Source organism: Mus pahari, chromosome 9 (genome assembly GCF_900095145.1).
Source record: "Mus pahari chromosome 9, PAHARI_EIJ_v1.1, whole genome shotgun sequence".
Classification (NCBI taxonomy): Eukaryota; Metazoa; Chordata; class Mammalia; order Rodentia; family Muridae; genus Mus; species Mus pahari.
In genome coordinates, this window is record NC_034598.1 from 45,669,238 (window position 1) to 45,736,069 (window position 66,832).

General features: G+C 56.0%; 5 protein-coding genes and 1 non-coding gene across 12 annotated transcripts in view; 4 read left to right on the plus strand and 2 right to left on the minus strand.

Annotated features, from left to right (window-relative positions):
- Positions 1–2,664: 2,664 nt before the first annotated feature.
- Zbtb7a (zinc finger and BTB domain containing 7A) lies at positions 2,665–16,648 on the plus strand. 4 transcript variants are annotated; one of them, XM_029542412.1, is made up of 3 exons: positions 2,665–2,751; positions 11,082–12,337; positions 15,003–16,648. In XM_029542412.1, exons 2-3 carry the CDS (start codon positions 11,094–11,096, stop codon positions 15,466–15,468), a joined length of 1,710 nt encoding a protein of 569 aa, XP_029398272.1. In that variant the 5' UTR covers positions 2,665–2,751; positions 11,082–11,093; the 3' UTR covers positions 15,469–16,648. The 4 variants fall into 4 exon arrangements, with proteins under 4 accessions (XP_029398272.1, XP_021060950.1, XP_021060951.1 ...); XM_021205291.2 differs by lacking the exon at positions 2,665–2,751 and adding an exon at positions 3,441–3,869; XM_021205292.2 differs by lacking the exon at positions 2,665–2,751 and adding an exon at positions 3,648–3,829.
- A 3,729-nt stretch (positions 16,649–20,377) lies between these two features.
- On the minus strand, positions 20,378–35,195 carry Pias4 (protein inhibitor of activated STAT 4). Its single transcript, XM_021204752.1, has 11 exons — positions 34,957–35,195; positions 31,005–31,410; positions 25,292–25,376; positions 25,011–25,052; positions 24,797–24,887; positions 24,583–24,711; positions 24,368–24,473; positions 22,902–22,975; positions 22,660–22,820; positions 21,551–21,681; positions 20,378–21,473 (listed from the first exon to the last, which is right to left on the minus strand). The coding sequence occupies exons 1-11, from the start codon at positions 34,981–34,983 to the stop codon at positions 21,202–21,204; spliced, it is 1,524 nt and encodes a 507-aa protein (XP_021060411.1). The 5' UTR covers positions 34,984–35,195; the 3' UTR covers positions 20,378–21,201.
- A 7,739-nt stretch (positions 35,196–42,934) lies between these two features.
- On the plus strand, positions 42,935–48,694 carry Eef2 (eukaryotic translation elongation factor 2). The gene is made up of 14 exons (XM_021205702.1): positions 42,935–43,027; positions 43,918–44,132; positions 44,260–44,441; positions 44,881–45,092; positions 45,279–45,457; positions 45,544–45,649; positions 45,740–45,992; positions 46,077–46,272; positions 46,348–46,606; positions 46,761–46,868; positions 46,998–47,351; positions 47,433–47,615; positions 47,697–47,829; positions 48,085–48,694. Exons 1-14 carry the CDS (start codon positions 43,025–43,027, stop codon positions 48,276–48,278), a joined length of 2,577 nt encoding a protein of 858 aa, XP_021061361.1. The 5' UTR covers positions 42,935–43,024; the 3' UTR covers positions 48,279–48,694.
- Positions 45,150–45,213, plus strand: LOC115064712. Its single transcript, XR_003844544.1, has one exon. It is a non-coding gene; the product is annotated as a small nucleolar RNA SNORD37 (small nucleolar RNA).
- Positions 48,695–49,386: 692 nt separating the features above from the next.
- Positions 49,387–58,582, plus strand: Dapk3 (death associated protein kinase 3). 3 transcript variants are annotated; one of them, XM_021204954.2, is made up of 9 exons: positions 49,387–49,470; positions 50,297–50,396; positions 55,268–55,628; positions 55,708–55,837; positions 55,924–55,972; positions 56,218–56,244; positions 56,894–57,046; positions 57,451–57,496; positions 57,579–58,581. In XM_021204954.2, exons 1-9 carry the CDS (start codon positions 49,458–49,460, stop codon positions 58,095–58,097), a joined length of 1,398 nt encoding a protein of 465 aa, XP_021060613.1. In that variant the 5' UTR covers positions 49,387–49,457; the 3' UTR covers positions 58,098–58,581. The 3 variants fall into 3 exon arrangements, with proteins under 3 accessions (XP_021060613.1, XP_021060614.1, XP_029398489.1); XM_021204955.2 differs by lacking the exon at positions 49,387–49,470 and adding an exon at positions 49,618–49,662 and having other exon boundaries at positions 57,579–58,582; XM_029542629.1 differs by lacking the exon at positions 49,387–49,470 and adding an exon at positions 49,673–49,766 and having other exon boundaries at positions 57,579–58,582.
- A 5,758-nt stretch (positions 58,583–64,340) lies between these two features.
- Positions 64,341–66,832, minus strand: part of Nmrk2 (nicotinamide riboside kinase 2) — a 2,851-nt gene continuing 359 nt past the window's right edge. Inside the window, exons 2-7 of one of the 2 annotated variants that reach the window (XM_021205711.2) lie at positions 66,019–66,109; positions 65,658–65,706; positions 65,417–65,573; positions 65,150–65,221; positions 64,753–64,859; positions 64,341–64,595 (exon numbers count right to left, since the gene is read on the minus strand). In XM_021205711.2, the coding sequence (XP_021061370.1) occupies positions 64,510–64,595; positions 64,753–64,859; positions 65,150–65,221; positions 65,417–65,573; positions 65,658–65,706; positions 66,019–66,109 (562 nt within the window). In that variant the 3' untranslated portion in view covers positions 64,341–64,509. Of the gene's footprint in view, positions 64,596–64,752; positions 64,860–65,149; positions 65,222–65,416; positions 65,707–66,018; positions 66,110–66,832 lie in introns of both variants that reach the window. The other variant, XM_029542435.1, reaches the window with a different exon arrangement.

The following is a 66,832-nucleotide window of genomic DNA, read 5'->3' on the forward strand; positions in this document are numbered from 1 at the left end:
TGACAGGACAGGTAGCCAAGGCTAGCCCCAAGCTCTTCTTTTAAAAAAAATTACTTTTTTTATATATGTAAGAACACATATATTTCAGACACACCAGAAGAGGGCATTGGATCCCACTACACATGGTTGTAAGCCACTGTGTGGTTACTGGGAATTGAACTCAGGACCTCTGGAAGAGCAATCAGTGCTCTTAACCACTGAGCCGTCTCTCTAGCTCTTGATCCTCCTGTCCCTGCTTCTCAAGGATGGGGACCCTGGGCAAGAGTCACCATATCCAGCTCTTCTAGAACTGAAGCCCAGGCTGGCCTTGAAGTTCCGGAAGCAGTCAGTCCTCCTACCTCCTTCAGCCTCTGGCGGGTGGAGTGAGAATTGAGCCTCTCTCCTCAGATAGTTTTGTTTGGTTTAATTTTTGAGCTAGAGACTCATGTAGCCCACAGGGGATCAAATTTGCTAAGTAGCAGAGGATGATCTTGGACTAATTCCGGGAAAACCAGGGATTCTCCATGCCTCCAGCTCCCAGGATCATAGGTGTGTGGCGCCTCACCCAGATTGTTTAAATTAGATTAGATTTAGATTAGATTTCTTTTTTATTAAAAAAAAAAAACCAAAAAACTTTGTTTCGTTTTTTTGAGACAGGATTTCCTGTGTGAAACTGTCCTGGCTGCCTGGATTAAACTTAGAAGGGGCTGACCTCAAACAGAGAGAGATCCCAGGGCCTCTGTACTACCATGCCCAGAGATTTTAAAAAAATAATATATTTATTTTTATTTTTCAAACATGGTGCTTGCCTGCAGATCCCAGGGAACTGAAGAAGTTATAGGCAGTTGTGAGCTGCATTATGTGTACTGGGAACTGAACCCAGGTCCTCTGGAAGAGCAGCCAGTACTCTTAGCTGTGTCTAGCCTCTAGGTTAGATTTTATTTATTTATTTATTTATTTATTTATTTATTTATTTATAAACTTAATTATATAAAGACAGAGCCCTGATGTGGAGCTCTGGATGTCCTAGGACTTTCTGTGTTGACCAGGTTGATCTAAGGACTAAGAACTCTTTTAAGAGTTCATTCCTACTGTTTCTACTTCCTTATAATTAACGGCATGCGCCACCTCACCGGCTGGATTTAGATTTCTTTCAATTGATTTCTGGGAGGTCTTGCAGGTTGCCCAGCCTTAGCCTCCAGTCTCTCGCTGCCCCCGGCCCCCTCCTCTGGTGGTAGGGAGAGTGCGCTCTAAGCCCTGCCCCCTGTCGGGCACATCAGAAAACTGGAGGTGATGTGTTCTCTCAGGCGATGCTGGTCCTCCAGGCCTCTCAGGAGGGTCTAGCCTGGGGTGGGGTGACAGCTGGAGTTGGAAGACGGAATTCAAGGCGAATCCTGAAGTCCCCAGACCACTTATTCCCGGACCAGCAACCGTCTCTGGGGAAACCAAGGTAGGTGGGAGGAGCCTTGGGCGTAGAATTCTGGCCTGGCACAGGTGACCCCGCCTCCTGTGGCCCAGCCAGGGCAGGGCGGGCGCGGCGACCCGTGTGCTTAAGTGCTCCTAGGCTCCGGTCTGGGGCCGAAGTTCCGGGTCTCCCACCCCACCCCCCGCCGGGCTCACGTGGCCTCCCGGAGTCCTTCCCCACCTTCTTGGCTAGTGTCACTGCCTGGCCTAGGGCTTCCACTTCCCCTGTGGGGACCTCCAGGGTTTCCCCTTTGAAGGCAAGTTATTATACAAAAAAAAAACAAATGTATTTCGGTGTTGAAAGGTACATTTATTTATTTTTATTTGAGACAGGGTGTCACTATGTAGCTCTAACTGCCCTAGAAATCGCTGTGTAGTCCGGCTAGCCTCGAACTCACAGAGATCCACCTGCCTCCTGAGTGCTGGGATTAAAAGCGTGGGCTGCCACGCCCGATTGAACCGTACTTTTAATTTGGTTTATAAAAATTTGTTGGTAAATGCGGGGAGGGGGTCGATGTTTTGATGTAAAAAAAGAAAAAAAAAAAAAAAGAAAAAAAAAGTCAACATTCCGGGCTCCCTTCGACCTGGGGCAGTTTGTAAATAATATCAACAACAGTAATAACAATGAATGAAAAAATACCTAAAGTAAGGACCGGGCATTCGGAGTATGACATCTCATATAGACAGACACACTTAAAGCCAAAGTAAGGATGGCCAGTCTCCATAGGAAGGGGAGCGGAAGGGGAAACTGAGGCCAGGCGCTGGTTCTAACTCCCCGCTCCGCCCCCTCCCGCGAGCCGGTTCCACAGTCGTCTGGTGGCTGCGGCGTGCTGGAACCCGAACCCAGCAGGCCTGGTAAACCGGGATGTCGCCTGTCCCCTCCTCTGCCTTCCCCTCCCTCTCCAGACCTCTCCCACGACCAGAGAGGAAGTGGGAGAGAAAAGGACAAGGGGGTGAAAAAAAAAAAAGGAAAACAGAAAACGCGGGGTTGGATCCGCACTTTCCCACTTCCCACCTCTGTCCTGCGGAGCCGTGCGGCGCCCCTGCGAGGGTCCGGGTCCACGCCCCACACCAGTCGGGCCAGCCAGCCGGCTGCGGGGAAAATTACAAGGCCTGGAAAACAACCGTCCTTCCCCGCCCCTCGCCAACCCCTTCCCCGCGCTACGCCCCTGGCACAGCCGGGTGGAGGCGACTGTTTTATGTAATCGCGGGGCGGCAGGTTTGCTGGCTGGCTGCACCGGTGAGGGCGGGACCCCCGAGCTCAGCTGACACTTCGCGGCCCTGCAAGTCTTCCCCTGGGGGGTCCTGGTACGGCTTTGGGTAAATTAAGGCGCAGATGGGGGTGGTGGTGGACCAAGACCCGACACTCTAAAACAACCTAGCTGTACTTGCAAACTCTGGGTTCCTCGCAGTTTGGGTAAACTGAGAAACTGAGGTTTATGGTGGGGGTTAGGGGACCTGGAGCCGAGATGCAGACTCCGATCTGTTTTCTTCCTTTCCTGGGTTCTTGGCACTACTTGGGTAAACTGAGGCCAAGGATGACGGGAGCGCCGATGCAACCTCGCCGACCTTGCAACAGACCTTTTCTTCTCCTTTCGATTCCTTGCATTATTTGGGGAAACTGAGGCTCAGGGAAAGGAGATGCGGTACCGTGGCAGCGCCCTGGTGGCCTCGGAGAGAGGTGTGAGGCAAGGGACCGTCACTTCCTCGCCTTCGTCTCAGCTCCTTGGGCCAGAGGGCCCCTTACGCCCCGGCACCCGGTCCTCCGGGTGCGCACCGCACTCCCGCCCCCACTGCCAACCCGGTCCCGCCCCGCCCCGGGCTTCGGGGGCACAGCCCGCGCCCCCTGAACCCCGCCCTGCGCGCACAGGCCGGGGCTGTTTATCTGCGGCCCCCACCCCCTGCACCCGAGGGGCCCCTCTTGCCCGCCCCCAGCACCCTGGGGTGCTCCGGGCCGTAGATAAGCCAGCAGGCTGGCACGGCGCCGCGCACGGGGCGGAGAGGTCACGGGCTTGCCAGGGGAGGGGCCGATGGGTCGGGGCTGCGCCCCCCGCCCGCCCGGCACCCCCAAATCCCTAATCGCAGCCCGATCTGCTCTCGCGGCGCAGCCCCGCGGGACGTGGCAAGAGCCGACCTGCAGAGCCTGTTCTGGCCGCGGTGGCCGGGGGGGCGGGCTGGGCGTGGGGGTGCCGGCGCTGCGGCACCTTTAAGACGAGGGAGGACCCCTCTTGCCCTCGGACAAACCAGGAAGGGAGTCGCGAGCATCATACGGGGCTTTGCGTACTGTACGGCTACTGTAGGGGCAGTGACGCCGCCGCCCGCCCGAGCGAGGTCCGCGCCGCGGGCTGCCCCGATCGCGCGTCCTCCGGGCCCGGGTCCCCGCGAGGTAAGCTGCCCGGGCTGAAGGGGACTCCTCTCCGGGAGAGGTGGGTTTTGTTTTCCTTTTTTTCTTTCTTTCCTCTTTAATTTCCTTGCAGGGTGGGGACGCGGCCAGGGGCGCAGTGCGCACCCCGAGCGCCCGTACGGAGCGGAACGGACTGGATGGGGGATCTGGGGCGCCTCCGCAGCTCCGGGGTTCTGGAGACCAAGATTGCCCGGTCACAGCCGGAGACGAGCGGGAGGCGGGGGGGGGCTCCGCCCGGGTCCCTCCGGGGCGAAGGGCACAAGCCCGCTCCCGATCCCTCCTCCCTGCTCGGGCGGCACGGCCTCAGGGTTCCCGGCGCGCGGCCCGCGGGGGAGGGGAGCCGGGCCTCACCGAAGGCGAAGGTGGGGGCAGAGGGGTGCGTCGCGTGCTAAGTTTGCAATAGGGCCCGGGGCGCGCCGCTCCCCTTTCCGAGTGGTAGTGGGCAAGCGGGGGGCGGGGAAGGCCTATCCGGGATTGCGCGCAGACGTTGGAGTTGGCCAGGATGGAGCGCCTTGGCGGAGGGGGGGAGGGGGCTGACAAAACAGGGAGGGGGGCTTTGCAAAAAAAAAAAAAAAAAAAAAAAAAAACCCCGGAGGGGGGGGGGGGGGGGGGGGGGGGGGGGGGGGGGGGGGGGGGGGGGGGTTGTAAAAAAAAAAAAAAAAAAAAAAAAAAAAGCCCGAGAGAGGCGGAGGGAAGGGGTGAGGGGTGGAGTGTCTGGGAGGCGGGCGCGTCCTCGCGGTCCTCCTGGGCGCTGTAGTTCTTTCGCTTATCTTCGGTGCTTGTCGTTTTGGAAGGTGGCCTAGGAACATAAACTACAAATCCCAGAGTGCCTCGCGATAGCGGCGGGTCAGGGAGGGTCGTTGCGGAGGAGGGGCGGTGAGCGGCAGACCTGAGGGCCAATGGGTACTAGAAACCGTTCGGCGCGGCGCCGCATGGGGGAGGAACCTGCGTCTGGGCGGAGCCTGCGTGCAGGGGCGGGGTTTATGCAGGAGAGGCGGGGCTTCCGCGGCTCCCTTGCCGGGGGCCGGTGGCGGTCCCGGCTTCCGGCTGCCGCCCCTCCCCTCCTGTTGTGTAACCGTTCCTAGGCCCCCCCCCGTTCGATATTTTAATTTTTCCCCCTTTCCCTTTAGTTCCGGACGCTCGGGGAGGAGGAGAAAGGTTCCTCCGCAAGACTGGAGGTTCCCTCCCCGGGGGAGGGTGTGGTGTCGGGGGGCCTCGGGGCTTCAGGCGAGGCCGGGGATGCGCGGCCTGGCGCGGGCCGGGCCGGGCGCGGGGGAGGTGACGGGCGGACCCAGATCCGGGGTAATTTGCATCGCCCTCCCCCCAGTCCGGGTGGGGATTGGCCGGGCGGCGGCGGAGGGTGGCGCGGGGCCGGGCTCAGCGTCGCCCGCCGGGCCTCGGAGCCGCCAGCCCGCCGCAGCCATCGTCACGGTCGCCGGCGCCCGCGCGCCGCCCGCGAAGGAGGTAGGAGCCGCGCGGCCTCCGGGCTGCCGTCCTTTCCCTTCCTCCTTCCCTTCCTAAGGGTGGCCATCGCCACCACGTGCGCCCCCGCTGCCGACCCCACCTGGGCCGGGCACCCAAGGGTGCTCACTTTGGTGGCGGAAGTGAGAGACAGATGGCTTCCCTAGTTTCCTCCTCTCCTCTGCCTCCCCTCCCAAGCAGGCCTACTTAGTTCAGCACCCGTGAATGACTAAGCCCAGTACCCATGGGTGACAGGCTTGGCGGAAGCCCCGGGTCTCCCCCTTCCTTGCCACAGCTGCTTCCCCCAGCGCGGGTGTCTCCGGCCTCCTGTGTCAGCAGGCCAACCCCCCCTCCACCATCTTCCCCCCAGCCTGGGCCCAGGGCGTCATCCTGAGTGGCCGCTCCCACGCTGAGCGGGGGGAGCCACCCTAGACACCAAGCTGATTGCTCGTAATTGGCAGGGCTGTGGTGGGTGGGAGAGGTCCCCAGGCCCTTACTCGCCCCTTCCGTTCAGCCTAGACCCTGGATTGCAGAAGGGTTCGCTCAGTTGGGGGACATCTGTTCATCCCAGGGTCACCTCCACCTCACACCTTTCCCGGAGGAACTCCCAGTGGCTCCCCCAGCTGGGCCCTGGCACCTCTCCGGGGCTGGGCTCGGGGCTCTGTTTACCGGCAGGCATCGCTGTGGAGACGGCCTGGGGGAGGGAGGGAGGGGACAGAGCCTGGGGTGGAAGACGGCAGGAAACAGGATCCAACGGGGACACTGAAATTTTAATTTGCCGGTCACTTTGGGGGTGGGGGGTATTTATTATTTAGTTGAGATTGGCTGTGGTAGAGGGCAGTCAGCACCTGGCCTATGAGGAGGGAGCCACACTCCTCAGATCCGGAGTGTTTAGGGGCACCGGGGCTACAGAGGTCCTGAGTAGCCTGGTATGGGGATGGCTGCTGGGCCGAGCACCTTGCCCTTGGTGGCTTTTGGGTGCATTCTATACTTTTCCTTGAGGCTGTGTGACCTATAGCTTGGTCCTTGTCACGTAGAGGGAAACTGAGGCTTGGAGTGAAGAGGTCCCGGGTGAGCCAGGGGCTGCAAGGGGCACAAGGGGGGTGGAAGGAGGCATGGGAAGCCGACAGACTCAAGGTCACATGCCCAGTGGTCCTGCCTCTGAGTGTAGGGGTCGGTCTTTACAGATCACCTAATGTCATGGGTGTCTGCCCACCTGTGTCTCTTCTAAGAGACCTGGATGCCACAGTAACACCTGTCACCATCCTAGGGACTGCCCAGCATGCATTGAGCCCAGAGAGGGGTATCAACACTCCAAGGTCACACAGCTGGAAGCTGGCACTCTGTCCTGGTCCCGGGCACCTACCACCCCCTGTGCTGGGCACCTGGTGGGGGGCGTGAGTGACCCAGAACCACCAACCGTGCCACACCTGTACCCCAGATGGGGCAGAGGTGTGGTTTCTTCTGATTATTCTGGGAGAGATAGAAGTCACCTTCCCAGGGCCTGACATGAGGAGGGGTCCGCATGTGACTTGGATGGGCCACATGATGAGCTGTTTTAGATTCCTCCCCCCTCCCCCATTGAGGTTTGTCTGTGTCCTCTCTGGTTCCCTGGGGCCAGCTCAGGGCACCCCAGGGCCTGCTAGGAGGTGGGCATGGGTCTCTGCCACCTGAGCCACCTCTTGTGCTCCAGGCTCCTCACTCATGGCCATCACTGGCCCTGCAAGAGAGCAAACTGAGGTGGGGCCTGCCCTCTACCCAGGAATGCTACATTCCCTCTTTTCTGCCTTAACTTCCCCCACTGTTCTCTTCCGGACGGAATTCACTCAGCCAACCTGAAACAGGTTTGGAGTGACTGGTGGTTGGAGCCACCCTGAACTCTGTCCTGCCAGCTTCCTAGGGGGTGCCCCATGGCCTTTTCAGGGGCCGGGGCCCTGCACCCTGCCTGAGTTCCCTGGGGGCTATGTCGGGGGAGGGGAGCGGCATCTTGGGAAGAACGAGTTAGGCAAGACCAGCCAGGTTCAAATTCCAGCTGGCTCTGTGACCCTGGGCCAGTGGCTTCCCCTCTCTGATCCAGAACCCCCCCCCCCCCCCGTGTTGAGAGAGGGGATCTGGATTCCAGACCACCTCCCAGGCGTGTGTGTGTGTGTGTGTGTGTGTGTGTGTGTGTGTGTGTCCGTGTCCATAGATGGGTGAGGGTGGGCCAGTTTCCTTCCCCCACAGCCTCACATCCATGTAGGATCTGGAATGTGGCCGGAGGATCGGCTCCTCCATCTGTCCCCTCAGCAGGCTGGGGCTGGGCTACTCAGTGGCCGTCCCCACCCACACCTTTCTGGTTTGACGGGAAACAAGCCTTCCTGGGGGCCCACCTTGAGCCAGGATGTATCTGAGAGGGGAGGTGGCGCATTCTTCAGGCCCCTGGGGCATTGAGGGGCCTGGGGGAGGTGCAGGTGGCTTCAGGTGGCAGGCGGGCCCTGCCAGGACCCTCAGACTTTCCTTTTGTGGGCATCCTAGATAACAGGTGGAGCCAGGCTCCTTTGTGGCTGGAGGGGACCTGGGTCCCTTCAGTCTGCCTTGGTTGCCTCTAGTGGCAGGAACCTCACCCCCTCTACCTTGGGGAGGGGTCCTGCCTTCCACTTGGAAGTGTTCTAGGCCTCCCTTCTGGACTTCCTGGATATGTGGCACTCAGAGCGTGGGAACAGGGTGGGCCTGGGCCCCACCCTGTAGCTGGGCTCCCCACAGGCCTGCCTGTCCCCACCCCCACACGCACACACTTCCCACTGGGCCTGCTGCCTTCCTGCCTCTGGCCCTTTAAGGCCTAGGGCAGGAAGCCCCTCCCCATTATGGCAATAACTGCACAGTAAATGGCAGAGCCTGTCTGATCCCTGCGTGGCCCTCTACTGCTACCTTGCCAAGGAGGACAGGCGGGCAGGGGGCTGCCTATGTGCCCTCACTGACTCTGACTCCCTGGCCAGACCTGGGGACCAGGCCAGGCGGGCATTGGCATCAAGTCAGGGCACTGTAACCCATGGGAACCAACCTTGCAACACAGGCTGGGAGGGGGAGGGGGCTGCGGGGCAGGGGCCTGGCGGGCTGCACCTGTGAGCTAGGCTTGCTGTGTGACCTTGGGGCGACTGCCCGCCCTCCCTGAGTCTTGTTAGAGGGCTATGAGAAGCCCAGTAACCTCACGGGGTTGGTGGGCACTCTGGCAGGGGTTCCAGTTAAGTGCTTGCTATGCAGAGTCCCCAAGGAAACTGAGGCTCTGATGTGAGGGCCACAGCCTCTTACAGGAACTCCCCCAGGAACCTGGGAAGCAGGGTGGGAGGGGTGGGGTGCTGGGGAGGGTGGAGTCTGACCCTCATTCACTGGCCTCTCCCTCAGAAACACACAGGAAGGTAATGGGTGGCCATTTTCCTCCCAGTCCCTTTCCAGAAGCCCCTCTTTCTTCCTGAGGGTGGGGCCTGCAGGACAGCCCTAATTACCTGTGTGACCTTGGGAAGACCCCAGGATTGCCCCCCCCCCCCACTGTCTGTGTCCCCACGACTGAGGTTCCGGGGCTGCAGTGAGGACCCGGCTAGGTCTGCTGTCTGACCTTGTCTGTGCCTCTCATCCCATGGGGGTGTGGAGGGAAGATGCGAAGGAGGGCGCCGGATTAGTTCCTGAACACTATGGAAAGGGCAGGGCAGATCTTGAAAGTAGCTACAGCAAGTAATCCTAGGCTATACCAGAGGTGGGACCGGCACCTGTCCCCTGATACTGGGTGTGTCTGCCTGCCAGGTGGGTGGAGTAGGGCGTAGACCCGGGTCTTTGGTTCCTCTGACCTTTTGCTGTGACCCTTCTATATGGCCAGGCCTCAGGAGCCTGTGCCCCGCCTCTACAACCCAGAAGGGGCCTGCCAGGGCCTGCCCCTTGCCGCTCCGCCGACTCAGCACTGAACAGCCTCAGAAATCCCACGGAGGCAGGCACAGGCAGGAGCTGTCCTGCAGGGACCCCAGCAGGTGTTAGGGAGGTCTCCCTGTGGAGCGTCTTATCCCTGGAGCTGGGCTGAAGCACAGCTCCTGTGTGGCTGATGGGATTGGCTTATCAGCCCCTGCATGGCTCTCTGCACCCTTGTTTCACAGGAGCTGTGGCGGGCCCTGGCCTTCCCTCTCACTTGGAGCTCAGTCTCAGGGCTAGTCCTGGGGTGAGGTCCCTGAGAGGCCCAGGTGGTGCCAAGGTCTGGGGCGTGGCGCGGCAGGTGGTGCCTGTTCCTGGAGAGATGGCGGGCAGGCGGGTGGGTCAGGTGTCTGCAGGGGCCCAGGGACGCAGGAGCTCTGAGGGAGATGGGAGCTGTAACTCTTCAGTGGGGGTGTGTGTGATGTGAGTCAGGGGCTTTGTGGCCTTGGGTCTCCCAGGCCTGGCCCTTGACAAGGAATATATGCCCCAGCCATGACCTGGAGCCTGGGTGCCTTTGTACTTAAAATAGGGCTTCGGCAGCCCCAGGCCCTGGTGCTCAGTAGCTGGTGGGAAGCCAGGGTGGCCGTGCCCAAGGCAACAACCAGGCTGAGTCACTTGGTTTTTTTCAGGCCCAGGGGCCCCTGGAGGGCCACTTTTGAGCCATTCCCAAAGGGACCTGGGTCACCCTGGCTAGGGGATGTCTTTGGGGTCACATGCCCCCTCCCTCTCTGTGTCAGGCTGTGGTGGGAGGGGACAGGCTTGTCTTGTCTGCCCACATGGTCCCCAAGGCCCTGGGCCAGACGGCAGATGGTAGCAGGGGGTGGAAGCCACCAACAGGGGCTCCTCAAGGGTTCCCAGGGCTGTGCCTGGCCTAGGGTTCTTCTGGCCCCTGCTCCCTGCAGTCCACCCATCTCTAAGTTCCCTTTCCGGTGTGGCCGCCGCAGGGGGTGGTCTGCTTTAGCAGCTGGTAGGTGGGTGGGGGTAGGGGCACAAAGGACTCTGTGTCACCAGCCACTCTTGGGAGAAACCTACTGTGGACTATGCCTCCTGATGGCCTTCTGGGATGGGAGGAGACAGGAGGGACCCAGAGGTCTCTGGAGACTGAGGAAGGTGTAGTTTGGGCCCTGTCCCTCTGGGAACAACTTCCAGTGGCCCCTGGCCCCATGGTGCAGGCAGGCCGTTCTGGATCCGGAGGAATGTGGGCCTTGTGTGTGAAGGGCAGCCTGGCTCCCCGGAGAGGGCGGAGGGGTGGGGACAGCGCCAGAGGGTTGCACAAGGCCGTGGGCAGATGAGTCACAGCTGGGGGGGGGCAAAAAGTAGGGGTGGGGTGGGTGGGACAGCCCAGTGTCCCCTCTGCCAAGCTCCTCTAGGGATGGCTGCCCATTTGCCAGATGGGGATGCTGAGGCCTGGAGCACGCTGAGCATCATCTGGGCAACACAGCCAGGAGGCCCTGGCGCTGCCCTGCTCCTGTGGGGGCGTGGCATGCGTGGTAGCTTGGTTTCCTCTGCTACTCACCAGCAGGCTCTGTCTGGCCTGGAGGCATGGCAGGAAGGGGGTACCCCTAGTGTACAGGTCCCAGGCAGGCCTGGAGCTGGGCTACACCCTGTCCTGCCCAAGTAACCCACCCGGGAAGCAGGGCCAGTGGTGGTAGTGCCAGTTCAGTCCTGGCTCGTGGCTCCCTTTTTGGTTTCCTTGTGCCATACCTGGACAGTCGACCTCTTCCTCTGTCACATCCGGCCTTGGTGTGTCTTGTTGTGACTGTGTTCCCCTGGGGAAACTGAGGCCAGGCTCCACCCAGAGATTATCCCCTACAATGACTGCTGCCTCTTTCTGCAGGTGTCGCGGAAGATGGCTGGCGGCGTGGACGGCCCCATCGGGATTCCGTTCCCAGACCACAGCAGCGACATCCTGAGCGGCCTGAACGAGCAGCGGACTCAGGGGCTGCTCTGCGACGTGGTGATTCTGGTGGAAGGACGCGAGTTCCCCACGCACCGCTCGGTGCTGGCCGCCTGCAGCCAGTACTTCAAGAAGCTGTTCACGTCGGGAGCCGTCGTGGACCAGCAGAACGTGTACGAGATCGACTTCGTGAGTGCCGAGGCGCTGACGGCGCTCATGGACTTTGCCTACACCGCCACGCTCACGGTCAGCACGGCCAATGTGGGCGACATCCTGAGTGCAGCACGGCTGCTGGAGATCCCTGCCGTGAGCCACGTGTGCGCCGACCTGCTGGAACGCCAGATTTTGGCGGCTGACGATGTGGGCGATGCGGGCCAGCCCGACGGGGCGGGCCCCACGGACCAGCGCAACCTGCTGCGCGCCAAGGAGTACCTGGAGTTCTTCCGCAGCAACCCCATGAATAGCCTGCCGCCCACCGCCTTCCCGTGGTCTGGCTTCGGTGCCCCCGACGACGACCTGGACGCCACCAAGGAGGCCGTGGCTGCCGCTGTGGCCGCCGTGGCTGCAGGCGACTGCAATGGCTTGGACTTCTACGGCCCAGGGCCCCCGGCTGACCGGCCCCCAGCGGGCGATGGAGACGAGGGTGACAGTACCCCAGGGCTGTGGCCTGAGAGAGATGAAGATGCCCCGCCCGGAGGGCTCTTCCCACCTCCTACTGCCCCACCGGCCACCACACAGAACGGCCACTATGGCCGTGCGGGGGCCGGCACCGGTGAGGAAGAAGCGGCAGCTCTCTCTGAGGCTGCTCCGGAGCCGGGTGACTCCCCGGGCTTCCTGTCAGGCCCTGCAGAGGGCGAGGATGGGGACGCCGCTGATGTGGATGGGCTAGCGGCCAGCACGCTGCTACAGCAGATGATGTCATCGGTGGGCCGGGCCGGGGACAGTGATGAGGAGTCGCGCGCCGACGACAAGGGTGTCATGGACTACTACCTGAAGTACTTCAGTGGAGCCCACGAGGGTGATGTATACCCAGCATGGTCCCAGAAGGGCGAGAAGAAGATCCGGGCCAAGGCCTTCCAGAAGTGTCCCATCTGCGAGAAGGTGATTCAGGGGGCGGGCAAGCTGCCCCGTCACATCCGCACGCACACAGGCGAGAAGCCCTACGAGTGTAACATCTGCAAAGTTCGATTCACCAGGTGAGCCCCAGCCTGGCCGGCCCTGGGTAGGACGGGGGTGGGGTGGGGGTGGGAGCGCTGGGCCTCTGTTCTCTCTTTTTGGGTCTGTGCCTCCTCCTGGACTTGCCCTTCTCTTTCCCCACAAGCAAGAGGCTGCTGGGTGGTTGCTGGCATCAATCATTCCACCACCACGGTGTTTGGTTCACCACGGAGAGCAGGTGGGCCTGTGTAGAACTCACAGAGATCCTCCTGTCTCTACTGCCTGAGTGCAGGGATCAAAGGCCTGGCCCCTAAAAATGCTCCTGGCCAGCATTTGTTAGGCACCTGCCGGGGACAGGGATGCCACGGGGGTACGTGGGCCGCCAACCAGCACAGGCCTCCATGAGACCATTCAGTTGAGCAGGGGGAAGGGCTCTGTAAGCAGAGCTGCTGAGCAGAGAGCCCCTGAGGCTGGTGAGCTTGGAGGGTCTTTGGGCTCAGCCAGTAGTGGGTGTGGTGGGGAGGTCCTGGCAAGGAGCCATGGGGAGCTCAAGGCCTGGCCTTTCAGGACTGGGTTTGAGGAGTCCAGAGTTGGTTCCTTTGCTGTGTGAGTACAGGGCAATCCAGACCTGTGTGTGTGTGTGTGTCTTTGTGTGTGAGTGTGTGTGTGTGTGTGTGTGTGTGTGTGTGTGTGTGTGTGTAGGGGTGACTGGCAGGCAGGGGCACAACCAGGCCCAGTGACTCAGCGCTACCCCCTGCCCTGGGGTTCCCCAGCCACTCCTACCAGGCCTGAAGAAAGAAGCCATTGTCTTAACTTCCTGGCCCCACCCGACCCCCACCCCAGCACCCTGGCCCCCTCCCCAGAGGGCAGCAGGAGAGGGTGCGGCAGGGCTCCAGTGCCCGGGAGTGCCAGGTAGGGACAAAGAGCAAGTACCTTGAAGGCGGTTTCTTTAGTGGGCGAGACCAGGGGTGGGAAGGTCCCTCCTCCAGGGACACCCTGGAGTGCCATGGGCCCCTCTCGGAGGGACCAGCATGGTGGAGGTCCTGTCACCTAACTGCCACTCCACACAACTTTTTTTACCCTGTGTATACCTGGCTCCACCCAAGCCTGGGGCTGGGTCTTCTTCCCCTCAGAGAAACAGACTCAGGACCTGCTGAGGCCCTTCTCCTGTGGCCTACCTGCTTACCCCTTCTCTAGGGCCTTCCTCACCCCCTCCCCCCAAACCGCCCCCTCTAGGCCTGGAGCCCAGGGGCCCCCGTGACTCACTGTGAGCATTGAGTAAGCCAGGCTTGTAGCAGCCGGGGCTATAATTACTCAGGCCGGGGCTTGGGGTGATGAAACTGGGGCTGCCTCCCACCTCTGCCCTGCCTCTGTGTGGCCCCGGCCTGCTGTGCAACCCCAGGCCAGTCAGTTCCCTCCTCTGAGCCTTCTGGGGAAATCTCTGTACAAAGCTAGGAGCTGTAACCACTGGGTGCTGCATGGGGCTTGTGCTGGGGGACAGCTGCTGACCCCCAATACTGGGTGCAGCGAGTGGGAGGGGGAAGTGAGCAGGCCTCAGGGATTCAGGGGATTCACTGTATTCCAAGTTCTGGAACATCTGAGACAAGGGCCATAGGGAGTCCTGGAAGGTGGTAGGGTGGTGCTCCCTCTGCACAGAGCCGAGCTGGAACGGGAGTCTGGTCTCTGGGGATTGGGAAAGGCAGAGGGGCATCCTAATTGGTGACAAGGAATAGAAGTTAGTCAGTCCTTGGATCAGGGTTGCTGGAGGATTGTGGGTTCCAGGCCAGTGGGGGCTACGTGGGGAGCCCAAGCCTCCACAGGACAGACACAGACAGACTAGGGAATGTTCCCCGGGTCAGGTGCAGGCTGAGGCGTGCGGGAGAAACGCCCGCAGCCCCAGGCTGATCTGGAGGTGCAGGAGCTGTTGGCATGACCATCCACGGCAGGGCCTGACTGTCACAGCCTTGTTATTTTCATCGTCTCTGCGGAGGGGGCAGGCAGACAGGGGCCGTGCACTCATCCCAGCACTCAGGAGGCTGAGGCAGGAGGATGGCAAGGGTGTGGCTCTGAGGGCTACTTCCCTTTACAGCCCTGCAAAGGCCCTGTGTTCACAGACTCAGTGAGACCCTAGTATGTCGAGGCCTGTGGTGCAGGTTCCCGGGAGGGTCGAGGAGGCCCAGGACTGGGTGACCTTCGGGGAAGGGTCACGACAGTTCTTTCATGATGTCGTCCTCGGGATGGAAGGGTTTTTTTGTTTGTTTGGGACTTGGTCTCTGTGTAGACCAGACTGGGCTCCAGCTCATAGAGATCCATCTGTCTCTGCCTCCACAGCACTAGGACTATGGGTGAGCGCCATCAAGGCGTAGAACTCTTTAAGAGCTGAAACTAGAATTCTCTGGTGCCTGGTGTCACCTGTCATAGTTCTGGGTCTGGCATCTGGCAGGCACCCAGTAAATCAGTTCTGTTGGTTTGAAGGGGCACAACAGCGTCTGCCTGGCTGTTGAAATGAAAAGGCTACTCAGAGAGGGTTAGTATTTTCCTGTGTTGCACAGCAATGCCAAGTGCCAGCTTTGGCCCACACCCTGTGTCCCATTTTGCTGGGTCCCCTCCACCCTCTGGTTCCAAGGTTTGGGAACAGGGGAGACAGGTACCTGGGTGGGGCCTGGGGTCTCCCCAGGTCCCTGCTGACCATGCCCCCGCCCTCAGACAGGACAAGCTGAAGGTGCACATGCGGAAGCACACGGGTGAGAAGCCGTACCTGTGCCAGCAGTGCGGCGCAGCCTTCGCGCACAACTACGACCTGAAGAACCACATGCGGGTGCACACGGGGCTGCGGCCATACCAGTGCGATAGCTGCTGCAAGACCTTCGTGCGCTCCGACCATCTGCACAGACACCTCAAGAAGGACGGCTGCAATGGGGTCCCCTCACGCCGCGGCCGCAAGCCCCGTGTGCGGGGTGTGCCACCCGATGTCCCCACCGGGGCCGGCGCGCCCCCAGGGCTCCCGGACGCCCCGCGCAATGGCCAGGAGAAGCACTTTAAGGACGAGGAGGAGGACGAGGAGGAGGCCAGCCCCGACGGCTCGGGCCGCCTGAATGTAGCGGGCAGCGGAGGAGACGATGGTGCAGGTGGCCCGGCGGTGGCCACCGCTGAGGGTAACTTCGCAACCTGACTCGTATTAAAACAAACCAAAAACAAAAAAACAAAACAAAAAACTAAGAACAGAGAGAAACCACCACCCACCCCCAGCACCACGAGTAAGCAGCTCTCTGTCCAGACGCTGCTCTCCATCCACCTGCGCGGACGTGTGTGCGTGTATATACCATGGCCGCGGGCGCCTGCCTTTCTCAGACCCTTAGGATGTGGCCCCATCTGCTCCTGTGTCCCTCGTCCCATCCACCAAGGGGTCCCACGTAGGGGCCCAGCCTGCTCTTGGCTAAGGCGAGGGTGATGGGGACCCCAGGACAGGCGCCCGGCCCCTTGCTGGTTGGTTTTGGGGGGGTCTTAGACAGACCTTAAATGCTCTGTCCACTGTGAGTGGACGTTAAAATGGTCCCCAGCTCCCCACCCTCCTTCCTCAGGGCACTTACTAAAAGAGGGGGGTGTCCCCTCGGCCTCCCTCCCGGCCTGTGGCCTCCGCATCTCTGCACATCCACCCTGACCACCACTGACATACAAATCTATTTATTCCCAAGCCTGGGTGGCCAGAGCGGGGATTGGGGGGGGGCACTGGGGTCCCCGCCACCCTCCTTCACGGCACTTACACCTGACGGGGCCCTTGGGGCCACTGTTCAGGGCGACCCCCCCCCCAACCTTCCCATCTCTGCTTGGCCATGCCCCCACCCCGTGTTCAGAGATTGAAAATTCGTCGTCACCCCACGCCCCACTTTTTAAGGCACTTTTTAGATCGATTTCCCCTTTTCCTCCTTAAAGACAGTTTATATAGAGATATATATATAGAGAGAGATATAAAATATTCTTTTCCTCAGAGGAGCCGGCAGCAGTTTTGGGTGGACATAGCCAAGATCAGAGGTAACCCCAGGGACTCAGGCAGAGATAGACAAGGGAGTGAGAGAGGCCACAGCTTAATGTCACAAAACAGCAATAAAACCCCAAGATTTTAGTAAACACGAAGGCAGAACATTAAAAAAAAAAAAAAAAAAATCAGCAAAAGCGGTGACAGCCACGTGGGGATCTTGGCACTTTGTAACTGAACGGGTACTTTTCATTCTTAACTTAAGAAATGTTTACAAGTTGCACCCAGCTTCTATGAAAAATTGAAGAGAGCGAGAGAGTGGGAAGTAACTAAGGCAATTTATTTTTGTATAAAATAAAAGAACCCCAACCCATCGCTCCGGTAGAATCCACTTGCGCTCCCGAGACTCAGGGCGGGGCGTCCAGGGCGCCATGGGAAGGGACCCGGGGGTCCCCCAGTCTGCCAGGGACCTCTATCCCCCAGGTTATTTTATTTTCTCATTGTCTCTGTAGGAGATCACAGGCCTGGGAGCCGCAGGCCACCTGTGCTGTCCTTCCCAGCTCAGGGATGTCCCCGAGAGAGGGCTGGTCCTCGACTAGCCAGACCCCGTGCCCCACGTCTGTCCCCCTCCCCATGTGGTGGTCCCCCTCTTAGGCACCCTCTCTTTTTACTCAAAGGCACTGACTGTAACCCAGGGGCTAGCACCCGGGCTCCCCACACCCCAAACTCTGGCTTCCCCCAAAGGCCCGGTATTGACCGAGCCACAGGCCACGGACAGGGGCCGGGGTTGGGGGACATGGCTGCTGGGTGTCAAACCCCGTGGCCAAGGTGGAACCAAACTTGGGACCTTGTCCATGCACACTCTGCCCAGCCCTTCCCCGTGGGTGCCGGCAGGGGTAGCAGGTGTTCTGTGTCCCCGGCTGACAAATGTCTTTCTTTGGTTTTAAAGGGAAGCTCACTAAGAAGGTCGCTTTCCGGTTTCTAGCAGAGGGGTTTTCCTTTCTAACTCCTCCTACCGCGCGAGTCCTCCCCCCCCCCCCAGATGTCTCAGGATCCCCCCTTGGGGCCAGCAGAATGGGCCCAGGGGCGGGGTGGTGCTGGCCTCCCCTCGCACCCCACTTCTTCAGTGAGCTGTCCCGGGAACTGTGCTGTGGAGGCCAAGTTGGGCCCCCAGGCCCCCATTCCCAGACAGGTCAGCCCCTCCACCTTCTCGCAATAAAACCAACTTTAATCACATGTCATCCTGGCCAGTGGCCACTAGACTTGGGGTGGATGGAGCCCTTGGGGACTATGGTAGGGTGCCCCATAACCCGCCAGCGAAACCGCAACCCCCTTGGGAATTGCACTAAACCCTTGACCCCCGCTCCGCGCTCAGCTTCTGCCCACCCACACCCACCTTGCCTTAACCGCCAGCCCGTCCTAGAGGGCCGCAGCCACTGCATGGGCCCAGCGCCGGGACATCCCCCAGCCCCCTAAAGGCCCGCCCGTACCCCGCCCCCAATATACTGCAATCACATACTGTATATAGAATGCGGATCAATTTTTACAAATTTTTATTCTTTAAATTAAGGCCGTGATAAAAGTTGCCAAAGAGAATTGTGGAATTCACTAGAGGTTTGAGCGGAGGGTGCTGTAGAAAGGGTTTATTTGGTTGTTTGGGGTTTATTTTGTGTGTGTGTGTGTGTGTGTGTGTGTGTGTGTGTGTAGTTTTGTTTTTTTTCCTTTTCCCCCTTATTTTTTTTTTTTTTAATTGCCTGGTACCAATAACAAAAAGAAAAAAAACACAACAGAAATGTGTTACTTCCATTATGATGAATTTGTGTGTGTGTGAGTGTGTGAGACAGACAGAAGGGCCCAGGCTGTGGGGTTCTGGGGACCCCAATGCTGGGGAGGGGGTCAGCCTGCAGCTGGCCCAAGCCTGTGACCTGAGCAAGGCCACCCCCTGCTGAGTAGTTGCTGCTCCTTGCCTTCCTATCCCGACAGGCCTTTCGAGATTAAGAAAAAAGAAAAAAAAGGCAAAAAAAATAAAAAATAAAAAAATAAAAATGAAAAAAACCTATATATCTATAGAACCCAATGAATGTACATGGCAGACCTGGCCCAGCCATGGCTCTGCCATGCTGGGATTGAGTGGTAGAACCAAAGTGGGTGCCCTGGGGTGCTCATTCAACCCTGTGTGAGCACAGTTGACCTGAGGGTGCTCGGTGGGCGCCCTTGGGTAGCCAGGGAAGGCTGTTGCTTGTGGCAGGCACAGTGCCAGCCTCGAAGCGCAGGTGGAGCCCCAGCTGGTCGTTCAGGGAATAGAGGTGTAAGTAGGGGTGTGTAGGAGGGACACAGGCTGAAAGGAAAAATAGAAAAAAACAAAAAAACACAAAAAACCAACAAAAAAAGAAAAAGCAAAATCCTATTTTTTGAGAAAGAAAGATATTTATATTTGCAGTTTTATTTTAAAAAGTTATTTAAGCTGAGGAAACAGCCTTCCCGGAGTTCGGGGTGGCTGGCACCGGACGGGTCAGGGGTCTTGGGGGGCTCCTCACCCCAGGGATGATTATCTCAGTTCAGAACTAGCTCGCACTAAATATATATTGATTTACCTTTGTGGGGGGCAGGGGGGCCAAGAGACAGAGGGTCAGGGGGCCCCGCCCCAGGCCCAGAATGAGGTGCCTTGGAATTTGGGGGCCCAGGCCTGGTGCATGGGGGTCCATAGCACAGAACAGACATTCCACTGACTGGATGTAAGAATCTTTATAAAAAGTGTGGGAGGCAGAACGAAAAAAAAACAATTGATTAAAGGAAAAATGCACTTTTTGGGGGTGGGGGGACAAGCTTTAAAAGTAATTAAAAAACAAGATTATGAAAAATCCGAAAAAATAGAATTCATTTTTCTTGTACATAAGAGAGAAAAACCCAACCACTAAATGCAGCCTGTTACGATATCTCTTTGCCTGGTCTCTGTGTTCTGTCTTGCTTTTTTGGGGGGGTGGGCCTGGGAGACCCCCTACTCTCTGCCTGGTCTCACACCTCCTGTAGGCAGAGGGACCCTGAAGGTCCCAGGGTGGGCGGTGGGTTTTCCCAGGCCTTTCCTGGGAAAGGACAGACATCTGTGGGCCAGCTGGGCTGGTAACCTCAAAGTCCTGGGCCAGTCCTGGCTCAGACACCCCAGCTTCAGGGTTTTGTAGACCCTGGATGGGCTAAGGGCCCCCATGCTGCTATCCCCAGCTGAGCTCCAATGACCTTATCAGGCCTAGGGGGCCCGGAAACCTCAGCTGGCTGTGGACAACTTCCTTTCCCCAGGAGGAAGCTGGCCTGGGGCCCTGTCACTGGATGGGGTGGGCTTGGGGTCCACTCTCCTCTAGGCTCTCTTAAGACATCTTCCCACTTGTTCAGCTGTGGCATGGATGAGTCACTCTCGGATCTTCTGTCCACTCTTGAGACCTAGTTGTTGGGAATCCATTAGGCCTAACTGCTGTAGCCTGAAATGTCTATTCACAGGTCCTAGTGGGAGCCACAGCTCCTAGTGGGAGGGGCTTCCTTGATGGTTTACCTGCTGACAGGTCCCAGATCAATGACTGATCGATCATACAGAGCCGGGTCTGCATACCCTCTCCCATGCTGTTTCAAACACCGTGCAGTCCTCTCGCCTTGTACTTGAGCTCCATCCACATGAGTGGCCACTGTACCAGCGCACGGGTTTCTCACTGCGCACAACATTCTCCAGTTCTCTCCACTGTGCGTATGTCTGAGCCTCGATCCTGATTAAGGTCGAGTAATACTCCAGCCTATTTTCTATACAAAATCTTGTTAATCTGAGTTCAAATTTCTGTGTGGGAGAGTACTCACACTGGGGCCCACTCAAGTTGCTGGTGGGTAGGCACTCAGATCAGGGGCTAATCCTTTTGTTTGGCCATCCTTGCCCCTATAGCCTGGTAACTTTGAGGGTTATCAGTGTCTGCTTGCCGAACAAGAAGTCCCCTGGGTTAACTCCCGCCCCGCCGCCCTACCCACCCCCCACCCCCCGCCCCCAGTGCACAGCTCCTAGGGAGGACGAGCAGACTAGCCTGGGCTACAGAGAAACCACAGATGGTCAGATGCCAGACTGGCTACTCTTCTTTTTTTTTTTTTATTTGCATTTTTAAAAAACAATTAAATTAGAATACAAATATTAGAAAAGAGTGCCGTGTGGCTGGCCAGGGCCCCGGCCTCCCGGCGAGTTCATGCGGTGACACCGCCAGGCAGCCCAGCTCCAGACCGGACCCGGTATTGCTTCCTGACAGAGTCGGGTGGGGAGGGCAGCAGGATGCCCCAGGGTCTGCCTGGCAGTGGGGCGTTGGAAGAGCAAGGCTCCCGAAGGTAAGGAGGCAGCCGGGGAGCCTCACACGCCGCGGGCCACACAAGAGCAGGGCGACAGCGCCCAAGCCCGCGGCCGGCTGCCCCATGGGGAAGTTAACCTGAATGAATTGGAGTTACCGAGGTAGCTGGCTAGAAAACGACACCCCCCCATGCCACCCGGGTCTGTGGCCCAAGCCCAGCCCCGCGACACCACGTTATTGCACATTGTGGCCGCCGTCCCCGGCCCGCCGCCCCACCATGGCTTCTCAACTAAACTGCTCGAGACTGGGCCAGCGCTCCGGGGTCAGGGCTCGGCTTCAACGCAGGGAAGCAGGGACAGCTGCCGGCCGCTGTCCAGTGTCCCAGGTCCCGGCGCCCTGCGGGCTGCTCCGGGAGGTGGCGTGCAGGCTGCCGGCCTGTGTAAGTGTTTATTTTCTCTTGTTTTTGTACTTTTTTTTTTTTTTTTGTCATTTTACTTTTTTTAATCCCCCCAAGAGGAGAGTCCAGAGGTACAGGAGCCGGGAGCCGGGAGCCGGGGAGGGGTGGGCGAGGGAATGATGGACGGGTGCGGCTCCCGCCCTCCAGCGCCCCACAGCCGCGTCAGCAAGCGGGCACCAGGCCCTTCTGGAACGGGCAGCGGCGCTTCGGCCGGGGGCCCTCGTCCTCGTCCTCATCGTCGTCCTCGTCCTCATCTTCATCTTCCGAGGACGATGAGCTGTCCAGTGTGAGGTCCACCACGTCAGCTCCTGTCTTGCCGTTCTCCAGGCTGCCTGCTGCCCCTGCACTGCTGCCGGTGCCGCCTGGGCCGCCCAGGCCACTGCCTATACCGGGGGTGCTGGAGGCTGGTGTGAGCCCGTTGGCGTCTGAGGTGCCTGTGGGGACAGGGCAACAGTGCTCAGTCACCCGGTCTGGCTGGCGCGGCGTGGTGGGTGCTGTGTGCAGGACTCACCTAGCACCAGGATGGGGCCCTGTGGGCTGCAGCTTGGCTCCTTCTCTGCACGGATTGGGCGCCATGAACCTTCCGCCAAGAACTCAATCTCATCTGCGTCCTCACACTCACTCAGGATCTTTGACAGCAGCCTGTGGGCACCAGAGTGGACAGGTCTGGGACCATGAGCAAAGTGCACTATTCCTGGCATCCCTGTGTGCCTGGAGAATTCACTCCTATACATTCTCTAAGGCCCTGTGGGCTGAACAGAGCTCTGACTTCCCACAGCATAGGGCCACCAACTTTCCTCCAGGAGGCCCCTGACTACCACTGGGGTGGTGGCATAGGGCTCCACCAAGGGCAAAGGCACCTGCTGAGCTTGCCAGCCCTGCCTACTGACTGCCTGGAGCTTAGGGGGAGGGAGAGCTTACAGCGGAAGAACCGCAGCTGGGCTGAGAACAGAGGACAATTGAGTCCAGCCCACATGCCCAGTCCCAGGGGTGTCCTCACTCCACCCAAGGCTGGTGCTGGCCAGGGAAGTGGCCATCTTCGGGCTAGGGAGCTGGGCTGGTAGCAGCTTCCAGGGCAGATCAAAGGCTGGGACCTTCTGGGAGTGGGCTAGGCTTGAATGGCAGGGCCTGGGGGGGGGGGGGACACCCTCAAGTCCCTCCTCTGAGTCCAAGGAGGTGCCTTGGGCCCCAGGCAAGTGGTTCTGAGAGCCTCAGCTCCTTGTGCTGGCTCTGGGGATACAGAACTGTGGCTGGCACCTGGCAGGAGGAGCCTCAGGTACGACAGACAGCAGGCTCAGTGTTTGAGTGGAGCTGAGACATCCCGAGGGAAAGAGCAGCACCTCCCTCTGTGCTATGGGACAGGTTCCTGCCTGTCCTCTCCCTCCCCACACAGAAGTCACAACTGCAGGTGGCCACTTGCAAAGACTGAGGGCTCAAGGTCACATGCACAGGGGGACTCCAAGCAGCCTGAGGCGATGACATAATGACCCTCTGCATAGCAAAGGCCCCAGAAATCTTGCAGCAGAGCCACAGACGGCAGCACAGGTAGCCATGTGTCTCAGTGCAGAGCTTGGCTGTGTACCCACACACAGGAGTGTTGGCCCAGGCCAGGTCACTCACCCATCTATGATGAGCTGGTCATAGGCTGCAGGCTTGTCACACACAGGGCACATCCAGGTGGGCTTCTTCTCGTTCATTTGCAGGTAGAACACAGCATCAAAGCACTGCAGGTGTGCGCAGGTCTCTGCACGGCAGGGCACCGAGAGCCGCATCTTCACCAGCTTGAGAGCAGACAGAGCGGGTGTGAGGACACTGTTGTCCCACAATGACCACCCACATGGCTGGGGACAGATGGAACTCACTGGGCAGATAAGGGACACTCGTACTCCAGTAGTGGCGATCTCGCTGTCAGGGTCTAGGCGAAGCTTCTCCTTGACTGTGAGGTGACAGAGGGGATGGGGCTGTCAGAGCGCAGGCTCTTGTCTCCACAGGTGAAGGTCTCATGCGGGTCAGGCTTGCCTCTAGCTCCTAACTGCCAGCTTGGAAAATCACTTCCAACCAGCCTGAACCCACAAGTCCTGGTGCACACAGCTCAGAGGGCCCTGGGGCTCCCACACCTGCAGAGGGCCCTGGGGCTCCCACACCTGCGCAGAGGCCCTTGGGGCTCCCACACCTGCGCAGAGGCCCTTGGGGCTCCCACATCTGCGTTAGAGTTGCGAGGTTGCATGGCATTTCTGCAAAGATCCAGGGGCACAGCTTCTCAGAAGCCATACAGGTGCCACAGAATCTGTAGCTTCAGGGCAGCAAAAACTTTCTCCCAAGCCTTGTGACTCGTGGGACACTGACCACAGACAGACAGACAGACACACACACAGACACACACACAGACACACACACAGACACACACACACAGACACACACAGACACACACAGACACACACACACACACAATGCACCTGGGTTTTGCTGTCTCAACCCTGGTTAACAAACAATAGAGCTGGTGGCCTTGGCCTGCAAAGCATGCCTTCAACTGCCCAGGTATGACAACTCCAGCAGGCCTGGGCCACCTCCACCCACCTGAGGGATCATGATAGCACCTCCTCAGAACAGGCTAGAGACTGACCAGGCCAAGCCCAGCTGGGGGGAATAACAGGCCGGAAGGCCTCCAGGGCAACTGAGGCCTGTCCTGCAAAGAAATGGCCACTGGGGTGGTCCAGAGTCAGTGAGGGCCCCCATTAGAAAAGGCTGGGTGTGGGCTGCTGAGATGGCTCAGTGGGTAAGAGCACCCGACTGCTCTTCCGAAGGTCCCGAGTTCAAATCCCAGCAACCACACGGTGGCTCACAACCATCCGTAACAAGATCTGATGCCCTCTTCTGGAGTGTCTGAAGACAGCTATAGTGTACTTACATATGATAAATAAATTAATCTTAAAAAAAAAAAAAAAGGCTGGGTGGACACTGTGGGCTTAGGCCTGCTTCAGGGGACATCTGTTCAGACCCACACCACCTTGATTTAAAAACACCCATCACAAGTTGGGTGCTGGTGGCGCCCGCCTTTAATCCCAGCACTCCGGAGGCAGAGGCCAGCCTGGTCTACAGAGAGAGTTCCAGGGCAGCCAGGGTTGCTATACAGAGAATTCGTATCTCAAAAGAAAAATGCCGTCCTAGGCACAGGACACCTGGCCTGGCATCTCACACGCCATCTTGCTCCCCATACCCCACCCGCCCTCCACCCTCTCAGAGACCAGGGCCAGACTTGACCCCACATCTGTGGCTGCACACCCTAGCAGGAGGTCCCGGGAGGCCCTGCAGCCTGCCACTCACTCACCCAGAGCCTTGCACAGCTCAGGGTGCTTCACCCCAATCGTCTTCAACCTCTGCAGCAGGTCTGAGGAGGTCAGCTGTCGCACCAGGTACAAAGCCACGGAGTAGCTCTGTGGACAGAGAGGCTGTGTCAGGCTGTCAGCCTGGGGTGATGCGGTGCTGGGCACAGGGTGCACGGGGTGAACGTGAGGCAGCTGGGGGCTGAGGGCAGGCACTCACCTTGCCATAGTTGCCCCAGGTGACGGTAATTCGGTTGGTGGCCGAGGACAGATACATGAGGTGGGTAAGGTTGATGGGGCGGCAGGGCCTCTTAGGTTCCACACCAGGCTTGTTGGAGGGATAGTAGCCCTGTGGACAGTGCTATGCTCAGCCCCGCCAGGCCCATTCCTACCTTGTGTCTATGCCACCCTGCTCCCCAGGCTGCCTCGCTCACCGGCACTGAACAGTAGCTGTGGTTGACCTTCACAGCGATGTTGGGTGGGTATTGGTCCTCCTGTGGACAGCTGGTATCAGAGTAACAGATCCTGGGGAGACAACAGGTCATGAGCTGTGAAGGCACAGGAGGGCTGTGGGGACCCACGACTCAGGAGTACTGGGGAAGCCTGGGCAATGAGAGCAGGGGCAGGCGAGGGCAGGACTGCTCATACCTCAGCACCACCTGCACAGCTTTCACTCCAGGCTGCAGCTCCCTGTGGGCAAGGCGGGAGCAGGAGTCAGTCGCAGCACAGACCACTAGGGGCCCTTCGCATGGTCACCAGCTAGGTGGTCACAGAACCCAGCCACCATAGCCTGACCTCTGCCTTGACAAATGGGGCAGGGACAGCTCAGGCTCACAGAAGGTTCACCCACACCCACTGTACCCAAGGGACCCTGGGTTCCATCTGATGACATGTGTGCCTGGGGAGCTCCTGAGCCTGCTGAGCCCCACCTGGAGTTGCGGATCATCTCCACCTGCCGAGGTGTTAGCGCGAAGATACACGGGCTCTCTTGCAGCTTCTCTGCGCTCTGTGGGACTGAACACACGTGGGTCAGGCAGCCTGGCTGAACAGAGGCCACCCCCTCTTCACCTGAGACTTTAGCCCATTCTGGGTCCCTCTGGAGCCAGGTATCCCAAAGGCAGAGGGGTAGCCACGTGTATCCGCAGGCCATCGTCTTGTCTGCACCCAGGTCCAGTCTCTGCCAGCCAGCCAGGCTCCACACCAGAATGCTGGCCTACTATGCACGAACCCAGGGAGGGCTCTTACATCGTATGCATGTGCTTGCGATGCGGCCCCAGCAGGCCTCTGAGGGAGAGGAGGAGGAGGAGGAGGTGCAGGCACCTGCCACCCCAGTGTGCAGGAGGCTCAAGCAGAAGGATCTTGGGTTCAAAAACTAGCCTGGACTCTTGGGTGAGTCTGTGGCCCAAGGACACAGCAGTGGGGAACAGGCCGATAGCTCCACCCAGCTCTGCAAAACCAACCACCATCCCTGTCAGGGAACACTGTCTTTCCAGCCACAAGATCCTGTTCACAAGAACAGCTGACGCTGGGTGTGAAGGCCTGGAACCTTCTGACCTGCAGGCTGTGGTGCCTGTGCCACACAACGAGTATAGGCAGACTTTGAACTAGGGGAGTGGACTGGCTGGGGTGAGGAGTTATCACCCCTGCAGCCGGCACAGCCTCATGTACTCAAAGAGCCCATGGGTCCCTGGGTGAGAGTAGGCTGCATGCAGCGATGCTACAGGGCCAGAGGGCACAGGAGCTCAGGGCCACCTGGGCACACTCAGATCTGCCTACCTGGAGCAGGCACCCTGAGGGAGGTGGGGCGAGCCCAGCAGGGCCATGGCAGCCACGAGCTGACAGTGGCTGGGTAGGAAGGAGGTAGAGGCCCATCCACCCTCCCTGGGGGTGGGGAGGGGGTAGGGAAGGTTTTTGTTCTGTGAGCTGCCCAATGAGCACACTACTGTCTAGGGTCCCATACCCCAGCAACCAGCTGAGGCTTCTCCCACCCTATGCTGCTGGAGGGGGCCACAGGGTGTTCCCCAAGCCAGTGTCTCTGTCATGGCTATTGGTCCCTTGGAGCAGTCCTTCCCCACCCTTGCATGTGAGGGCGGAGCCTTCACGGCAGCACCAGCCATGACCTGAACTCTTCCTCAGTGGCCTCATCACACCGACCCAGCCTTCCCAGCCTTAGGGCCTTTACACCCACTGTGGCTCTCACTTTATAGCCCAGGCTGGCCCTGAACCTGCAACCCTCCTCCTGGACATAAGAGGATAGCTCTGCAGGTCCTGTCACCATTCCCTCCTCCAGTATGTTGTTGATACGCATGTCTGTCCTGTACAACAGTGTCTGAGGCTGGCCAGGCATGGTGGCCCACGCTATAATCCCATCACACAGGAGGAAGAGGCGGCAGACCTCTGTGAGTTCAAGGGCAGCCTGGGTTACACACACAGCAGCCCTGCTCTGCCTGCCTGCCTCCATCAACCACTCTCAGATTTTCTCTGGGCCTCTGTAGCGGGGGCCATAGCTGGGGGCCCCCGTGAACCCACACATGGTCAGGCAAGCACAGACACTGTGAGGGAAGCTGCAGGCTGCCTCTGCCTGTGGCAGGGCAACCACCAATGTCCAATGGGGCAGGTAGGAAACTGACAGGACACTCAGGGCCACGGAAGGTGCTACCCAGGATCTTCACAGTCATGAGGTCCCTCTTAGTCTTATGCACTCTAGGGTGGAGGTGGAGATGAACTCAGGACCACCTGTGGGTATCCACAGGACAACGACACTATTGTCACCTCAGGCTCAGGCAGCCTAGCGGGGCACAGGTGATAGGGTGCCCTCCTCACCACAGGGTCTCGCTCTGCAGCCCGGGCTGGCCTCCAACTCAGAGATCCGCCTGCCTCTGCCTCCCGAGTACTTAACTAAAAGCGTCCCACCGCCACCTAGCTAAGGTGACTGGTGTTTAATGCAGGCTTAGCTGGGTACACTAGGAGTGCCAAGACAAACAGTGGGGGCCCAATCTGCTTCAGACAAGCCATTGCAGTGACATAATGGGCTTGTGTCACCCAGCTACCATCAGGGCCAGTTCCAAACGGCCACCCTAGCCTACCACAAAGGTCCTGAGTGTGTGTGGGGGTCAGCATGGGGAGCCCTGAGAGGAAGAGCTGCCCTCAGCTCGGCTGTGGGACTCATGGCTGGGGGGGGGGGATGCAGCTGGGCAGAGGACCACAGCCTGTGCCACTGGGGTGGGCAGGACCAGTGCAAGGGCTGCCCCAAATCTGTGGCCTGAACCAGTCAAGCCCAGTCTGGATATGAGACAGACAACAAGGGGGATGGCAGATGGAGTTCCTGCCTTTCAGCCCAGCAGTAGGGGAGGGGAGGGGAAACAGGACCAGAGGGTCATGATCATTTTTGGCTACGTAACAAGTTGGGCCGGGCGTGGTGGCGCACGCCTTTAATCCCAGCACTTGGGAGGCAGAGGCAGGCGGATTTCTGAGTTCCAGGACAGCCTGGTCTACAAAGTGAGTTCCAGGACAGCCAGGGCTACACAGAGAAACCCTGCCTCGGAAAACCAAAAAAAAAAAACCAAAACAAACAAACAAACAAAAAAACCAATTTGGGCCAGCCTGGGCTACCTGAAACCCTGCCTCAAAATACCACAAAAAAAAACAACACCCCATAGAAAGAGCAACAGACAAAGGTTGAAAGCCAGCTACGGTGGAGTAGATGTCATATGGGTAGTTGCGGTGTACCCTTAAAGACAAACAGGGACCAGAAGCCTGGGGTGGGTAACGAGTCAGTGTGGGAGGCTGAGGTGTAGCCTATGCAAAGGCCCTGAAGACAGAACCAGGCTGGCTTTCCCAGTGTCCCCTGTGAATGCCACGGGGTGAACTTCCTGAACCTCTGGTCCTAGCACTATAGGGGCTGAAGCTAGAGGATCACAAGTTCTGGGCCAGCTTGGGCTACACTGTGAGCCCTGCCTCAAACACTGCATCAGCGAAACAAGTAACATAGCAGGCTTCCCCAGCAGCCGGGGAGCTGAGACACATGGGCAGCAAGAGGAGGTAGCAGTGGCTCAAGAGGCTGATATCCCATGGCCCCTAGGGTCACAGGCCCCCCCATCACTCCTTTCTCCCACAATGACTTTGTTCCATCTACATGACCTGCAGGAGCCCCAATGAAGCCTCCTCTCCCAGGAAGCCCTCCAACTGCTCGAAGGACACATGGCCCTCAGGTAGGAGTCACCAGCTCCATGGCAGCTGACATCTTCTCCACCCGGTCCTAAACCATCCTCACTTCTGCCTGGGCCCTCGGATCTCTAGTCCTAGGTCAGTTCTGCTGTGAGCAGCAACTGTTACCTACTTTGGCCTGCCTTGCCTGGAAGTGAGGGAGAAACCAACATGGACTCCCAAACAGACAGGGGTACAGGGCACAGCCTGGGGGGCCTAGGAGCTCAGGAGGCTGTGTGTCCTGGGGTGAGTGCCTTGTGCTCTCTGGTTACCAGCCCTCTTTAGAGGGTCTGTCCATGCGCTCTGAACTGCAGCTGGTGTCTCCTGCCCCTCTCCCCTCCCCCTCTGGGTACTCAGGTGATTTATGGGTTCAGTAGGCCTGGTGCAGACTAAGCGGTTCGCTTTTCCAGAGAATCCTATAGTATCATGGGGCTCACTCTGGCCTGGGAAAGGGGCTGGCCACTGTGAATTGGCATCACAGGGCTCATGCCGGGGAGCATGGGAAATTCTGGGTTTTGGAGCTTGAGAGATCATGGCCTTAGATCCAGGATCAGCACTCTTATCCAGCAGTCCCTTGAGGCGTGGGGACCCAGGGAAGGGGGTGTCCTGGGCAGGCCGGCAGGCTAGACCTCTTTGTTCAAGCCGCTGGTAGACAGGGGAGCATGCTGTCCCGGAGATCAGGTGACCGAGGTCCCTAAGGAGTAGGGGCACAGTGATGCATTGTGGGGCGGAGTGAAGGCTGGCTTGCTCTGCAGGAAGGAAGCCTGTCACGCAGGCTGGGAGGCCAGGGGGCCAACCTCCTGGCACTCCGGTCTTCCTCAAGATGACAGTCAGCTTGACCCCAAGGCTCCCAAGGGCTGTGGAGACCTTCGAGGAGGCAGACTTGTGGCACCTGGAGCATGATGGGAAGGGCAGAGTAGGCAGGCTAGGGGGTTCTGCCTCCAGACCCCATCAGCACCAAGGGTTTGCAAAAGGGACAGGACTATAGGTCAGGGGCGGAGCCTCAGTGAGGGGCGGGGCCTCTGATCACAGAAAAAGTCCACACCATAGGGCACAACTACTACTGTCTGCTACCCTTCCTCAGGCACCCCCAGCAGCCCTAATTCAAACATAGCGCCCCAAGTCCCAGGGTAAGAGGGACATAGCCTTGCTACAGTAGGAGAATGCTACCCAGGGAAGATAGTCAGGGTGGAATGGAAGTGGGGAGGCCCCTGAACACCATGTGGGGTTGACAAAGGAACTGCTCATCTCGAAGCCTGCCCCAAGTACTGGGGCCCAACCTTTGGGCTTCACACAGAGACAGGCAGGGGGAGAATAGGGGAGTAGGGTGTCTGGAGAACCTGAGAGAGCCCCAGGTCCTAGATGTGGCCCATTAGGACCTGCCAGGTGCACAGCTCAGGGCAGCATCTGTGGCCACAACCCCACTCCATGCTGCACATGGAAGGTCAGATGCTGCAGCGGGCTCTGAGGCTGTCTGTGCCTCAACACAGAGGGTGGGGTCTGACCAGCCTACACTTCCTGATACCCTGATAACTTGGAAGTTACATCTATCTATCTATCTATCTATCTATCTATCTATCTATCTATATCTATCTATCTCTATCTTTCTTTCTTTCTTTCCTTTCCTTTCCTTTCCTTTCCTTTTTCCTTTCCTTTCCTTTCCTTTCCTTTCCTTTCCTTTCCTTTCCTTTCCTTTCCTTTCCTTTCCTTTAGCTCAGGTTGGCCTCAAACTCATTGTATAACTGAGGAAAACCTAGAACTCCCTTCCAAATAATGGGATAACCGAAATGAGCCACTATGCCTAGCTTTTTTTTTTCTTTTAAAAATCAGGGTCTGGGGGTTGGGGATTTAGCTCAGTGGTAGAGCACTTGCCTAGCAAGCGCAAGGCCCTGGGTTTGGTCCTCGGCTCTAGAAAAAAAAAAAAAAAAAATTCAGGGTCTGGCTGGGCAGCGGTGGCGCACTCCTTTAATCCTAGCACTTGGGAGGCAGAGGCAGGCGGATTTCTGAGTTCCAAGGCAGCCTGGTCTACAGAGTGAGTTCCAGGACAGCCAGGGCTACACAGAGAAACCCTGTCTCGTAAAACCAAAATAAAATAAAATAATAATTTCAGGATCTATTTGCCCAGGCTAGCCTCAAAATCCTGGCAATCCTCTTGCCTCAGCTGATTACATGGGGGTGAGAGGTCAAGCATGCTAGTGACCGCTCAGCTCTGTCCAACCTATACTCCCGGTCATACCCTCAGCAGAGTCTAGTCTATAGCCCAGTCTAGCCCAAAACTCACCTTCCCCTGCCTTAGCCACTAAGTACTGAAAGGCCAGTATGTGCTGCCCTGCCACCCGTGTCACGTGTTTGAAGCTGTTAGGTTTAGGGTGGCTGGTCATGGGGCACATGGCTGAGCCTGCTTTGGGGATCTGCTGGGCGATACCCACCACTCACCCAGTTCAGTGGGCTTCAGCAATTCGTCCAGCATGTTGAAGAAGGGGAGCTTAACCAGGCGTACCTCCGGCTTAAGGGTCTTGGTGGGCAGGCGCCCCAGTCCATTCAAGTACTTCCCGTACAGCACGGGGTAGTCCACGGTAGGCCCTGACAGGGGAGTCCTGGGCATGGAGTGTAGTGCCAGGGGATCCAGGGGCCGTGGTGCCTGTGGGCCGGGCTCTGCGCTCTTCTTGGCGTAGCGAGTCTCATACAGCTCTTTGATCTTCTTGAAAAGCTCTGGGCTACAGTCGAACTGCACCAGCTGCAAGGCCCTGGTCACCAGTTCGTGCTTCAGCCCACTCTTGCTCCGGCCTACAAAGCCCAGCAGCATCTGCAGGTCTGATACTCGGAAGCTCATCACCATGTTCTGCAAAGGGGAACCACAGCGGCTCTCAGGGGTGTGATCCTCTAACCTGCGTGTCTCCTCACCCTCAGCTCCCTGTGGCAGCCACCAAAACCCTGCTTCCTATGAGTGTTGACCCAGAGTAGGTCTGGCCTGCTAGTCTCAGGCCCCCGGGCACTATGGACTGAGACAGGTCTTCCAGTAAGGCATTCTGGACCCTGTCCTTGGTTTTCAGCCCACCACCAGGGTACGCAGGAACAGAATGGGCCCACATGAGAACAACTAGTCTCTGAAACCAAACAGAGCGGTGACCAAGCTAAGGGCACAGTGACACAAATGGGAAGGAATGAACCTATGGGTACTTCAGGCAAAAAGAAACCAACCAGAGCACAAGGGGATTCCAGAGCATGACCCAGGCCCTCGGGCAGGCTGCTTACACTCGTGACACTCGAGCTGATGGGCATGGCCCGTCCCCACAGATGGGAGGACCAAGCATCCCTGAAACAAAGGCCAGTTGGGCCTGGGGCCTCTTGTGTTAAGTCCTGATGCTGGCCTCCACTGAATGAAAAGTAGAAAGGGACTTCCACAGGGCTGGGACACGTACCCCAAGTGGCATGAGACACAGTCAGGTGACCCAATCCATGAACCCCAAAGAAGCCTATAAGATACACAAAGCCCACCTGACCAGCCCAGGGGTCTGAGCCTCAGGGATCCATGCCACTGGATGTCCACCTGCTGAGTCCCTACCAGGGAGCTCCAAAAAACACCTAAGACTCGGGGTGCCAGCTACTTCAGCATGACTTAAGTATGACAGGGTGGCTCAAGTTGGCCTGGTGGCTACCAGGCCTCCCAGATCTCTGGAGGGTTGTAGGAAAGCCCCAACTCTTCAGGGACTCTAGGGGATGTGGCCCTCCCAATGTGGCCTTCGCTTCCTACCACACACAGGGACAAATAGCACACAGTTAGCACATTTGTACTCAAATCCTCACAACTCTGGAGAGGTACAGTGAGGTAGGTGCCCTCGATGATCAAGCTAGAGCCAGAGAGCTTTGTGGTCCCAATGGCTATCACGGAGTTCCGTCACCCAGGACTGATGGCAAGCATCCGAGCAGCCAGGTCGCTGCCATATGGTCTGGGTCAGGTTTCTTAGCAGCTGCCATGGCCTGAGCAGCCTGCTGGAGAACAGCAGAGCATGGGGACAGGCACACAGGAAGAAGCCTCCATCCATCACCCGGAGTGTATTTCCCGCCCTGGCACAAGACTACCAGGGCCGAGTTTATAAACAGTGCTTTCACCATGACTTCTGGAGATTCAGTTTGAGGTGTGATGTGGAGTGACAGCCCAAACACAGACAGAGAAGTGACTGCACTTCGCTGTGACAGTAGCCTAGGCTCTTTAGAAAGCTGAGATGCCCAACACAGGGATGAAGGATGAAGGCTTGACCCCAAGCCTGCTGCAGGGACCATTCACCCACAGGATGATGGAACATGGTCCATTCATCCACAAACACCACAATCGCTTCCTGGAAGCCCCAGTATGTCTCAAAAGACACAATCTCTGGCCTGTTGTGACAGATTGGAGGGAAACTACCAGAAAAGTGGAGGTATTGCTATCATCCTAAAACACTTCGAGCCGGGCATGGTGGCGCGCACCTTTAATCCCAGCACTCAGGAGGCAGAGGCAGGCGGATTTCTGAGTTCCAGGCCAGCCTGGTCTACAGAGTGAGAGTTCCAGGACAGCCAGGGCTACACAGAGAAACCCTGTCTTGAAAAACCAAAAAAAGAAAAATACAAACAAAACAAAACAAACAAACAAAAACACTGCGAGGAGCTGGGCGTGGTGGCGCACGCCTTTAATCCCAGCACTCGGGAGGCAGAGGCAGGNGGATTTCTGAGTTCGAGGCCAGCCTGGTCTACAAAGTGAGTTCCAGGACAGCCAGGGCTATACAGAGAAACCGTGTCTCAGAAAACAAAAAAACAAAAAAACAAAAAAACAAAACACTGTGAGGGGCCATGACAGGAGTCCTCTGGATCATTTCAGAGTTTCAAAGAAGGGTCAAGTTCACCTAACTAAGGTGGAGGTGGGGGGGTCTAGCTGGCAGAGGGTCAAGTAGAGGTCATCAGCTTTTATTTAAAGGATCTAGACCGCAAAGAAGCAATCGCAGCCCTTACCACTGAGGGGGGAATGAAGGTACAGGGTCTTTGGCCTCGCCCCGATGTTCTAGGATGGTACAAGGGGGACTTCAAGGAGTAAACTGCGTTCCAGATTGTACTTTACATATCCCCATCTCAAAGTTCTGTTTCCCAAGAGTCTACATAAATGGTGTCAATTTAGGGTGAGGAAATGGGGAGAAAGATGGGTACACTCTTTTTTTTTAAATGATTTTTTTGAGACAGGATTTCTCTGTGGAGCCCTGGCTGTCCAGGAACTCACTTTGTAGACCATATTGGCTTTAAACTCACAGAGATCTGCCTGCCTCTGTCTCCTGAGTCCTGGGATTAAAGGTGTGCCACCATACCTGGTGAGGATTACACCTTTTAATCAGAGCCTCTAGAATAACCCTAAGGGTCCCAGTGGGGAGGGAAGGGCCACGTAACAAGAGAGCCAGGAAGGGCAGGGGGACAGTCAGGATCTTATGGGTGGGAAGATGCTTGAGGGGGACTGAGAGACTCCAGTGTGCTGGCACCTTGGCAGGGAGACAGAGCAGAACTGGATCGAGGCTAAGCCAAGCTGTACTTCAAGAGGGTTAATGGGGACTCAAGTTGGGTCAGAGCCCTGGTACCTGAACGCAGACATGGAGGAACAAGCCTAAACAACACTCCCCTGGACTCAGTCAAGGTGTCCTGTGAGGATCAATCTGAGGAACACATAACAAGGAGGTGGTGGGTCCAGTGGGCTATGCCAGGCAGCAGTGAAACCCTACAAGGCGATTCTCCAGGATGTAGAGGTTAGAGATGGCTTAGAGAGTGAGACAGGATCACTGGAGGCTGAAGTGAAGAGGTACCCCAGAGCTGACAAGTGGGGAGCGGGACTCTAAAATATACTTGGGCTGTCTGGAGTCTGACTTATTCAGTAGTCAGGAGGTGTCAGACTGAGCCCCGAGAATCAGAGGACTTGTGGCAATCCCTGCAGACCATCCCCATGCTAGCCTGTAGGGGGGAAAGGGGGGGCACCCGGACCTGAGTCCTACTCGTTGCCTTGGAAACCTGATGGTGAAGTCACTTTGCATTCCTTCGGTTTCCGAGACCACACAGAAGGACCCCCAGTTCTGTCCCAACAGAGCTAACCCAAAGGAGAGGACAGTGCCTGCACCGGGAAAGCTGTGTAGCCACACTGCGGGAACCCCTGCTCAGGTCAGTAGAGAAGTGACAGTAGATGGCGGGGACACCCCAGGAGGGAGCTGGCGACCCCGCCCCCGGTCTCCCCGCCCCCCGCCCGCAGGTTCAGCCCGCGTCCCAGTCGCACCCTCGCCGCCCGCACCGCCACACCCCGCCCTCCCAGCTCCCTGCGAGGAGCGGTCCGTACTCCGCCACCCGCCTGTCCCGGCCGGAGCCACTCTCGCTCACTCACTTTGGCCTCCACCAGCTCTGCCGCCATCTTGGCCACTAGCGTCCCCCGCGCCGGGAGGCCCCAGCCGTCGCGTCACGTGAGGGCCCTCGACTGGAGGCGGGGCCTGCGCGAGAGCCAATAAAAGCGAGTGCTGGCTCCTTCCTCCACGCCCCCGCGTCTGAGAGGCGGGAGGATGCATCGCGCGCACGCGCCTACAGGAACCACCGCCCGAGGACCTGACCAATCACGACGGACAATTGCCAAATCCCGCCCCCACGGTTATTTTTCAAGGCGCTGGCCGCTACCACGCCCACTCCGGGGCGGAGTCTAGCTGCTTAAAGAAATAGCAGCACTTCCCGCCGCCTCATTTCTCTTGCTTCAGAAAACCGCTATGTTTTTGTGTTTATTTAGTGAGTACATATGTGAAAGTCACAGAACAATCTAGGGAAGTAGGTTTTCTCCTTCCACTATGTAGGTCCCAGGGATGAACCAGCTAGTGCCTGAACCATGTGCCCTTTTGCCTTGCTCCCTCTCTCTTTCTGGCCCCACCTTTTCTGTAGAGTACAGGCCGAACCCCCTGCCTCGTTTTCAAATTGGCTTACAGTGGCAACAGTTGTGGGTTTTTAAAAATTGTATTTGTTTTTTGAGACAGGTTCACCATGTCGCCCTGGCTCTGTGGAACTCGCTTTGTGGACCAGACTGGCCTCAAACTCACTGAAATCCGCCTGCCCCTGCTTCCGGAGAACTGAGATTAAAGATGAACATAACCAGCAGGGCGTGGTGGCGCACACCTTTGATCCCAGCACTTGGGAGGCAGAGGCAGGCGGATTTCTGAGTTCNAGGCCAGCCTGGTCTACAGAGTGAGAGTTCCAGGACAGCCAGGGCTACACAGAGAAACCCTGTCTCAGAAAACAAAAAAAAAAAAAAAAAAAAAAAAGATGACCATAACCAAGCCCTGCCTATCCTTGCTTCTTTAGGGCACAGAAGCCCCTCCAGCTGCATTTTTCTTTATTTCTTTATTTATTTGTTGGCTCAAGGCCACGCCCACTTTTCTGTAGTTTGTTTTATGTACTGGGGAGACACACGCAATTTTTGATCGTCCAAAGACAACCCAAAGAGTTTGTATTATTCCACAATACGGGTTCAGGGAATCGAACTCAGGTCATCAGGTTTAGAGACTAACGCGAATGGGTGTGGGTGTGCGAGTTCCAAGCCCCCTAGGCGGATGTCAGAGGACAATTTGCTGGAATTGCTTTCTCCTTTAACCAGGTGTCACAAAGTGAGTCCTGTGGCTCGAACTCCTAATGGACCTCTGGGCGATCACCATTTCAGGGGCCCTCCTTGGCTCCCTAACCACCCACAAGCCCCACCCAACTCCCGGATTCTCGAAGCTTGCACCGAGGCCACGCTCTCTTCTAGCCCCGCTCTGGGTTTTTAAGCGAGAACGGCACCGCCCCTTGCTTCCGTTTCATTGGGAGGACTGGACCGCGCCCACGTCCAGCGTGGGGAGGGTGGTCTTAAAGGTGTACGGTCTTCCCGCTCTGGTGCATTTTATGGCACTTGTTTACGGTTGCATTGTGGTGTAGAGAAGCGTTGGGGATGAACAGAATGCGGCCGGGCAGGTGTCCCTGTTCCCTTCCAGCGGCAGCTGGCAGGTGTAGGGCTCGCACCGCCCTGTAGCGGTGGGGTGTGAGCCTAGCGGGTCCTGTGCAGTGCACATCCGGGTTCCGCTCACACATTCTCTCCTTCGCCTTTCGTCGTGTGTGTGTGTGTGTGTGTGTGTGTGTGTGTGTGTGTGTGTGTGTGTGTGTGTGTGTGATAGCATTCAGGTCGATTCTCTGCAAGCCACTTGATCCTTACTCTTGTTTTAACTAAATTAAAGAGAGAGAGAGAGAGAGCTCCTCCGAGCCTGGCTTCTATCTCAAGCCCCCTGTGGCTCCCTAGTACCCACAAGACAGTAAAAACTGTTTTCTTTTGAGAAGCGGTCTCATGAAGCTCAGGATCACCTGGTAATCCCCTATATAACTAACCCTATTGTAGCTTCTATTTCCCAAGTGCTGGCGTGACAGGCAGGGCTCACCACACCTTATTCTGTGATACTAAGGATTAAAGACGGGTTCTCTGTACGCCAGGCAAGCACTCCACCAATCGAGTCCCGGCCCCTTTTGTACTCTTGTTGGATTTATTTTTATTTTTTATTTTTTGTTTTTTTTCGAGACAGGGTTTCTCTGTGTAGCCTTGGGTGTCCTAGAACTCACTCTGTAGACCAGGCTGACCTCGAACTCAGAAATCCGCCCACCTCTGCCTCCCAAGTGCTGGGATTAAAGGCGTGTGCCACCAAAAAAAAATTTTTTTATTTATTTTATGTACATGTATTTTTTTTTTCTCTATGTTTACGTGTGCATGGTGCCTACAGAGCTCAGACCCTCTCTGGAACTGGTTGCAGATGGTTGTAAACTACCATGTGGGTGTTGGAAATTGATCCCGGGTCTTGTGCAAGAGTGCTCTAACCACTGAGCAGGCTCTTTTTTTTTTTAATTTTTTTTTAAGATTTATTTATTTATTATATTTAAGTACACTGTAGCTGTCTTCAGACACTCCAGAAGAGGGCATCAGATCTTGTTACGGATGGTTGTTAGCCACCATGTGGTTGCTGGGATTTGAACTCTGGACCTTCTGAAGAGCAGTCGGGCGCTCTTACCTACTGAGCCATCTCACCAGCCCGAGCGGGCTCTTCTAACTGCCATGGATGCGCTATCTCCTCTGAGCTGTACTTCGTTTTTGTTGTTGTTTTTGTTTGTTTTGGTTTTGGTTTTTCGAGGCAGGGTTTCTCTGTGTAGCCCTGGCTGTCCTGGAACTCACTCTGTGGAACAGGCTGGCCTCGAACTCAGAAATCCGCCTGCCTCTGCTTCCATGACACATGGGACGAATGCTGTGGCCACAATTCTGGCTTCCACTTTGTTTTTTGGACAGATTTTTTTCACTTAATCTCCCATGCACTGGATGTGCTAAACTGGTGGCCACTGAGCTTCAGAGATGCTGGGGTCTCAACCTCCCCTTTGCTACAATGACAGATAAGCTACTGTACCTGGATTTTTGCATAGTTTAAGGATTTGAACTCAGATCCCTCGTGTGTGCAGCAAATGATTTCTCCACTAAAACAACTCTCTGGTTCACTACCATCATTATAGCTTGACAACAACACTTCTCTTAAAAGATCTGTCTTCCAATTTCCGTTGTAAGTGGCCTTCCAGAATGGACTTCATTTCCTAGAAGTCTGCAGGCACCTGATGTCATATGATCAGAATCTATCCAATGTGATACATTCTTCTTTTCTTTTTTCCTCCTTGGCCTAAACTGGAATAATCCACCTAATATTGGACCTTGAGGAGGAAGACCGTCTTCTAGAGACCTTAAAAGAAAGCTTGGAAGAGATCCTTTAAAAAAAAAAAATTAGCTGGGCACGGTGGATTTCTGAGTTCGAAGCCAGCCTGGTCTACCAAGTGAGTTCCAGGACAGCCAGGGCTATATAGAGAAACCGTGTCTCAAAAAAAATTTTTTTTATTGTCTTTTTTCTCTTTTTTTAAAAAAGAATTATTTTTTTATTTTTCTTTATACAAGTACATGCTGTCTTCAGACACACACCAGAAGAGGTCATCAGATCACATTACAGATGGTTGTGATCCACTATGTGGTTACTGGGAAATGAACTCAGAAACTTTGAAAGAGCAGTCAGTGCTCTTAACCGCTGAGCCATCTCCAGCCCTTTTCTTCTTTTCGAGACAAGATCTCCCTTGGGAGTCCTGAGACTAGCTCTGTAAACCAGGCTCTGCCTGCCGTGTGCTGGGAACGGTCGATCGTTGCAGGTTTCCTTTAACTGTGTGTCTATACTCACACGAGGGCAGTGGCTCAGAGTCCACAAGACGTGTTGGGTTCCTTGTGAGACTTATGTGGGTGCTGGGAATCCCACCAGTATCTTATGTTGTATCAACTCTCCTACCCAGGCAGCCATCTCCCCATCCCCAGCCATGCCTAAATTCCTTTTCATTTCACCTATTTGTCTTACTCTATGGCTTTTTTCCTTTGTTGTATGCACATGCACGTACGACTTTGTATGCAGGCATTTGTGGATGTGTGGGGTCAGAAGTTGACATCGGATGTCTTCCTTCATCTTTTTTACTTGATTGAGGAAGAGACAAGAGAACCCCTTCGGATCACTGGCGGGCTAGTTTAGCCTCGTGGAACTCCAGATTCTCCGAGGGCACGGCAAAGGGTTTTATGCAGGAACTGGTATTGAACACAGATTTTCATGGTTTCATGGCAAATGCTTGACCAATTGAGATATGATTCAAGCCTTGTGTTTTGTTTGTTTTGATTTTTTTCTTGTGATTTTAGCCAGGGTCTTATGTAGCCCAGGCTGCCGGCTGCACTCCGTGTCCTCCCACCTCTGTCTCCCCAGTGCTAGGATGTCTGGTTTGTGTTGTTGCTGGTGGCTTGGTGCATGCTAGGCTTGCCCACTGTCCACTGAGCCCCAGTCCTACTCTTCTTTATTGTAAGTACCTCATTAAATAGTTTATTATTCACACTAATGTCCAGAGACATCCATAACTTAGTCAAGGCCACATAGTAGATTAAAGCAGGACCAGAATTTAAACTTACATCTTGTCTAACCAAATCTTAAATATGATTTATTTCAATGTATATATATTCTTCCCTACACAGAGGAAAGACAGATCCGAGCACCGTGCAGTTGGGTCGCCCTGCCGGCAGGGACCGCTGTACCACAATCCGCGCACGCGCCGCGCACGCGCAGTGACACCTTCCTGCGTCTTTCTTCTGAGTCCCCTTCCCGCAGCCTGTCCCGTCCTTGTCCCGCTCCGGCCTAAACTGATTGCTGCAGATCCTGCGTGGCTGTCTAGCAGCGAGCTCTGCAGATCTTAGCTGTTGTACATCTGGCCCCATCCCCACAGTCGCCTGTCACCGAGTCGCAGTCCTGAACCTTGCTCTCTACTCTTCCCCTCATTACCTTCTTAGAATTTAACAAGGCCAATCCCTGAGAGCAATGTAACGGCTTCTCTCCAAAATAAAATGTAATTACTTAGTGCAGATAGTGGCGCACTCCTTAAGCCCGGACACCAGAGACCCAGAACCAGGGAGAAAGGCTAAGGTTCCAGGCCAGACCACAACAGTGCTCAGTAAGGCCTTGTCTCATAGTTTTGTTTTCAAATACATTCTATTTTAGCTGGCGCGGTAGCCTGAACCTTTGATCCCAGAAGTTTCAAGTCAGAGGCAGGCAGATCGCTGTGAATTTGAGGCCACCCTGGTTAAACAACAACAACCAAAAATGAAATTACTGGTTTTGTTTTTTTTTTTTTGAGCGAGGGTCTCCTGCAGCCCGCCCGGGCTGACTTGATCTTGGCTCCTGCTTCCACCTGTGTCCTGTTCTGGTTCTTGTAGTATTTGAGATGGAAGTCAGACCCCTGTGCCCACTTGAACGTTTTGTTTATTATTAATGGGTGTGTGATGTCTGTGCCACACACACATGTGGGTCAGAGAAGTTCCTGGAGTGGCGCTGTCTCTCCACCATGGTTTTGGTCACTCTGAAGGCGTCAGGCTTGGGAAGCACACACTTTTCCCCAGGGAGCTCAGTTTTTAGTTTGAGAGATCTTCTGGGAAGCCAGGGTTGACTATGAATTTCCCACAGTTGTTCATCTCTGAACACTTTGGAATAGCAGGCTAGTCTAGCCACCTCCATCCTCAATCCTCTTTATTTATTTATTCATTTATTTTTCTGAGTTTGAAGGCATGTGGCTGCTCCTGCCTAGCTTTTCAACATCCTCTTTAGTCTTTGAAACAAATTCTCTGTGTAGCCCAGGCTGGCCTTGAAATCATGCGGCTGAGGATAATCTTGTGCTTCTGCTCCTCCAGTCTCCCGCTGTGGGATGAGAGGCATGCACTGCCGACGCCCCGCTTATGTGGCTGTGGGGTGAAACCCAGGGCGTCTCCCATGCTAGGAAAATGGTCTATATCCTGGCCCCAGCCACAGCAGGCTGAATCTCTGAGAACATTTGCCCTGTCTGGTTGCAAAGACCCCGTTTTCCTTAGAACGAGCTGTTAAGAGTCTCTGACGCTCACTTCAGGGAACAATCTCCTCTTCAAGAAAATAGAGCGTTCGATCCATCAGGATGCAAAATTCCCGACCATAGGGCGCATGCGCTGGCTGGGGAAGCCTGACTGGAATGGAGTCACGTACCCAGGTGTAGGTGGTCTTTAGTTCTTGAGCCTGCCACTCCTTGGGTGGCTCTGCGCCCCTGCCAATAAATAGACATGATTCTTGTCACTGGCCTCAGCGTCCTCTCTTGTTTAAGCAGAGTGAGATCTCAGCGGTAGAGGCAGACGCCGGTTAACTTTAGAGCCAAGATTCGCAAACCGCATTGCTTAATTTACTTATTTTAGGCTGGGACACCTCCCCTCCTCGCCTTCCCATCCTGGAAGGGTAAAATGTGTCCCTCGCTTTAACGGAGGAATCTCGGAACAAGGTTTCCCGAGGGGAGGTCGTCTGCACCAGTCGAACGCAGAAACAATGAGCATCTATTGTGTGAAGAAGGCTGCGCGCCCAGGGTCAGGCGGGGACAGCCATGCTCGCGGTCCTGCGGTGCCTCCTGCTGGACGCTCGTGGCACAGTCAGCATCGAGGGCTCTCTTTAAAAACACACTTTCTCTTTGCTTTGTTCAGGTAGTGGCGGGAGCCGAGGCTGCGAGTTATGGACTACAGAAAGAAACCTTGTCTAAATGTGCAAAAAATTAGGAGACAAGTGACAAAATCCAAGAAACGACAGGTTTGGCAATGTTTTGTTTTTGAAACAAGGTCTCCTGTAGCCCAGGATGGCGTTAGAATTAATTGTGTAAGAAAGGATGGACTTGAATTCCTGATCTCCCTGTGGATCAGGCCCTGCCTCCATCAGCCAAGTGCTGGAATGACAGCTGGCCGCCACCCTGCCGAGCTCCAAGTGCTGATCTATCTATCTATCTATCTATCTTCCTAACTATGTATCCATTTCTTTCTTTCTTTCTTTCTTTCTTTCTTTCTTTCTTTCTTTCTTTCTTTCTTTCGATTTATCTATCTTTTTGTGTGCTTGTTTTTAAGACAGGGTTTCTCGGTTTAGCCCTGTCTGTCCTGGAACTCACTCTGTAGACCAGGTGAGCCTTGTACAAAGATCTCCTGTCTTTGCCTTCTAAATGCTGGGATTAAAGGCGTGCATCACTACTGTCAGCCTTTTGTTTTGGTTTTATCATTATTCTTGCATTCTTACCCTCAGGAGGATCAGGAATTCAAGGAAAACCTCTACTGCCAACCCAGTAGAGGCCAGCCTGTTCTACCAGAGATCCTGTCTCTGGACAAAAAGTTTCATGAGAGCGTGGTGTGTTGGCGCAGTCTTTTAATCCGAGCACTGACGCAGTAGATTCAGGCAGATCTTCGGGACTTGGGGCCATCCTGGGCTGCATCCAAAGACCTTGTTTCCAAACCAAACGAACGAGAAAGTGTAATAAAAATACATGCAAGGTTTTGCAGAAATAAATCTGTGGCCTCAAGGGTCGCTTTTTCCAGCGCTTCCCAGAGGTGTCAAATTACATAACAGTCTCAAACCCAGGAAATTGGACTTTGGCACAACCCACTGACCGGTCCGAATTTCAAAGTCTTTTTCTTATTGACCTACGAGGTTTTCAAGAATCATGTGGCAAGCAACTGTGTTCTGAAGAATCTATGTTTAAAAGCCCACCCGGGGATCTTTGCCCTGGGTCCTGAGACTGAGCTGGCCACGCCCCGACCGCGCCGCAGCCACTCCTACGGCAGTTCAAGTGTTAAGTCCCAGAAGCCGCGCAGAGCGCATGCGCTGATCCGTCCACTGCTGGCTCCTAGCCAACCAGGCCGGACGAGCACCCGCGCCGTCACGTGACGCACCCAACCGGCGTCGCCCTATAAAAGGCCGGGCGTTGACGTCAGCGGCCTCTTCCGCCGCAGCCGCCGCCATCGTCGGCGCGCTTCCCTGTTCACCTCTGACTCTGAGAATCCGTCGCCATCCGCCACCATGGTGAGTGTCCGCGGCTCGGCAAGACTCGGGGACCGAGACGAATCTCTGGGGCGGCGGGAGGTGGCGGTAGCGGGACCCTGAGAAGGACGGAAGAAGAGACATGGCAGCCCTGGCCCGGGCGGCGGGACGTGGTCGGGCCGCGGCGCCATGTCTGCGCGTCCCTGTGGGCCTTGGGAGTGTCGGGCTGCCGAGGTTGGGGTGTTGAATCGAAGTCCTTCGTCTCCCCGCGGCCGCCGGGGTGGCTGCGGGAGGGGTTGCGCCTGCTGATGTGGCAGCGGGCAGAGCGCCGTCCCCTCGCCCCGGTGACGGGCGGAGGGTGTCCTCGGGAGGTGACAGCCTGTAGGGGTGGCTTCCATGGACACCTCCAACGACTTCCGGGCCCTTTCCGGTAGCCCCCGTCCCCGGTTTCTATCTGTGTTCACACGGGAGCACCGGTCCCTGCAAGCTAAGAGTGGCTCGCAGGGCCTAGTGGCGCACTGTGGCCTTTGATCCGGGCATTTGACCTTGGCGCACAGCTCCCGGTGGTTTGGGGAAGAGGTGTGTGTAGCAGGCGAGGTTTTCTGGTGCTTTGGTCCCAGTCAGTCCAGCATCTGTGCCGTGCTGAGGTGGCAGTCCACCTTGGCATTGAAATGTCGTGCTGAGGTTATGTGACAGGGTCTCTCCTAACTGTCCCTGTTGTCGGTTTCGGCGTTGGCTTAGGGCTGTGACACATCTGTGGACTTTTGATCCTTATTTCAGAGATGCTGGGCTTGCATTCGTGAATCACACCATGAGCTCCAATCTTGGGGCGACATCTTGTTCCTGCCCCGGCAGTGGGGTGCTATTGACCGGCCGATGCCTGCCAAGTTGGGTTCCCAGAATCGGCCTGACTGCCCTTCCCCCCACCACAGGTGAACTTCACAGTAGATCAGATCCGTGCCATCATGGACAAGAAAGCCAACATCCGGAACATGTCAGTCATCGCCCATGTGGACCACGGCAAGTCCACGCTGACCGACTCCCTTGTGTGCAAGGCTGGCATCATCGCCTCCGCCCGAGCTGGGGAGACGCGCTTCACTGACACGCGCAAGGATGAGCAGGAGCGCTGCATCACAATCAAGTCCACGTGAGTGAGGAGATGCCACAAGGGGTTGTGCACTGGGTGTCACTCAACTCCCCGGGTGCGTCTGCTGCCAGTGGACAGTGTATTCAGGGGCATCTCTGACACGCTGACGACCACTTCTTCCCTGTAGCGCCATCTCCCTCTTCTACGAGCTGTCTGAGAACGACCTGAACTTCATCAAGCAGAGCAAGGATGGCTCGGGCTTCCTCATCAACCTCATCGACTCTCCAGGCCATGTGGACTTCTCCTCAGAGGTGACAGCTGCCTTGCGGGTCACCGATGGAGCTCTGGTTGTGGTGGATTGTGTGTCTGGTAAGCCTTGTCGGGTGGGAACTGTAACAGACAGTAGCTGGTGTTTTCATGTTCCAGTACTACCACGTCTTGGGGAATGTAAATTGAAGTCAAATCCATTTTAAGGCAAGGATGAATTAAGCTCTGATTTGAAATTGTGTGTGCCGGTGCCCATGTGCATCTGGGTAGGGAGGTTGTGAAGTCCATCTAAGTGTGTTGCCAGTTACCTTTTATTCCAGTGTTCTGAGGCAGAGGCACATGGGTCTTTGAAGGTGGGAGGGGCTGAGTAGCAAAAGGGCCAGGTACACACTGGGCATCTAGCGCCAAGAACCTTGGAGAATGCTTGTGTACATTCCCACAGACAGAACATTCATGATCTTCAGGCCTTGAGCTGCCAGTGTTGTGCTTTTCCAGGGGTTGAGTTAAGGGTAAATACTTAGTCCATTCCACCCGTCCTCAGGCGTGTGTGTGCAGACAGAAACGGTGCTGCGACAGGCCATCGCTGAGCGCATCAAACCCGTGCTGATGATGAACAAGATGGACCGGGCCCTGCTGGAGCTGCAGCTGGAGCCAGAAGAGCTCTACCAGACCTTCCAGCGCATTGTGGAGAATGTCAACGTGATCATCTCTACCTACGGCGAGGGCGAGAGTGGGCCCATGGGCAATATCATGGTGCGAAGCTCTTCTGTGGGGGGCAGTCAGAGCCAGGCTCCCTGGGAATCCCTGACCCACCATGATGACGGAAATTCTTCACTTTGACCTGATGTCTGTTGAAGAAACTCAGTGTCTGAGATTGGGCTTGTGGCAGGGCTGGCTGCTACCCACGTTGCCTGGCTAACGGCTGCTCTCCTCCCTCAGATTGACCCTGTCCTGGGCACCGTAGGCTTTGGTTCTGGCCTGCATGGCTGGGCCTTCACCCTGAAGCAGTTTGCGGAGATGTACGTGGCCAAGTTTGCAGCCAAGGGCGAGGGCCAGTTGGGTCCAGCCGAGCGTGCCAAGAAAGTAGAGGATATGATGAAGAAGCTATGGGGGGACCGGTAAGTACATGGCCATGGGACTGTCCCTACCCCGCCACCTGTCGCTCATGCTTCCCTGCTGGTGCAATGTGACTTCTCTCCACCAGGTACTTTGATCCGGCCAATGGCAAGTTCAGCAAGTCGGCCAATAGCCCAGATGGGAAGAAACTTCCCCGCACCTTCTGCCAGCTCATCCTGGACCCCATCTTCAAGGTGGGTAAGCTGCGGTCCCGGCTTGAGTTCCCAGCCTTGGGAAGCCACTTCACGCCCTGCCTTGCTCACCCACTCCCCTCGTGCACACAGGTGTTCGACGCCATCATGAACTTCAGGAAGGAAGAGACCGCCAAGCTGATAGAGAAGCTGGACATCAAGCTGGACAGCGAGGACAGGGACAAGGAGGGCAAACCCCTGCTCAAGGCTGTGATGCGCCGCTGGCTGCCCGCAGGGGACGCCCTGCTGCAGATGATCACCATCCACTTGCCGTCCCCTGTCACTGCGCAGAAGTACCGTTGTGAGCTGCTTTACGAGGGACCACCTGATGACGAGGCTGCCATGGGTATGTTCTGTAGGGTCTCCGTGCTTAGCTCCTGGGTCCTCCAGCCTTGGCAACCAGGTGACTTCAATTCCCAACTCTCCATAGGTATTAAGAGCTGCGACCCCAAAGGCCCGCTTATGATGTACATTTCCAAGATGGTGCCAACCTCTGACAAAGGCCGCTTCTATGCCTTCGGTAGAGTGTTCTCTGGGGTGGTGTCCACGGGCCTGAAGGTCCGGATCATGGGCCCCAACTACACGCCTGGGAAGAAAGAGGACCTGTACCTGAAGCCTATCCAGAGGTGGGCACTGGCCTTATTTTCCTGAGCCCTGGCTGCTTCCCAGGAGCATCCTGTTGACAGTTGCCCTCCCTCTAGAACCATTCTGATGATGGGCCGCTACGTGGAGCCGATTGAGGATGTGCCCTGTGGAAACATTGTGGGGCTGGTAGGAGTGGACCAGTTCCTTGTGAAGACAGGGACCATCACCACCTTTGAGCACGCTCACAATATGCGCGTGATGAAGTTCAGCGTCAGCCCTGTCGTCAGGGTGGCAGTGGAGGCCAAGAACCCAGCTGACCTGCCCAAGCTGGTGGAGGGGCTGAAGCGGCTGGCAAAGTCTGACCCTATGGTGCAGGTGTGCCACTGGGTCTTGGCTTGCTGTGGTTGGAGGGGGGACACCTGGGAAAAGCAGGAGAGGGCTGGGGCAGAGGCTAGGCCCTTGTTGGCTGTAGTCATGGGGCTGAGCCCTCCTGGGGAGGACGGCAGGGTGCTGACCACTTTTCCCACAGTGCATCATTGAGGAGTCTGGAGAGCACATCATTGCTGGCGCCGGTGAGCTGCACCTGGAGATCTGCCTTAAGGACCTGGAGGAGGACCATGCCTGCATCCCCATCAAGGTGGGCGCTGAAATGGGCCTCTCCTCCTCCTGCCTGTTGGCCTGAGGTGCTGCACCCTGTCCTGGAGGTTCTCTGCAGACCTCCTGAAAGCTGTAGTGTTGACAATTGTGGTCTGTATCCCTTTCACAGAAATCTGACCCTGTTGTGTCATACCGTGAGACAGTCAGTGAAGAATCCAACGTGCTGTGTCTGTCCAAGTCCCCCAATAAGCACAACCGGCTGTACATGAAGGCCAGGCCCTTCCCTGACGGCCTGGCAGAGGACATCGATAAGGGTGAGGTGTCTGCCCGCCAGGAGCTCAAGGCTCGTGCCCGCTACCTGGCCGAGAAGTATGAGTGGGACGTTGCCGAAGCCCGCAAGATCTGGTGCTTTGGCCCTGACGGTACTGGCCCCAACATTCTCACTGACATCACCAAGGGCGTGCAGTACCTGAATGAGATCAAGGACAGCGTGGTGGCTGGCTTCCAATGGGCTACTAAGGAGGTGAGTGACTGATTCCTTGCTTAGCATTGGTAACCCTTCATTTTGAGGGGTTGCTGGTGTCTGACTTTCAGCTCTTCACAGGGCGCCCTTTGTGAGGAGAACATGCGTGGTGTGCGGTTTGATGTACATGATGTGACCCTGCATGCTGATGCCATCCACCGGGGAGGTGGCCAGATCATCCCCACAGCACGCCGCTGCCTCTATGCCAGTGTGCTGACCGCACAGCCCCGCCTCATGGAGCCTATCTATCTGGTGGAGATCCAGGTAACTTGTGTGTCTTAGTGGTGCCTATCCATCCTCCTGCCTCTGCCCACTGCTCACCATGTTCTCTCTTCCTCCTCGCAGTGTCCTGAGCAAGTGGTGGGTGGTATCTATGGTGTCCTGAACAGGAAGCGTGGCCATGTGTTTGAGGAATCCCAGGTGGCCGGTACCCCCATGTTTGTGGTCAAGGCATACCTTCCTGTCAATGAGTCCTTTGGTGAGTGGCCCCTGTGGTTTGCAGATAGCCTGCAAGGCCTATGTAATGTACCTGGGTGGTGTGGAGCAGAAGCAGATTTCTGTCATTGCAAGGCCAGCCTGGCTAAGGGTGCTAGGAAAGCCAGAGCTACAAACTACACAGAGAAACCAAAACAGGGAACCCAGGAAGCCTCCCTGGGAGGGGTGGCAAGACCCCACCACTAGGCATGTCCCCAGGGAAGACACCTGATGAGCCAGCCGTCTGTCTTCTGTGTAGGCTTCACTGCTGATCTGAGATCCAACACCGGCGGCCAGGCCTTCCCCCAGTGCGTGTTTGACCACTGGCAGATCCTGCCTGGGGACCCTTTTGACAACAGCAGCCGCCCCAGCCAAGTGGTAGCTGAGACCCGCAAGCGCAAGGGCCTGAAGGAGGGCATCCCAGCGCTGGACAACTTCCTGGACAAACTGTAGGCAGCCTGGTACTGCCACATGCTGCACAGTGCCCGCCCATCAGAAGACACCTTGAGACTGTCCCCACAGTGCTCCTCTGGAGGCTGCTGGGGCCACCCCGACATCACTCAGCACTCACTTGCTACCAATTCTATTTATTTCGGAATTACAAGGCAGCAGCGGGAATCTCTCTGCAGGCTGGACTGGCAGGCTGTGGGGTGGGCGGGACACGGCTCTTAACATTTTCAGAGGGAAACGCGCAGATGTCCAAAAGTCTAAATAAATGCATTCAGAGGTTTATGGGGTCCATGGCCAAGTGGAGTTCCCCCCAGAGGGGGAGGTGGGGTAAGTGCCTCCAGGAAGGCAGGCAGCCTGCCTTAGCTCGGCTGTGGGAATCATTGGAGTAATAAACTACAGTGGTTGATCCGCAAGTGTTCCTTGGTTTTTGTTGGTTTTTTTTTTTTTTTTTTAAGATTTATTACATGTAAGTACGCTGTAGCTGTCTTCAGACACTCAAGAAGAGGGCATCAGATCTTGTGGATGGTGGATGGTTGTGAGCCACCATGTGGTTGCTGGGATTTGAACTCTGGACCTTCGGAAGAGCAGTTGGGTGCTCTTACCCACTGAGCCATCTCACCAGCCCAAGTGCTCCTTGTTCTGTGCAGCGCACACTCTGCTGGGCTCCTTGAGTGGCCTTCACACATACACACTCCCTCAGCCCTGTACGACAAAATGGATTTTATTGTAAGTTCACAATGCTACTCCGTTCAGTTCCACAACTCCATAGACATGCACATGAAGGTTCTGGTCTGCAGCATACGCGGCTCCAGGTTATTGGCTTTCAGCCTCCTTTGCGTTAACCAATCATGTCAGCCAGGAGATGTCTGCCCAATAGTGATGTCCTCCCCGAGGGCGGTCTCGAGCCTTCGTGTGAATCCTTTTCCAGCCGGCCAATGAGCACTGGAGTCTCTAAGCCTTGGGTCGTGACGTCGCTAATCAACATCCGCTTCCGCCGAGAGGTTGGATGCTAACCAATGAGCGTGGGCATTCAGTTTCCGGTTGGAGTCGCGATCCAATGAGCGCTGACTTCCGGGCTCTGCGGGGGCGTGTCGCTGGGCCGTCAGCGCATGCGTAGATGCCATCTCAGGATTTGTGCCGGAGGTTCTCTCAGGGGCCTCGCTGGCACCGGGCGGGGACTCGATGGCTGAGGACGGTACGAGTGGGCCGGGGCTGGGACGATGTGTTGGGACCCAAGGCACACGCGACGAGGGCGGGAGCGAGGGGAGGGGACCCGCTGTCTCCAATCTCGAGGGGTGGACCCCCAGGAATGACACCACTGCTGCGCATGCGTCAGGTTTCAGGCGACACCCCTGAGTTCCGGGGTGCAGGTGGGCATGATTGACAGGTGAGGAAGCTAGGTAGGAATTTCAAGAGCCGGACGCTATGGAAGTGTAGCGAGTAGAGAACCCCACGCTGACTTGTAACTCTGCTTAATCCTCCTGCCTCAGGGTAAAGGGCACCTGACACTGTATTGTGTTTTATAGTTCTGTGTGTGTGTGTGTATATGTATGCTTGAGAAATGTTGTTCTGCTTCTTTTAGTTATATCTATGCTTGTTTCTGAGAGGGGTGTCACAGTGCCTGCGGGTACCTGAGGTGCCTGAAGAGAGCGTTAGAGGTCACCAGGCGCAGGAGTTAGAGATACTAGTGAGCCAGCTAACATGGGCACTGGAAACCGAATTCGGGGACTGTGCAAGTACAGCACCCACTTACCATCTGAGCCATCTCTCCAGTCACTTGAGCTGGTCTCATGGAGCCCGGGCTGGCATGTAACTCACCAAGTATTTGAGTATGCCCTTGAACTCCTAGTTGTACAGCCCTCCACTCCCCAGTGTGGATGTCAGGTTTGCTGTACCATGACCAAATTGTGATGACCAAAGAAAATCTGGGGCAGGGGCATTGGGTGTCACATATGCTGGGGAAGCCTCTTGGGAGAAGTGGGATCTGTGATAAACATTTCCTGTTTCCTCTGTCCCTCCAGCTCCTGTGTCCCCAGAATCCTGCAGAAGGCCAGCCGCCATGTCCACATTCAGGCAAGAGGATGTTGAGGACCATTATGAGATGGGAGAGGAGCTTGGCAGGTGAGTGTCATGGGTGGTGCGTGCCCTTCCTGTCCTCTGTGTCTTGAAGCAGTGGCCACAAAGTTTGGTGGTGGCACCACGCTGGACTTCAGGTTCCCAGATGACAGTGGACCTGAGTACCTTCTCTCCCGTGTCCCCTGTGAACCGTGGAGAGAGACATGGAGACTTCTAGCTGCTGCCCCTGAGCCAGGAGCAGTGCCTGAGAGCATAGTCTGCTATGGGATTGTTCGCAGTTTGGTTTCTTCTTTTCTTACTATGGACTCCTGGCTGGTCTGGAACTTGCTAGTCACAGAGATCCTCCTGCCTCTGTTTCCCTAGTGCTGGAGCTAAAGGGTTGCACCACCACCCTGGCCTTGGTTGGTTTTGTTTTTGTTTTTTTTAAAGGCAGGGTCTCATGTACTCCAGATTGGCCTTGAACTTCTTTTATGTAATTATTATATTTTGTGCATATATGTCTTAGTCACAGCACACCTTCCTGGAGTCTGTGCTCTTCTCTCCCATGCGAGCGAACTTCAGAGACTGAAGTCAGGGTGTCCCTGGCAGCCCTGGGTGATGTGTCCCACCACACTTCACAGGCTGTTTTATGACTTGCTGGGTCTCCCTTTCTTGAGTCTGCGCACGGATGCTTTTACACTGGTGTCTCCCCAGTGCGGGATGGTTCAGGAGACCGTTTCCGTGTGGTATTTCTCTCTAGGCTAGCTCTCCTGCCTGTCTGTGCTTTGGAGCCCCCTCTCTCTCCCCCCTTCCACCTCATGCCAGGCCCTTCCTCTTTCTGAGGGGCTTCAGACCTTATTTGGTGAGTTCTGGGCCAGCCTTCTGGGGACATCAAGGCCCTCCCTATGACATCATCCCCATGGAATGTAAATAACCTCCTCAGTACAAGGCAGGCTGAGGAGAGTCTTCCTGCCTAGGGACCCTGAACATCACTTCCTTCTGGAGTTTCCCACCCCAGCCCCCACCCCTGAGAACCTCCCCACTAAACCATGGGGAACCTAACGGGAACAGCTCTGGCAGAGCCCCAGGCAGATGTACTGTCACAGGCAGTTCAGGCTGTGGGAGGCTGCCATCCCAGTAGGGCTCCAGCGGTGTCCCTGTCATATGCTGGTCACATCTATGAGCCTGCTGCTAGGGAAGTAGGGACATCTCGTGCCAGGGATGTAAAACCCAGACTGAAACATAAGATTGGGCTCTGGAGAGACGACTCAGTGATTACAGCACCAGCTGCTCTTGCAGAAGTCCCAGGTTTGATTCCCAGCACCCACATTGAGGCTCACAACCACCTGTGACTCCAGCTCCAGGAGTCTGACACCCCTGCTGGTCCCTGTGGGCAAAACTTGTAAAAACACAGAAACAAACACAGAGGCCTTCTCACGTACCACACACCAACTCACCCCCTACAGGAAAGGATGGACAATTTAGCCCTTACGAAGTCAACACTCTGAGGGTGGGTCCAGGATCCTGAGCATCTCACAGGCATTGACGCTCATCTAGCAAATGAAGATGTAGTTGTGCATAACCCATGCGTGCCATCCTGTGTAATTTACATAAAGTGTTTATGGTGTTGGGGTAGGTGGCCCAGGGCCCTGAGGCCCCAGGCCTGCCACGCTGTACACTCGCTGCCTGGATCTCTGTTTTCATTTTTTAATTTCTATAAAAGATTGACTTATTATGTATACAGTGTTCTGCTGCATGGATGCTCGCGTTCCAGCAGAGGGCACCAGCTCTCGATACAGGTGGCTCCTAAGTGATGAGCCACCTCTCTAGCCCGTGTTAATTTTTAAGAGACATGTATTGTATGTGCATGTGTAGCAGCCACAGCATTTGTGTAGAGGTCAGAGGGTGGCTTACAGGTCCCAGGTGCACAAGCAGGTGAACTCAGGGATCTGTCCTATGTCTGTCAGTCCTTACCTTCTGCCCAGCCCCAGAGCCAAATGAGCAGGCACGGTGGGCAGGCACGGTGAGCATGTCTGCTGTCCCACAGTGAGTAGGTAGATACAGGGGAACCAGGAGTTCAGGGTCATCCTCAGCTACACAGGGAGTGAATTCAAGGCCAGCCTGGGCTACCTGAGACCCAGACACACAAATCTGATGATATCTCAGGGTAAAATATTCACCCTACAAATGGAAACCCCTTAGCTTTTGTCCCAGCAATAGAGACCAAGATATACACCCATGGGTCCTGCCATGGAGAGGCCTTGGTCGCGCCAGCATAGTGGGCCAGGGAGCTAACAGTGTGGATGACGGCAGGCACCTGAGGGGCTGCACGGAGCCTGCCGTGGCTCTACCCTTCCCTTGCCCTCTGCTCTGATAGTTGTGCCCACCCTTGAGTATCCTTGAATGTGCACCTGGGACCTGCAGGCCATCCTCTGACCTCCACACAAGTCCTGAGGCCACTATGCACACACATGCATACGCATACATCATTGCTGGCAGAGGTGGGCAGGCAGACAGGATGGACACGGTCCCAGCACTCAGGCTGGCATCGGTCACTGTGCTGGAAGATGAGGTGCGCTCTCTTCTGGGTTCTTGGTGGTCATGTGGGCTTTGAGCTGAGTCCTTGAGCTGGGTGCAAGTGTGGGACGCTTACCCCAGCACTGGAGCATCATAGGCCAGAGCCAGGTACTGGGCACTTAGGAGCACCTGCCTGCCTACGGTGAAGCTCCAGCTCTGTGTCGCTCCATGTGGCGGTGGCCGAACACTGTCTTTGGCTGCGGTGGGCCACACAGGGCCATTGCACTGGTGCAGCCCTTGCGTGCATTTCTGCCAGGTTAGCACCCACTGGAGGAGGCCATGTCACTCCTGCCTCTCCATGACCCCTACCTCCCCAGTGAGCAGCTAGAGCCAGTCTGCTGTCGTGGTGGTGACTCTGTGGGACCGTTGCTATATCTGTCGAGGAGACCTGATGCGTGAGCCATTGGGTTGCTTGAGTCCTGGGACTGTCCTGCTTCCTTCGCCCAGCTCCCTCCTGGGACCTGTCATGGATAGACACAGGTCAGGGGCGGGACAGTGTCTACAGGTGCTGCCCAGGCCTCTTTCCCCCATGTGCACTTGGTCTACCCCTTCAATCCCCTCCTCAGATAGCAGGTTTGCAGGAATAGCCACATGGATTCTTTTGTTTGGTTTTAGTTTTGGCTTTATTATTGTTTTGATTTTGTTTTGTTACTGTTTTGTAGCACTGGTCGTGCTAGACCTTGATATGTAGAGCAGGCTGGCGTTAACTAGGAAAGAGCCTCCTGCCTGTGACTACAGACACGTAGGTCAGGTGCGCGGTTCAGTTCTCCTCCCAGTCTGTGCTGCTGCTTTCACCCACTGAGCCCTCTCACTAGCTCCATGTTGTAGCTTCAAACTCACTATGTAGCCAGGGATGACCTTGAACTTCTGATCCTCCTGCCTCCACCTCCCTGGTACTAGGATGACAGGCATGTTCTGTTCCCTAAAACATTTATGAGTTCTTTTTTCCAAAGATTTACTTATGTATACAGTATTCTGCCTGCATGTATGCCTACATCCTAGAAGAGGGCATCAGATCCCAGTTAGGAGCTGTGTGGTTGCTGGGAATTGAACTCGGGACCTCTGGAAGAGTAGCCAGTGCTCTTAACCTCTGAACCATCTCTCCAGCCCAAACATTTATGTTTTGAGGTTCTGGGAAAGCCTGCTGCTGTCCCAGCTGCTGTGAGAACAGGGCTCAGGCGCAGACGCTGGCCTGGCCAGACTCTTTGTCCCATTCTAAAAACAGAAGAACCAACAGGTCAGAGGTAATTTGTTACAAACGCCCTCAGGAGGCTGAGACCAGGGGTCACGAAATTCAAGGCTAACCTAGGTTATGTGGTAAGGTTTGACTGTTGAGACGAGAAGTCGTGTAGCTTAAATTGGTGGTGTGCAGCTCTATTCCTGGGCAGGGTTGAATCATCAACTTAGCCCATGTAGGGAGCCAATGGCAAGACACTGCAAAAGTCCAGTGGAGAATTTTAGGAGGAGAAATGACTCAGACAGCCAAGGCCCACCCCAGCATGAGTGACAGCTCAGAAATCTGGGACCCCGGAGCAAACTGCACAGTCTGAGGGCAACTACACCATGGGTATCTTCCTCTTGGGGTGATTCAGTTCCCCTGATCCCCTCCCAGGCGGCCTGGCTGGCCTGAGTCAGTCAGATTGAGTCCTTACTGCTTATGTCTTGTTTCTTTTCTTTGGGGGGGTGGTGGTTATGTTGTATATTGGGAAGGGGGCAGTGCATCTGGTCAACTTCAGGGACTTCCTGAAACTGCTGAGATGTGTGCTGTTTTCAGGAGCTTTGCTCTACAGGGTAGGTTTCATTTTAGAGGATGGGACTACACAGCCCTGGGCTTGAATTAAAATACTCCTGCCTCTGCTCCTGTATTAAAGACATGGCCACCATGCCTGACTGAGGGATACCATTTTTTTTTTTTTAGATTTATTTATTTATTTTATGTATATGAGTACACTGTAGCTGTTACAGACATGAGCCATCACGTGGTTGCTGGGATTTGAACTCAGGACCTTTGGAAGAGCAGTCAATGCTTTTACCCGCTGAGCCATCTCTCCAGCCCGAGGGATACCATTTTTATGTCACCTTGTTTTTTGCAGACAGGATATCTCACTGAACCTGGAGCTTGCCAAGGCTGCTGGACTCCTTGGTCAGGGACTTCCTTCTCTCCCCCAGCACTGGGGTTAACCACACCTTGGGTTCCCTTCAGCCCTCTTTTCCTCCAAGCCATCCCCAAAATGTCAATCATTTGGCTCTTTGGGCAGATCTGCCATTTGGGGAAACCTGGGGGACAAACGCACAGAGGCTGGGAACAGAGCCCTGGCTTCCTCCGGGTCTGCGGTGCTTAGCTGTCTCCTCCCCTGCAGTGGCCAGTTCGCCATCGTGCGCAAGTGCCAGCAGAAGGGCACGGGCATGGAGTACGCAGCCAAGTTCATCAAGAAGCGGCGCCTGCCCTCCAGCCGGCGAGGTGTGAGCCGGGAGGAGATTGAGCGCGAGGTGAGCATCCTGCGCGAGATCCGCCACCCCAACATCATCACACTGCATGACGTGTTCGAGAACAAGACAGATGTGGTACTGATCCTGGAGCTGGTGTCCGGTGGCGAGCTGTTCGACTTCCTGGCCGAGAAGGAGTCACTCACAGAAGACGAGGCCACTCAATTCCTCAAGCAGATCCTAGACGGCGTTCACTACCTGCACTCCAAGCGCATCGCACACTTTGACCTGAAGGTGGCGCACGTTTGTGTGCATGGGCGCGCGGGGAGGGTGGGGCAGAGGGCCATGAGTCACCGCCAATGCCATCCCGCAGCCCGAGAACATTATGCTGCTGGACAAGCATGCGGCCAGCCCGCGCATTAAGCTCATCGACTTTGGCATCGCACACAGGATCGAGGCCGGCAGCGAGTTCAAGAACATCTTTGGCACACCCGAGTTTGTCGGTGAGGGGCAGGTGTGGGCACTGCCCAGTAGGGTAGATCCTGCATAGCCTCAGCCTGACCTGCCCCAACAATCCTGTCTCCCACAGCCCCGGAGATCGTCAACTATGAGCCACTTGGTTTGGAGGCTGACATGTGGTGAGTGGGGTTGGCGGAGGCCCTGGCCTGCTCCGGTCTCTCCATACTCCCCGTGCTCCCTATTCTCCCTGTGCTCCCCTATTCTCCCCTAGCTGCTCCCAACCTGAAGGCCTTAGACAGCTGGTGAGGGTGTGGGCACTAGACAGCAACTCTGTGATTGACACCACACTGTGTAGAGTGGGACCCTATACCCTGGGTGTGGAGCTGCCACAGCCATTCTGACCGGTCTTTTCTGCACCCTACAGGAGCATCGGCGTCATCACCTATATCCTGTGAGTGCCTGAGAGGTGCCTCAGACTGTACCTGCTAGAGGCCAGGATCAGGACTGGGACCTCTGCAAATGCCCTGGGAGACAGCTAGGGAAGGGACACTGGGCTGTACCTCTGGCCACGCCCCAGCTGTGGGTTCTAGGCCCCACCCCTGACCACAACCTCACTGAGGGATTCTAGGCTGTGGCTTAATCTCAGCTCCTCAATAAGGATTCTTGGCCCTGTCTAGGGTTTGCCCACTCCCTTCCCTGGAGAGCCAGGGTGTCCCAAAGAGTCAGGGATACGACGAGATGTCCCAGTTTGTCTTCTATTGTGATAGGACCAAACCCACACTGGGGAGGAAAGGGTTTGGTCATTCCCACCACAGTCACATTGGAGGAAGTCAGGGCAGAAGCGAGAGCAGAGGTGGCGGGACACTGCTTCCTGGCCTGCTCAGCCTGCCGGGTTTTCATGGGCAAGTTTGTACTCTCGGCTGGGGTTGCTCACAGTGGCCATAGCCCACTCATGTCAGTCATAACCCCACAGGCCCGTCTGAAGCAGGCAGACTCTCACTTGAGGTCCCTATTCCCAGATAACCAGTGGGAGGGTATGGAGTGTCAGCCCCCATCAGTGACCCCCTCCCTGGCTTGCCATGTGCCCTGTCTCTCTGCAGCCTGAGCGGGGCATCCCCATTCCTGGGCGAGACCAAGCAGGAGACGCTGACAAACATCTCGGCAGTGAACTATGACTTTGATGAGGAGTACTTCAGCAGCACCAGCGAGCTGGCCAAGGACTTCATCCGCAAGCTGCTGGTCAAAGACCCCAAGTAGGCCTCCCATGGTGGCAGCCTCAGCGGCTGGCCACACCAGTTGTATTTTTGAGACAGGGTCTTCTGTAACTCGGGCTGCCTCAGCCTCCTGGGTGCTGAATGCCTGGTTCACTACCAGTCTTTCCATCCCCCATGGCCCACTGAGCCAGGACCTTTGGGCACAAGTGACCACAAACCTTAAAACCCTACACAAGTGACCACAGCTCTTAGAACCTCAGCGGGGTGGTGGAGCAGGCCACACACACACACACACACACACTACAGCTTGTGCGGTTTCTCCCTACACTGGGATAGGGCACTTGTGGAAGACTGGGGTCATGGTGGGGTCGCCTGACATGTGTTGCCCTGATGGGGGTCATGCGGGTTCCCTTGGGTGAGAGCTGACTCTCCCCATCCCGCAGGAGGAGGATGACCATCGCACAGAGCCTGGAGCATTCCTGGATCAAGGTGAGGCCTCTGGGCCCCGAGATCGAGCTGGGGGGCGGGAGGCCTGTCGACATGGCCCCTGCCTCAGTTCTGCTCCTCACAGGTGCGCAGGCGCGAGGACGGCGCCCGGAAGCCAGAGCGACGGCGGCTGCGCGCGGCGCGCCTGCGCGAGTACAGCCTCAAGTCGCACTCGAGCATGCCGCGCAACACGAGCTATGCCAGCTTCGAGCGCTTCTCACGCGTGCTGGAGGACGTGGCGGCGGCAGAGCAGGGGCTGCGCGAGCTGCAGCGAGGCCGGCGCCAGTGCCGGGAGCGCGTGTGTGCGTTGCGCGCGGCTGCCGAGCAGCGGGAGGCGCGCTGCCGCGACGGGAGCGCAGGGCTAGGCCGCGACCTGCGACGCCTGCGCACGGAGCTGGGGCGCACCGAGGCTCTGCGCACGCGCGCGCAGGAGGAGGCGCGGGCGGCGCTGTTGGGCGCTGGGGGCCTGAAGCGCCGCCTGTGTCGCCTGGAGAATCGCTACGACGCGCTAGCCGCGCAGGTGGCCGCTGAGGTGCAGTTCGTGCGCGACCTGGTGCGCGCGCTGGAGCAGGAACGGCTGCAGGCTGAGTGCGGCGTGCGCTAGGCTGCGGCACCCCCAGACCCCGACCCACCCCCAGAATAAAGCTGCTTTCCACACACTGTCGCCTGTCTCCCACGCCCCGCAGGGAGGGTGGAAGCGAGCAACCCCACGATAGGTGCTCTCCTACGCCGCCGAGGAGATTATGGCTGTGCCACACCACACACCGAGGGTGGTGTCACCCACAGTTCACATAGAGACGTGCGAGGTTCAACTGGTGAAGCTGAATCTCAGTGGGGACACACACCCCAAAAAGTATCACACAGCCCCGAAAAGGACATACCGCGGGGGTGGGAGACCTGGAGGACACTTCAGTAAGAGATAGACGGTATGCACCTGTCATCCCAGCTCTTGGAGGTCGAGGCAGATTGTGACATCATCCTGCCCCAGGAAGAGTCAGAGCTGCTCAGCTGAGTCCTGCCTGATCTATCCCCGGGGCTCTGGGTCGGTTTTGTATGGTGGGCAGCAACGGGGGTCTGCGGCGCTCAGACGCTGTCGTGTGCACAGCCACCGTGAGGCGGCAGCAGAGAGCCAGGGCAGGTCCCAGGGTCAGATCGCTGGCTGCCCTCTCTGAGTCCCACACCCTAAGGCAGCTCAACCACCTGCCGGTCAAGATTCTGGGATCGGACACCTTCCGCTGTCTATGGGCACGGGGCGTGCACATGATGCACAGACACAAGCTCATAGAGAAGCCAGGTGGGGTGGCACAGGCCTGGGGAGCCAGATCTTTGTGAATTCAAGGTCATCCTGGTCTACAGAGTGAGTTCCAGGACTACGCCTAGAAACCCGTCTCAAAAATAAATAAACAAATAAATAAAGCTGTTGCCGGGACTACACCTAGAAACCCGTCTCATAAATAAATAGATAATAAAGTGTTGCCATAGGCCCCTTCACGGGCTTTCCTGATAAGCCCATGTTTTACAAAAATATGAACATGTAATAGATAATCCTCAGTACCCAGAAATGGAGCATTATTTGGGAAGATTGGTCTGTTAGCTAAATTGAGCGAAGGTGGGGCTGAGCTGCCGGCAGAAGAGGAATGATACAGAACAGATAGGATCAGGCTGGAATGGGAAGCCGGGGAATGCCGACTACGGGTGTGTGCACCAGGTTCTTTCCGTATCAGGGCTTCACTCGGTTAGTGAGGACGGGCTCGTGGCTTCAGGTAACGCTGAGGACAACTGATAGGGCCGACACAGCTGACAAACCCGTGTGGCTTCTCAACCCGCTTTAAACTGCCTTCTCCAGGGGCCAGTGAGTTCTCGTGTCTCCCAGGCTGGTAACCAGACACCCCAAGTTATGAGCCTTGTCAGACGTCTGGGGCTTAGTAGCAAGCCCCCCTGAGTTGAGAATTGACGCATTTATATGTTTCTGACTGTGTAGCCTTGATCTGTCTAGTCCGAGGACCTCCAGACAACCTCCCTCGGGTTATCCTCTTGTAGGTCAGAGGGCACTGCTGTGCGCCATCCCCTCCACCCCACCCCACCCCCAGCCCCATCACAGCCTGGAACAGGTGCTCGCAGCAGACCGGGCCTAGCCATGTTCGCGGTAGCTCAGGTCTTGACCATACTCGGGCAAGCAGCTCTCTCGCTATTAATAACCTGGCGGGGAGCCGGCGTCCAGTCTATAAAGCCAAGCCCGCCAACCCCAAGCGGCTCCTTCAACCCCTGAGATCTTAAACAAAAGTAAGTACGCCAACCATCTCCCCTCCTTGGCCCTCACCCAGGCTTCCTGCGGCAGAAATGACCCCAAAAGTCAAAGAATTGTGTTAAAACGAAGGATGAGTGAAACACACCCTGCTGGTCCCGAAGGCTTGTGGGTCAGCGGGCAGAAGGAGGAGCTGTCATTTAAAGGGTGCAGAGCCAGGGACACCCCATCCTACCCAAGTGACCCCCAAGAATGCATGTGTGTCTTGGTGTGGGTGGTGAACAGCTGGGGGACCAAAGAGGGGACTCTCTCTGTCCCCAAACCCAGCTCTCCTCGGGATATGCAGCTCCCTGAACTTCTCGGTAGTTCAAAGCCATTTTTTTTTTTTTTTTTTTTTGAGATAAGGTCTCTGTAGCCTTGTATGTCCAGGCTGGCCCTGGACTCAGGGAAATTCTCTTCTCTCTGCCTCCTGAGCGCCGGGATCAAAGACATGCATCACAACTCCTGGCTAAAGGGATTTTGTGGCTGTCTCACATGCATAAACCCAAGGTGTGTCCCCAAATTCCACCTGTGGCCCATTATTGCAGACCTACTCCTGATGGCTGGAGAGGCGAGGAGACGAGACGTTCCTTTCCAGACAACTTGCAGTCACCGGTGCATGGCGGTGTGGGGGGGCAGGGTGGATGACCTGGGGACACCCACCACCAGTGACTTCTGGCTCCTGTCAGCCCCTCCCCTCTGGCCTTGGCTGATCTTCCACTTAGTGTCCAGGATGCCCCTCTCTTCCCTGGCCTTGGAGACCTGAGTTCTGGAGAGCAGTGACCTTTGCAGGTGACGGTGTTGGACCAGGTGGGGCTCCGGGGTCTAAGTGCTGACTGAGTGTTCCGCTGAGCGCTGGCTGATGTCTGTGACAGGTGTCAGTGCAGGGATAGGACAGCATAGGGCAGGGAGGGCTGCCTGTCACCCATCCCCAGGTCCTGAGCAAACCGTCACTGTCACCTAAGACTCTGGGTGTGGTTATTAGGATTTGGGGTGTGTGGGTTTTGGTGAGGTCACAGTCCTAGGGTTGAGTGTGGGGCAGGAAAGTCAACAAGAAAAAGCCGAGAATCTGGTTCGGTGGATAAAATGTTGGCCGAGTGCGTGGGGGCCTTGGTCAGAATCCCTAGGGCCGAGGCACAGCAGCTTCTGTGTGGAGTCTGGAAATCCAGCCAGGCAGGGGACCTTATGCTCTGCGAGGTCCCACAGGCCAGGTTCTTCGGGATCTGGGGACAATAGAGCTGAGGGGTCAGCCACGAGGCCCCACTGCTGGCTCTGGGGCTTGTGAGTGTCACCGTCAGCACTCACACCCCATACAGGAGACAGGAATCTTTAGCTCATTTTGTGGGGATGTCTGGATGGGTGTTCTGTGTGGGGCGTTCTGGAAGGTGCTGAGTAGTGTCCCTGCCTCTACCCACTCTGTGCCTTGAGCTCCCCCAATGTGACACTTGTCCCCAGGGTCCACCCAGGACCTTCATGAGGACACAACCACCAGCCTGAGGTTTTTGTTTGTTTGTTTGAGACAGCATCTCATGTAGCCCAAACTAGCTTCCAAGTCACTATGTAGCCACAGATGATCTTGAAATTTTGATCCTCCTGCCTCCACCTCCGAGTGAGAGCTAGGTTGGTAGATATGACAGAATGCCCAGCCCGAATCCACCTTTTTTATGACACACCTTGGACAAGGGACTCCATCTTCCCTGAGCCTCAGTATTCTTAGCCACATAGAGGAATCCATTTTACACACTGTTCCTCTGGGCGTCAATGTCAGGGTGTCCTGTGTCTGTCCTGGACCATCCCATGGCTCAGTTAGGGATGCTGGTGATGTCTGGAGTGTTTGTGGGGGAGCTTGCTTCTCTCTGAGTGGGTGGGAGAGGCATACGTCACTAACAGAGGCCAGCAGAGGCCTTGGCTTGGCCAGCTTGCTAGGAGAAGGGTGGGGTAGGTGGGTGTCTCTGGAACCCTCTGTCCCTCTGGAAAGGCTGCGAGGGGCTTTCCCCAGGATGCTAGGAACCAAAGGAGGCCCCAAGGGCAGGGCTGCCCAGCAAGGCTCTGCTTGACAGACAGAACTGGGTCCGAAACCTCTGCTGAGTCATCCCAGGTTTCTGGAACACGCAATAAACACATCCCGACACAGGCGCACCCCCAGAGGGTGGGGGTCCCCGAGGACATGGGATGTTCCGGGGAGACTGGGCAAGCCAGTGACTCTGATGCTGGTCTGATGCAGCATTTAAAATGTTCATATTACATTGGTATGTGTGTGTGTGTGCACATGAACATGCCACAGCACGTATGTAGAGGTCAGAGGGTACCTTGTAGGAATGGTTCCCTTCTTCCACCATAAGGGCCTTGAAGATAGAACTCGTGTCATCAGACTTGGCAGCAAGCTCCTTTCCCTACTGAGCCCTCTTGCTGGCCCCCAGTTTATTTTTTACTTTTTTTTTTTCAATTAGGTGTATAGATATTTTGCCTGCATTTTTGTCTGTGCACCACATGTGTGCGGTATCCACAGGAGCCAAAAAGATGTCCTCTGGAGCTGGAATTACAAGTGCATGTGAGCCACCCTGAGGGTGTTGGGGACTGACTCCCTGTCCTCAGCAAGAGCAGCCACTGAGCCACCCTCCCAGTCCCTAGTTCATTCTTTATTCTATGAATCATGTCTAGGACGCCCGAGTGGCCAGGCTCTGGCTGCCCCGCAGTCATCTCCCTCATGTCCCTGTCTCATGCTGAACTATTTTGGGGGACATGACCAGCAGATGAGTCTGGCCACAGTTGTGCCTGGGACAAAGGCCTGGGTTTGGCAAGCACAAACCCCGTTCCAGTCCCGCGCTTTCAGCCTCTGCGTAACCTTGACACTGCGGCCCTACAGGGAAGCTCCTCACGTTGGTCACAGGACTTCTGCAGCTGGGGAGATGACAGATGTCTGCATTGCTACCTGTGGGTGCGAGGACATCTAATATTGATTGGAGTAGCATGACAAGAGAAACAGAAATGGGGCACAGGAGTTCAAGACCAACCTGAGGTACAGGAACCCCTGTCCCAAAGCAAAGCAAAATACCCTAAAGTTTGAAGTCTGTAAGATTCAAGTGTTAGGAAGTGGAATTCAAGAGCCAGACGTTGATAGCGCACGCCTTTAACCCCACACTCTGGAGGGAGGCAGGCAGATCTCTTAGTTCAAGACCAGAGTGAGTTCCAGGACAGCCAGGGCTACACAGACAAACACTGTCTCAGGGGAAAAGGAAAGGAAAAGAAAAAAAGAAAATGAATTTTATAATTTATTGTATTATTTTTATATTATGTGGGGGGAGGAGATGATACTAAAATCTAGTTTCATAATTGGTTCTTAATTTGGTTAATAAGGTGGAAGCCAGTAGGTCCCAGGCAAAAGAAGAAGCATGTTTTTAAAATTACAAACAACAATTTTCTTTTCTTTCTTTTTCTTTTTTTATTCTCCCTCCCCCTGCTTGGATCAACAATTTTATTTTCAAAGTCTTATGTAGACAAGGAGGCTTCAGATTTGTTATTTAGCAGAACACTACTGTTCAGTCATTTGTCCATCCATCCACCCATCCACCCACTCATCTACTGTAGCATTTTTCTATATGTAATTGGGATTTTGTCATTGCAATTCCACAGATGGCCATCAGGTGTCACCCTCATGCTAAAGAATAAAATCTCTGAGGCTCAGATCCCCCCCCCCCCCCATCTACATTCCAGCACCATCGAAATGCTCTGCTCAGAGCCTCAGTTTTCCCTTTTATGAAGTCCACACAAGTAATAGAAATCACACTGAGCTGGGCAATGGTGGCACACGCCCTTAATCAGCACTTGGGAGGCAGAGGCAGGCAGATTTCTGAGTTTGAGGCCAGCCTGGTCTACAGAGTGAGTTCCAGGACAGCCAGGGCTACACAGAAAAACCCCTGTCTCAAACAAACAAACAAAAAACAAAAAAACAAGAAATAAAAACAAAAACAAAAGAAACAAAAAACAAAAAAATCACACTGAGACTGTCGCCATGGTTCAGGTGTATGGCTGTGTGACAGAGGAGACAGATCTGAGACTGTCACCATGGTTCAGGAGGTGTGTGGTTGTGTGAGAGAGGAGACAGGTGTGCTGGTTGCAGGACAGGCAGAGTGTGATGTGTGTGTGTGTGTGTGTGTGTGTGTGTGTGTGTATGTGTGTGTATTTAGGAGATTCCAAATAACCTTACAGTGTGAGACTTGGCTTTGGTTTCTGAGAGCAGAGGGAGGGAGGCTCAGATGAGAGAAGGACGGGCTTAGGGGTCCCTCGGGAACTCTCTAGAATTCCATCCTATTTAGGCAGAGAAGCGATTCTAGCTGGACACACCAACTTACTGTGTGATTCTGAGTACCAAAGGCAACCTCTTTGTGCCTGTCTACATTAGGGTAGATGTTGTTCTCCTTACCCAAGTTCATGGGAAATGTCTCCTTTAGGGAAACTGAGGCACATCAACAAGGTTACCCACAGAGGCCACCAGGTGCCAGTAAAGGGTCGTCTGAAGGAGTTTCAACTCATCCACTCATAGAGACCATACAGGACGCCAGGTTAAAAAACAGAGTCCACTTTAATGTTGAGGTGCTATAAAGTCCAGCACGTGTGGGGTCACGCCCTCCTATGTACAGATTCCCTATAGGCAAAGAGCCACTGCGCCCAGTCAGAACATCTCAGGCCCCGCTGTCCTGTGTCTGCAGTCGCACCCAGGACCTGTGTCTTGCTAGGATGTGTTGAGCAGTCTGTTTTGAACATCTTCCAGAACTTGACGGAAGAGTCCCTCCTGGGACTTCATGCCATCTAAATAGACTGAAACCGGAAAGGGCCTGGATCAGGATTGGTAGGGGGAGCGGTGTGGACTCTCTCAGGACAGGAAAGAGCAGCAGGAGAGCCTGGGGTGGGACTCAGTAGGGCGTGAGGAAGCCTGGGGTTGAGAGCATTGGCAGAGCCTCATTCTGGTTCTTACCCACTTCCACCCCGTCCTGCTCCATCTCCCGTCTATACTTCTGGTACATGGGCCACACGTGACCATCAAACAGGCCAGGAGGATCAGGGACCATGTAAGTCCGGCTTCTGTTGAGAGAAAGGAGTTCCGGCCTGTTGTGGGAAGTTGGTGCTCAAGACAGACCCAAATAATCAGCGGACAGGCTCTGGGTGAAGGATTAGACCTCTGGGCAAAGGCTGTGGCTCTGGGACCCCCAACTTCCACATTTTTTTCCCACCGTTGAGCCTGTCTGGGGAAGGGTGGGTGGGTGCTGTGTCCAGGCCTAAGGGCTTCTGCGACAGAGCATCACTGCCCATGGCTGGCTGGCTCAAGGAGGAGCCTGTAACCCAGGGACACCCCCGTACCCACGGCACCCCACCTTCTCCTCCGCTTGCATTCCTCATACGGCACGGTCAGGAAGTAGCGTTGGCTGTACAAGTTCACCAGGGGCCTGGTCAGGGAGTGGGGGACGGGGTCAGTTGGTGTCTCTGCGGCACCCCCATGTCTCCCGAGCCCACAGATTCCTCCCACTTCCACGGTGTAAACGGACACAGAGCCCTTGGCAGTGCTCAGGCTCGCACTGCAGGGCGAGTACAGTCAACCTGAGGTTCGGAAGGTCCTCGGGCCTTGGTGGACGGGTGCTTACTTGTAGCTGTACAGTAGGAAACCCTCAAGGAGGAGTACGTGGGTGTCCGAGGCACCTGGCTGCGGGCTGACGCCATGAGCGCGCGCAAACTTGTGTGGATCCTTCACCCAGGCCTGCACCGTGCTGAGCATGGCCTCCATGTCCAGGGACTCGAGCACTTGTGGGACAGACAGCGGGGATTCAGAGCGGGACACACCCACAGGGCGCAGTAGGGCAGCCAGGGCAGGGGCACTACGCTTACCGTCCCACTGTTTGAAGCCGTCCTCCCCGACAGCTATTTGGTCCTGGGGCTGAAACACAGGACCCCAAGGTTTGGGCTCAGACCTGTGCCAACCCAGCCCACCTCGCCACTCTAGGGTGGCTCCACAGCGAGCTGCGGTGGTCTGCTCATCATCGCCTGTCACTCCTCCCTTTAAGCCCATTACACAGAAGGGAAAGCAGAAGTCTAAGAGGTCGTGGGTAAGAACATCCCAGCATGCCACAGTGAGGCCAGCACCCCCCCCTCCATCAGTCTGACATGGTTCCCCGGCCCTTGGGCAAAGCAGGGCTAATGAGAACGTCGTGCCCCGTATTCCCCACACCCCTGCACCCTAGACGGCCACCTTGAAGAAGTCATCCTGATGGATCACGCAGCAGTTGGGCAGCGCCTTGAGGAGGCTGTTGGTCAGGGTGGTCTTCCCACCGTTGGTCACCCTGGAAGGGCAGCGTGTGTGAGGCAGTGGGGAGATGCCAGTGCCCACTCCCGAGCACCTAACAGGACTCGAGTCACCATGGGGTTACAGCCAGACCCATATGAGTGTACTGGTGTGGTGTATGTGTGTGTGCGTGCGCGTGCATGTGCGCATGTTTTTGTGCAGTGACTATCCAGAATCCCAGAGCTGTGAAGGTAGGACGTGGTCAGGTAGAGCCCTTCCCCAGAATGCCCTGAGTGGCTGGGGGTGTGGCTCAGGGAGGGGAGCCCCTGCCTAGAATCCCCAGGATGCCAGGGCAGTGGGTCACAGCATTCTGGTTCTTAGGGTGACTTGGGTCATTCTCAGCCATTCTGGAAATATTGTCCTCTGCCTAAGTTGCCTGTCTTGGTGCTGACAGCAGCCATGTGGGAGACCGTAGGCAAGCAGAGCTGTCACCTCGTTAGGGGCTAAGATAGGCGTGGGCTACAGAGTGAGTTCAAGGCTAGCCTGCATGACTGTGAGCCCACCCCAAAATAAAAAGTAAAGAGAGGGCCAGGCCAGTATTCCTGTTCTGAGGGCTTGCTCTGTATGCCCGAGGCCCTGGATTCACCCTGGTGCTTCCAGAATTGAACACACACACACACACACAGACACACACACACACAGACACACACACACACACACACACACACACACACACACACACACACACACGTATTCATCCTGTTCAGAGACACTTCAGTTA

Excerpts from the sequence above, each read along its gene's own strand:
- Eef2 (XM_021205702.1), top strand. Across the intron at positions 44,442-44,880 it reads TGTGGTGGATTGTGTGTCTG|GCGTGTGTGTGCAGACAGAA; the intron begins GTAAGCCTTGTC and ends ACCCGTCCTCAG. Across the intron at positions 45,093-45,278 it reads GGCCCATGGGCAATATCATG|ATTGACCCTGTCCTGGGCAC; the intron begins GTGCGAAGCTCT and ends CTCCTCCCTCAG.
- Dapk3 (XM_021204954.2), top strand. Across the intron at positions 55,838-55,923 it reads TGGCACACCCGAGTTTGTCG|CCCCGGAGATCGTCAACTAT; the intron begins GTGAGGGGCAGG and ends TGTCTCCCACAG. Across the intron at positions 55,973-56,217 it reads GGTTTGGAGGCTGACATGTG|GAGCATCGGCGTCATCACCT; the intron begins GTGAGTGGGGTT and ends TGCACCCTACAG.
- Zbtb7a (XM_029542412.1), top strand. The coding sequence starts at position 11,094 with ATGGCTGGCGGCGTGGACGGCCCCATCGGGATTCCGTTCCCAGACCAC. Across the intron at positions 12,338-15,002 it reads TGCAAAGTTCGATTCACCAG|ACAGGACAAGCTGAAGGTGC; the intron begins GTGAGCCCCAGC and ends CCCCGCCCTCAG.
- Pias4 (XM_021204752.1), bottom strand. The coding sequence starts at position 34,983 with ATGGCGGCAGAGCTGGTGGAGGCCAAA. Across the intron at positions 25,377-31,004 it reads GCTGAAGCCCACTGAACTGG|TCCCACAGAGCGCAGAGAAG; the intron begins GTGAGTGGTGGG and ends ACGTGTGTTCAG. Across the intron at positions 25,053-25,291 it reads GAGATGATCCGCAACTCCAG|GGAGCTGCAGCCTGGAGTGA; the intron begins GTGGGGCTCAGC and ends CCTTGCCCACAG.